This window comes from Netta rufina (genome assembly GCF_964035555.1).
Source record: "Netta rufina genome assembly, chromosome: 2".
Lineage (NCBI taxonomy): Eukaryota > Metazoa > Chordata > Aves > Anseriformes > Anatidae > Netta > Netta rufina.
Genome location: NC_140124.1, coordinates 17301509 through 17359514, shown reverse-complemented (window position 1 = coordinate 17359514; position 58006 = coordinate 17301509). Strand labels below are relative to the sequence as shown.

The 58006-nt window shown below is 42.7% G+C and overlaps 2 protein-coding genes across 2 annotated transcripts in view; both read left to right on the top strand.

Annotated features, from left to right (window-relative positions):
* Positions 1-15654: 15654 nt before the first annotated feature.
* On the top strand, positions 15655-26976 carry LOC311207134 (uncharacterized protein; the record flags this gene model as incomplete). Its single annotated transcript, XM_084283034.1, has 6 exons — positions 15655-15715; positions 17357-17510; positions 19119-19279; positions 20352-20555; positions 20977-21158; positions 21421-26976. 6 exons carry the CDS (start codon positions 15655-15657, stop codon positions 26974-26976), a joined length of 6318 nt encoding a protein of 2105 aa, XP_084139160.1.
* A 21856-nt stretch (positions 26977-48832) lies between these two features.
* LOC311207133 (uncharacterized protein) overlaps positions 48833-58006 on the top strand; it is a gene marked incomplete at both ends in the record, with an annotated part of 11276 nt that continues 2102 nt past the window's right edge. Inside the window, 6 exons of the mRNA XM_084283033.1 lie at positions 48833-48893; positions 50535-50688; positions 52251-52411; positions 53484-53687; positions 54109-54290; positions 54553-58006. The exon at positions 54553-58006 is cut by the window's right edge and continues 2102 nt beyond it. Coding sequence (XP_084139159.1) covers positions 48833-48893; positions 50535-50688; positions 52251-52411; positions 53484-53687; positions 54109-54290; positions 54553-58006 — 4216 coding nt within the window. The remainder of the gene's footprint in view (positions 48894-50534; positions 50689-52250; positions 52412-53483; positions 53688-54108; positions 54291-54552) is intronic.

Sequence of the window (58006 nt, the reverse complement as noted above, 5' to 3'; positions counted from 1 at the left end):
ATTCCGACCACTTCTGACACTTATATATTGTCTTGGGTTTAAGTAACAAGGTTTTTGGGAGAGGGTGAAGGTTGGGGAGGAGTGGGGCGTGTGGGGAGAGGGGCTACAGGGGTGTCCTCTGTGGGCAGAGCGCAGAAGCTGCCCCATGTCAGAGCAGAGCTGACTCCAGCAGGCCCCAAGGGGGACCTGCTTCTGGCCAGAGCTGAGCCAGTGAGCAACATTTTTTTCTGCCTCTGTGAGGGCAGATTCAAGAAAGGGGGAATACAACAACAACAACAAAAAAAAACCCTGCTGTGCCACAGCAGGTGGGAGAGAGGAGTGAGAACCAACCCCACAGACACCAAGGTCACTGCAGCAGGAGGGGAGGAGGTGCTCTAGGCACCAGAACAGCATTTCCCCAGCAGCCAGTGGAGAGGCCCCTGGTGGAGCAGGCTGTCCCCCTGCAGCCCATGGGTCCCACATGGAGGAGATCTCCATGCTGCAGCCCGTGGAGGAGCCCCCGGTGGAGCAGGGGGTTTGGGGGGAGCTGCTGCCCACCCGTGGGGGACCTGTGCTGGAGCAGTTTGCTCCTGGGGGATGGACCCTGTGGGAGGGAGCCGTGTGGGAGCAGTTCTTGAGGAGCTGCTGCCTGTGGGCAGCCCCCACAGGCTCAGTTCGGGAAGGATGGCATCCCGTGGGAGGGACCCCATGGGGAGCAGGGGCAGAGAGGGACCGTGAAGGATCAGCGGAGTCAAAGTGTTAAGGACTGACTGCAGCCCTCATGCCCTGTTCGCCTTTGACACTTGGGGGGAGGAGGTAGAAGAGGGTGGATGACAAGAAGGTATTTTCAGTTTGCTTTTCGTTTCTCACTGCTCTAGCAGTAATAAACTATGGTAGGTATTATCTAGGTAATAAATTGTGTGAATCTCCCTATGCTGAGTGTGTTTTGCCCGTGACAGTAACTGGTGAGTGACCTCCCTGTTCTTACCTCAACCCTTGAGCCCTTTCTATCATATATTCTCTCCTTTTTCCCTGAAGAAGGGGAGTGAGGGAGTGGTTGTGGTGGAGTTCAGCTGCATATCAGGGTAAAATCACCACATACATCTACCTCAGATTCAAATGTGTATCTCTGCCCAGTTGTGTACCTGGCCTCCCCCAAAGTCTCAATAGCTGCAAACATTCTTCAAAAGAATGGACTCTCTGTATCAAGTGAGACTTTTAAAACGTAGGCAGAAGAAGGAGGAAGTAATTTTCTATGTTGATCTATGTATGATGGCTAATGTACATACCTCACAAGTCTGTGATTACCATTACAGTCCTTTCACAGAAGGCCAGATTTCATGCAGATACCAATATGTATTTATACCAGATACAAATCTATTACAAATATATATATAAAACATATATATATACACAAGTATATATATATATATTTATATATATACACATATATACCAGATAAAAATCTATTATGAGTGGGTACCCTCCCTGCCCCATGTGAAATACAGGCATTGCTGCAAAAAGAATAAAACATCCATGGGGTCAGAACGAAGCAGGAGGACAAGACAGCACAGAATCACTAGGAAGGTTGTACCTTCTTCCCTGAACTACTTTGATTTTTAGGCAGTAACTTTTCCAAATGGAACCTAGAGCCTTGACTGGGAACCTGAATCAATCATTTCCAACTCCTGAACAAATTCCCTAACCTTTAGGCTGCATAGTCAAGCTCTTTTGTGCTTTCCCTCTTGGTGTCTCCTTTATTCTTCTTATGCAACCACCCTGCTAACGTGACTCAAAGCCATGTTCTACCACTCCAAGATAAGGCTTTAAGCAGTCAGATGCTTTGAAGAAGCTAGCGCCTCTCCACACAATTGCTCTTCACTTCTTTTTAATTCCAGGTGCACGGAAGCATCCATCTGCAACCTAAAGATAGGAATGCAAAAGAGGAGATTATTAGTGCCACCCAGAAAGGTCATTACCTTTCATTTACTGGTAGGTAGGAGTTTCTCCCACTCCTTAACCTCTGCAGTTGTTTTTCAGATTTCTGAGTATCCCATTTCCTCAGCCCACTGGGGAACTGTACCACCCAGCTTTAGATTCTGGATTCTGTGTTAAAGTCTGTAAACCAAACCCAAGAGTTAGATGAGTGTTCACCACTAAAATTTTCAAGTGCATCTACCCACCAAATGGCAGTTTATACCTCTTTCTGGCTACAGTTTTACCATAAATCAACAGTGCTCTTCAGCAAGCAATACCAAAATGTGTTGTGCCTTTTGCAAAAATGATGCAGCTCCCAAATGTTTTCATTTGCTTTTGCGTTCTCCCAGCAGTGTTAGTGGGGGTCTGCCAACAGAATTCAGACAGTGCTCTGAATGTCAGGAAACTTCTACTGAGCTGGAAACAAACAAACAAACAAACAAACAAAACACTAGAAAAGGAGAATTGCAATATATCATGCTTCTAGAAAAATGAATTATTCCCTTACTGACTCCCTACACAAGCCTAAGATGGCTTGTGGTCACCTGTTTCTTCCTTCAAGGTCTCTCACGCCTGAAGCTGAAGGCATGTTTTCCTGCCCCATACACAAAGATGCTGAAGGCAAATAGATGGAGGATGCTGATAAGGTACACTTAGAGCACAATTCCTCCAAAAATTCCCAGATCACCCAGGAGAAAACCCAAGTGGCTATGGGGATAATATGTGGTGGTTTTACTCAGGTGGGCAGCCAAGTTCCTTCACAACTGCTCTCTCACTCCCCCTCTACAAAGGGGAAGGGGGAGAAAATACGATGCAAAGGGCTCAAGGGTTGAGATAAGGATGGGGATATCACTCAACAATTATCATAAAGGACAAAACAGACTCAGAGTAGGGAGATAGTAAGATTTATTGCCTATTGCTAACAAGCTAGAGGAGTGAGAAACAAAGGAAAAAAAAAACACAAACAAACAAACAAACAAACAAAAACATCTTTTCCCATCCACCCTCTGCCACCTCCTCCCCCCCGTGCAGCACAGGGGAACGGGGAAATGGGGGCTGCGGTCAGACTATAGTGCTTCTCCTCCACCACTCCTTCTCGATCACTCTCTTCCCCGTCTCCAATGTGAGGTCCCTCCCACGGGATGCAGTCCTTCCCGAACTCATCCTGAGTGGGTTTTCCACAGGCAGCAGCAATTCAAGAACTGCTCCAGATATGGGTCCGTACCATGGGGTCCATCCACCAGAAGCACACTGCTCCTACCTGGATCCCCCATGAGCGGCAGCTCCTGCCAGGTCACCTGCTCCTGCGTGGGCTCCTCTCCACGGGCTGCAGCTCCGGCCCAGGGCCTGCCCCTGCGGGGGTCCTCCAGGGGCCACAGCCTCCTCCAGTGTAGATCCATCTGCTCCACTGTGGTCTCCTCCATGGGCTGCAGCATGGAACCCTGCTCCACCATGGTACACCATGGGCTGCAGGGGGGCAGCCTGCTCCACCAGGGGCCTCTCCACAAGCTGCAGGCGAACTTCAGCTCTGGTGCCTGGAGCACCTCCTGCCCTCCTTCTGCAGAGAGCTTGGTGTCTGCAAGGCTGTTTTCTCACTCCTCTCTTTCTCTCAGCTGCTGTTCCCAAGCAGTTTTTTTCCCCTTTCTTAAATATGCTCTCATAGAGGTGCAAACAACATCTCTTATTGGTTGAGTTCTTGCCAACAACAGTGCCCTTATCTAACATGGGGCAGCTTCTGGATTCTTCTCGCAGAAGTTACCCTTATGCCCCCTCCACTACCAAAAACTTGCCATGTAAACCCACAACATAAGCATATCTGAAGCTTATTTGCATATACAGCTCTATTTTCCTCTGGAGTTAGTCTCCATGTCAGAGAGGATCCTTTTGCCAATAATTTATCAAGCGTCTGCATGACATCAGGTAACTTTTCTTTGGAAGTACTGGTAGGAGAGGAGACAGTTGCTTCCTTCAAAGAAGGAAAGGCAAGAAGAAGTGCCTGTTTGTGACATGCGAGTTATTTGGCTGTATGCTTATGCTGCAGTGTCACATCCATGCTTAATTTTCTCCTCGGCCAGGGGGCACTCAAATCAGCATCACTTAAGAGAGTGAAGAATAGCAGGCTGCAGGGCATTTCTTGCGCTTGGGAAGATGCTTTCCATCATTGTTACTGCATGAAGCTCCCGAGTACCATAACACTGAGATTTTTGTGGCTTGCCCACTGCACTCACTAAACCTTGTTTCCAAGTCCTTTATTTATTCGGTTCTCATTCCTGTTTTGTAAACTTGTTTACCACACGAGGAAGTGCAGTAAGAAGCACATCAGCAGGTTATATGCTGTGCTCCCGGGCAGAATACTACTGCTGAAGGAACAAGGGCAGCAGACTGGGGTGAAAAAATGGCCAAGAGGAGGAGGTCTAAAGGATGAAGTGTAGGTTGCAGGATTGCTGATAGCGACTGGGGGCTGCCTGCAGGCTCCTCTGTTGCCATGAGCAGAGCGGGCTTATCCTGCAGCCAAGGGGGTTGTGCAGCACAACGCAGCCTGAAGGTCAGGCCGAGCATGCAGTGTAGCACAGCCCAGCACAGCATGGCACAACATAGCATTGCATGAAACAGCACAGCACAACACAGGGCCGTGCCTGCTCAGGTCATGGCTACATGGATCACTAACTGCTTGATGTCCAGTGGTCTCCTGGTTGGCATCCCTACACCTCCTGTCCCACTCTAATTGTACAGCCTCCTTCTCAGAACCCAGAAGCTAGGTCTGGATTTAATCCAGTAACGTCAGCCTGTTGTATATTGCACTCACTTCCATTATATATACTGCGGAAGTCTCTTCCCCGGCCTGTTTACTGTCCACACACCCAGGGCTCACATTAACCTGGCTTGCTGCAGGGAATTTGAGGCACAGGATCCCAAACACCAACCCCACAGTGACCTGTAGCCTCAGCTCTGCACTAGACGTAAGCTTTCCTGTGACAACTGTGCCAGCCCAACAACTGCTTGTTGCTGGCTGGCATGGTCTTGTTTTGTTCCTCCTGTGACCTTTCCTCCTAACTCTTCCCCTTGTGCATGCCAACACTCATCTGCTCCCTCAGTGACTTTGTTTGGCTCCTTAAACCCAGGGGAAGCCACTCCCGTCTGTGGGCCAGATGACAGTGGTCTGGTGAAGGAGCTCCCTGAGGTCTGGACCTGAGGCTGAGCAAGAGGGAAGTGAGCTGTGAAAACACCTACCTGCTGGCCTCCTCACCATCACCAGTGTGTGGCTCCAACCTAGCAGTCAGTGGGATCTGCCTCCAGAATTCAGACAGTGCTTGGAATATCTGGAAATTTCTGCTGCACTGGGAAAAAGAATCAAAGAATCATAGAGCCATAGAATATCCCGAATTGGAAGGGACCCACAAGGATCATTGAGTCCAACTCCTAGGTCCCCAAATATCCAGCCTGGACCACCCCTGTCGCAGCTTCAAGCCATTTCCTTGGGTCTTATTGCTGTCCCCACAGAGCAGAGCACAGCACCTGGATAGGCTGGACCGATGGGCTGAGGTCAACTGCATGAAGTTCAACAAGGCCAAGTGCTGGGTCCTGCACCTGGGGCGCAATAACCCCAAGCAGAGCTACAGCCTGGGAGATGAGTGGTTAGAAAGCTGCCAGCAGTGTGCTCAGGTGGCCAAGACAGCGTGGCCAGCAGGGCCAGGGAAATGATTGTCCCCCCGTACTCGGCTCTGGTGAGGCCACACTTAGAGTACTGTGTTCAGTTTTGGGCCCCTTGCTACAAGAAGGACATCGAGGTGCTCGAACGAGTCCAGAGAAGGGCAACGAAGCTGGTGAGGGGTCTGGAGAACAAGTCCTACGAGGAGAGGCTGAGGGAGCTGGGCTTGTTCAGTCTGGAAAAGAGGAGGCTCGGGGCGACCTTATCACACTGTACAGGTACCTTAAAGGAGGCTGTAGCAAGGTGAGGGTTGGTCTATTCTCCCACGTGCCTGGTAACAGGACGAGGGGAAATGGGCTAAAGTTGCACCAGGGGAGGTTTAGGTTGGATATTAGGAAGAACTTCTTTACTGAAAGGGTTGTGAGGCATTGGAATGGGCTGCCCAGGGAAGTGGGCAGTGAGTTCCCCACACTGGTGACCGGCCGCCAGCCTGATGCGGCCCCATTTACCATAACTCTTTGAGCTCTGTCAGCCAGTTATTCACCCATCATATGATGGTTTTTCCAGCTGTATGCTGGACATTTTATCCAGTAGGATCCTATGGGAGACTGTCAAAAGCTTTACTGAAATCCAAAAAGATTACATTATCTGGTTTCCCTTGATCGACTAGATGGGTGATCTTATCATAAAAAGAAATCAAATCTGTTAAACAGGACCTACCCCTCGTGAACCATGCTGGCAGGGAAAGTTAACTCCATCCCAGCCAGATCCAGCACACCCTCATAATGTGACAGTGTGGACTTCAATTCCTGCTCCAGGGGCAAAGCCAGAGGGACATTTTTCTTTGTATTTGGTTAAGACCCTTGGTAAAGTGTGACGGCTACATGTAATGAGCACAACACAGAGGTCTGCTACAGAGTGTAAATCTTTAGGACAGAAAAAAAGATGGGCAAGCAATTGCTCCATGCAGCCTTGGATGTAAGTACAGGTGAAGATCTAGCTGCCTCACTGTATGGGCTCAGCTCAGCAGTCACCCTGAAGTGGGTGGTCAAGGGGGTCTTGGGCAAAAGATGCAGCAGTTCTACAAGTTCTACTTTTGCTGTTGTTTGTCGCCTTGAATCTTCTTAATGTTCAGACCTCAGGTAATACCACAGCTTTCCGTTTAGTATACCGTATATGTGAAAAAAGCCTAGGGTTTCCTGCATTGTCCAAAATTCACTGGATTTTTTTTTCTCCAGTCCATGGTGGGGTTTTTACGCAACTAAGGTATGGCTGGGCTGAGGACAAAAACTCTTTCTGCTGCATTCAGGAAACAGTCAGAAATCACATTATGCTGCTTTGAAAGCCTGTGCCTGCCCTAAGTAGAAAGTTTCTATTTGAAGGTAAAATAAAGTTATACCATAATTTGGATTGCAAATTCTATGGGGGATTCCTTTTTAAACCATTTATAACATCTAATATCAATAAAACTAGTTTGAAAGTGCAAAAACATAGTCGTAAAATTCATAATCAATAAAAATAAAAAATCATAAACATAAAATTACCTGTGACCGTAACTGCAGAGTTGGTACTAAAGTCACATGAAATCAAACAGCTTCCTGAAAAGACCAAAGAATATCTTTACCTTATTATAGAGAAATATCAACCAAAGTGCAAACAATTTATTTCTTCTTCTGAAGGCTGTAAAAAAGGTTCAAAGTTTCAAATGACATGGCATTTATTGACACCTTACAGTGTTATAGTTAATAGAAAATTAACCTAGATTGAAACATATTCTAATATTCAGCACCCACTCCCTACTAGGGTTATACTATCTTGCATGACAAGAATTCTGTGAGATGGGCAATCAGAAAACTGAGAATGGAAGACAGATAATAACACATCATAGAATCATAAAAAGGCTTGGGTTGGAAAGGACCTTAAAGATTATCCAGTTCCAACCCTTCTGCCATGGTAGGGAAAGTAGCCACTACATCAGATTGCCAAGTGCCTTGTTTAACCTGGCCTTGAACGCCTCCAGGGATGGGGCATCCACAGCTCCTCTGGGCATGCAGTTCCAGTGCCTTACCACCCTCTGAGTGAAGAATTTTCTCCTAACATCTAATCTAAATCTTCCCTCTTTTAGTTTAAAACCATTCCCCCTTGTCCTGTCATTGTTTGCCTGAGCAAAGAGTTACACTCCGTCTTTTTTATAAGCCCCCTTTAAGTATTGAAAAATTGCAATAAGGTCTCTCCAGAGCCTACTGTTCTTCAGGCTGGCCATCCCCAGCTCTCTCAGCCTTTAGGAGAGGTGCTCCAGCCCTCTGATCCTCTTTGTGGCCCTCCTTTGGACCCATTCTAACAACTCCACACCTGATTACAGGAGTCCAAGTGAGGCCTCACAAGGGAGGAGCAGAGGGGCACAACCACCTCCCTCCCCTGCTGGCCATCCCTCTGTTGATGCAACCCAGGTTCAGTTGCCCTTCTGGGCTGCAAGCACGCACTGCTGACTCATGTCGTGCTTTTTGTTCACCAGAACCCCGAGTGCTTCTCTGCAGGGCTACTTTCCATGAGTTCTTCTCCCAGTTTGTCCTCATGCATGGGATTTCCCTGGCACAGGTGCAGCGTATGTTCAAGAGAAATTTGTCAGAAGTATGACAATGCATTTCAGTGTGATGACAGCGTCACTCCTTCTTCAGAGAGCATGTTTGCCAGCCTCTTGAGCTTCTGTTCCTTGTCAATATACAGTCCTCCCTGCTAAAGAAGAAGAATGCATTGCTTTGTTGGTCTTCTGTTTGTTGATTTCTTATCTTTGCCAATTCACAGTAATGCAAGAGACATCAAAGGAATTCAACACAGTTCCTGGCAATTTGGTTCTTCCGGAAAGTTTGCTTCCGTAATCTTAGAAAAAGCCAGAAGAATTTGGACAGCCTAACATTTGCTTTAATCTCAGACCTATCCTTTGTAAGAAATTTTCTTTGTAAACAGACATTATGGAAATGGTAGATAGGTAGGTGGATTGTGACGATAGGAGTCAACAATAGATTTAAATACTAAATGTAGCACTCATAAAATTAAGCGTCTTTACCTAGAATTGCCCACCCCCTCTAGATGATGGTAGTGTAGGCATTTACTAGCATGGGAGATGAGCATCTAAGTGCCCTTTACAGTCAATGGACATTTGGTCAACAAAGTTAGCAGAGTGTTGCAGAGAGCTGGTGTTTTGACCAATGCAGGTAAGCGTCCATTCTTTGTCAGCTTACTCAGATAAAGATAAAAATTTAAGATAAAACTTAGAGACAAAACGTAAAGACAAAACTTAAAGATAAAACAACACCTCAGTCATCTAAAGTTAGGTGACATTAACGTCACCAATCCCGTTCCAAGTGGAGTCATTGAGCACTTGAGGAACTGTCTGGAAAAAGGAGGAAAAGGGTTCTCAGTAAAAGGACAATTCTTATCCAAGACAAGGAAATGGCAAGTAGGAATGCCAGGATTAGGTTTTTGTTTTAAACTTAGGAATTTCAGAAGATTCCTAACCTAACAGGATTGATTTCCTTGAACAATATTTCAGTAGGTGACCAGTGAGGAAAAACAAAAGAAAAACAGGCAAACTAGAAGACAAGAGAGCTCTCTTTTTACTACAAAAGCTCATTTACTCTTGCATTTCTGAGCATGCCCACCAGCATCCAGGTTCAATCACCTGATATCTAACTCCCATCAGATAGTAGATATAGGTAAAAACAGCCATTAGCTTTACTAATGGAGTCAACGGTCCTTCATTTCTTTTAGATTATACACACACATCTTTTGAAGGGCAAATGACAAATGTTTTAAGATTTTCCTTAACTGTTCTCATTACATACAGATATACTTTGTTTTGTTTTCATTATGTACAGATATATTCTGTTTTGTTCTCATTACATACAGATATATTCTGTTTACTAAATAACAGGCTAATGCCATTGATAGATCAATTCATGAATTTTAAAAGCCTCCTAGAATTTAAAATGAGCTAGCTATGCATTTTTTTCACTATGTTGATTTTCTTTGCCCTTCATAATTATTGGTTTGTAGTGCAGCCTATTTATATCCCTTTTTACATTTATCATTTAACAATTTTGTTTAGTTGTCTGATGTGAACAGAAAGGGTCCGGGCTCTTTGGCTTTTATGTTGTGTTTTATGGTACTATTTTCTTTCAGTGATAGATTTAGGAAAGATCATACATTATAACAGCTACTAAATTAAAGTGGAATTTGGCAGTAATGTGTCTTCTGGTTCAAATAATCTGAATGACAGAGTTATTAATGATATTTCTCTTGAATATATACTGTATCAGCTTTCCGCATCAAGGGCTATGAGCTTGTTTCCGGACAGTCACACAATATGAGTCTTATTTGGCCTTTCTCATTCCAGTATCCCTCCTTGCTTCTCTTGCCTCATAGATTGTGGGGCTAATTGAAATTCTGTTTGTGCCTTCGCAAACGTATTTTGTTTGTGGATCAAGAAACTGATGCATGATAGTAGCACAGCCTTGACATGTACAGGCTATCTACATTCTTCCCATATGATTAAAATAAGTGCTACTGGAATTACCCGGGAACATCTTTTCCATGTGGCTGTGTTTGTTCCTCTCTCTTTTCCTCTCCCTATTTGGTTACCATACTAACGTAAGAGCCAGTATCCATGCATAGTATTATGAGCTGAGATTTTCAGAAAACTGTGTTTCCCACATCTTTTTGTTGACATGCCTCTTCATCGTGCTTGCAGGTAAGTCAGAAATCAGGGAGGCAAGCCCACAGCTAAGCAGAAGAGTCATCAATAGTCTTCCTCCTATCTGTTATACACCTGCTGGTTCTTTGTATTGGAGCCAGTGCTGTTAAGAATTAAAAAGGCTGGAAGTATACCTTCAGCTGCAAAAGTCTGAGGTAGATCTTTAGCTTGCTCTGCTAAGAGCCAGTAATACATAATCCATTTTAGGAATTCCTTTATTAGCCGAAAACTCTGTCTCTCTCTTAGTCTTCCCACACCTTAGTCCCACAGGTATGTCTACAGTGAAGTGTTAATCTACATACCTAGCTATATCTTCAGTGTCTGATTTTTAATCTGTCAACATGAATGTGTAGTCATAGTGTACCTGAGATCCTGCAAGTGGACTATTTAAGTCCTTTGATTTTAGTTACCTCTTTACAGGCTAGCATTAGTTATCTGCACGTCACAAGCTGGTGTATGTTTGGGGTGTGTGCATGCATGCCTTGTGTGTGAATATATGTGAAGTTTCTTAAAGGAGAGAAATGTTATGTTGCTGTCTACAAGACTGGAAAAGCAACCTGTCCCTTTGGCCAGTTAGAAACTCACTTCAGTAATGCGTATGTGAGTTTAAACAGAGTTACACGGTGGTCTCACCACATGCCTAAGAGCCTTCTGACTTGCCAGGAGTCATAAGGGTCTTAGGCCCCTCAGGCCTCAACAGGTTAGGCTCCTTAGGCCTCAACAACTTCCAGTTGACAAGCTTGTTTGCCTTCTGTAATCCTACAGGAACTGGACAGTATGCAAAGGCTCTTAGGTACGCTTGAGCTGAGGGTTGTCAACAGGTCTTTCGAACCAGGAAGAAAACCAGTTTTTCCCGAAGAAACAGTTTTGAGCTGTTTGAGCTGTTAATTGAGGACTCAGTCCTCAGTTTATTAACCTGGAACAACAGACTTCATTCAGGACAAGCCAGAGGCCAGAAGCAGCTATTCCTCTCCCTTTTATGTACTGTGACTAGATTCATAGTGCACAGCACTGGGAGCTAGGAAGAGGAAGAGCTAGGGGTGTCAGACCTTTGTGGTGAGGTCTTTTCCTTCCTGAGGGTTAGTATATCTCCTGGCATAGCAGAGCTCCATAATGTGCATGGGATCATTACTGTTACTATAACAATTACAACAACAGCGGTAATATTTCAAACTTAACTTTTTGTAAAACTGTGTAATAAACTTGATGAATTGCCAAAAGAAATTCTTGTAATTTCATGTTAAATAGGTTGCCTATGTCAATAATTGACTTGACCCTTTGTTGCTACGTGTTTCCATACTTATCTCATATTTCTGTTACTGGTATTGTTCAGAGGGATTGAGCAATTACTGCCTTACTTTCGGTTTATAAATATACACCAACTGTGATAAAACTCATGCAAGTCATCAACACTCATAAAACAGACTGATAACTGCATCAGTCTTGTATTTTGAATCAGTGATATTAACAGCACTTTCTTTGTATTGCACTACTGTTCAGACTTGTTTAACTTTTATTGAAATTCACAGATGTGCAGGATTCATTTCCATACTTCTTCCAATTCCAGACCAATACTTTCAAATACTGCTTAGCATTTCTTGCTTTCAGAATTAATTATGAAAATGTAATGGAGATTCCAGAGTGCATTACTAATTCACCTGAAGTCCCACATTCTGCTCTGTCAGGGGATGTTAATGGTACCATCACGGACACGATTGCTGTTTAGACATGTGTAGAATACAAGGATACTCAACCATAAAATCATAGAATGGCCTGCGTTGGAATGGGCCTCAAAGATCATCTAGTTCCAACCCCCCTCCCATGAGCAGGGATGCCACCCACTGGACCAGGTTGCTCAGGGCCTCATCTAACCTGGTCTTGACCACCTCCAGGGATGGGGCATCCACAGCCTCTCTGGTCAACCTGTGCCAGTGCCTTACCACCCTCTGAGTGAAGAATTTTCTCTTAACATCTAGTCTAAATCCCCTCTGAGTCCCCTTCAAGTACTGAAAGTTTGCAATGAGGTCACCACAGAACCTTCTGTTCTGTAGGCTGAACAGCCCCAGCTCTCTCAGCCTTTCTTTGTAGGAGAAGTGCTCCAGCCCTCTGATCATCTTCGTCGCCTTCCTTTGGACCCATTCTAACAACTCCATACCTGATTGCAGGACTCCAAGTGAGGCCTCACAAGGGAGGAGCAGAGGGGCACAACCGCTTCCCTCCCTTGCTGCCCACCCCTCTGTTGATGTAGCCTAGGACGCAGTTGCCCTTCTGGGCTGCAAGCACGCACTGCTGGCTCGTGTCAAGCTTTTTGTCCACCAGAACCCCAAGTGCTTCTCTGCAGGACTGCTCTCCATGAGTTCTTCTCCCAGTCCGCCCTCATGTTTGGGACTGCCCCAGCCCAGGTGCCGCACCTTGCACTTGGATTTGTTGAACCCCATTTGATTTACGTGGGCGCACTTCTCAAGCTTGTCAAGTTAGCTTCAGAGTAACCACCTTGTGAATCAGCCTAGTCATGACACTGTGGACACAGCATGTGGGTTAATTTAGTTGAAGTCCATAAATAAGTCCCAATAAGCTCAGAATTCAGAAAAGTGATTGACTTAGATTTACAACTATGAAAATGAAAGCAGAATTTGAGATTTCAGAGCAGATTTCAAAGCTATTCAGTGACAGTATTTTTTTCCCCCTCAGGACAGTGGCTGTCTTGTTAATTTTTGGAAAGAATTGGGTCCCAGAGCCAGGGAAGACACTAACAACCACATATGAGCTCTCTTGACTCATCCAAGGTTATATTTCAATTAGCAAATAAGAAAAGGAGAAAGATGAGTTTGAGTAGTTGATGTGAAATTTGATGAGGAAGAGCTCTAAAGGCATCAAACAGAGTCTGATGGACTTGTTGCCTTTAGAGCTTGCTTCTAGGTATTCTAATGTAAGTTCTGCTTTTAAGAAAAGAGTATTTAGAAGGAGAGCTCAACATTGCTTTTGATTTCTTGGTGAGCTCAAATATTTTGTAACTATTTGTCTTTTGACAAGGCTTTTTATACTTGCATATTTAAACACTACTGCTCTGCAACAGTAGCATCATACATGACACACAAGTTTTAATAGTTTATGCTTAGTTTTCACAGTTGGTGCCTCCAGGAAACAAACAGGGCTTCAAATAGTTGTTCAGATTTGTTGAAATAAATAACAAACCAACTTGACATGTTATGTTAAAGACAGAGCCTTTTAAAACATGTTCTTACAACCCCTTTGGGCAATCTCATGGCAAGGGTAGTAACTGCAATTATGTAAGTATCTGTAATTATGTAAGATAAGACAGACATTCCTTTTATCCTAGTATAAAACTTGATTTCATCAAGAATTTACTACCCCAAGGAAGGAATTTTGAACTTTAGTCTGAGCTACTGATTAATGATAATGACTCATTTTTTTTTCCTTTAAAAGGCGTTCACATTTTCACATTTTAGCATGGATTTGAATATGAAACCTCCTAGAACCCTATATAAAGGACTTCCAAGGACTCATCCGGTTAGTACACCCTACTGGGATGATATAAGGTAAGAGTTAAATATCTCACTGGATAATTCTATAGATGCCAAAGACATATTTTGTCTTAAAATCAGAATGCCCTTATTTTTCTATTATATGCTATTTAGGTGCTAACTTAAAAAATGCTTCAAAGCACCTTCGTGGTAAGAGTATCTATGCTGAGTTTTGCAGCTTCAGGTTGGCAGTGAAATTAAAATATGACATAGAAATAACGTAGAAGTCAATAGATCACAAGTAGAAATTAAACGCATTTTAATTACAAATTAAATAAACATTAAAGTATGAAATAGCAATGGAACAGAAATTGAAATTCAAAATAGAAATTAAAGAAGAAATTGATAGAAATAGAAGCTAAAATCTGAGTCTAGTGTGGGAAAAAAGATCCTAAGTCACAAATATGTTTACGTGTTTGTATGATCGTATTTCTTTCTGACTTCTTGGAACGGATCTCCATTCTTCTAGATGAAGATGAATTTGAAAGAGCCAGAAGAAAACAACTTTCATGGCATTTTAGAATTATTGTTGTTAAAATAGAACTTACACCTAGGAAACCATATCCTAGTCTTTTTATTTTTACTAGGTGGCCCTCCAACTTGGTCTCGGCACTGTGAAGTAAATTTTTCAAAGTATGATTCTGAACAGTGGTTTTTAATTTCACATTTCAAGACTAACCCTCTAGAAATCATAGCTATGCATGATCTCTGGGGCTGTAAATCAGCCTCATCCCTGCTTCACTGCAGTCAGTAACGCCGAAAGGCCCTTTAGGACCTACCGTGGTATCACTGAGATAAGATTCTTATAATTCCCAAACATTGCTAAAAATTCTTTTCAATGTTTCCCTTCTCCCCTTTGTAGGATGAATTAAGTCCAGCAAGAGCTCTAAGGTAGGCATCTTAGTGAGTTCTAATTAATTACATTGTACTGATTTTTATCTCCCAACTTCATTTACCAAAATTAAACAACAACAACAAAAAAACAGCTTTAAAGTCTATGCTGAGATATTTCTTTTGATGTGTAATATCCTATTCTTTGCCATTGTATTTGTTGAAAAATATCACGTTTTCATTTTGTATTTCTTCCCAACAATAAGCTTTCTCTTTGAAGCCAGAAATGAGATGAAAGGGAAGTTATTGTGTGGCAGTAGTGGTGCTACTTGGAGACTGCTCATTATTGTCAAAACAGCAATCTCATAGCTGTTGGTGGCTTTGAGCGTGGTCTGTGGGGGTTAACCTCTGAAAACAGAGGAGGGTGATTTAGACACCTGTTGCCTGTTTAGCTTGTCTGATTTTAACCAATAACTTGCAGAGTCTGCTTTGGGACTCTATTTTCTGAAAAGGATGGAGATGATAGAGCTGAAAGCGTGCCTTGGTCAATGCATATTTCCCTACTGTTCCCAAAGTATGAAGCAGGGCTGATCAGAGAAAAGGCTCAAGAGCAGATTATCTAGTGATGTGAGTAGCAGAGGTTAAACAGTAAAAAGGGAGTGTCTGTGAATAAGGAAGTCTGGGGAATTGGTCGGGGATTTTCCTCTAAATGTGACAGAAACATACCCTGCAGGTCTGGCCACCTTTGGAGAGTGTCCTTTCTCATCACAGCCAAAGGCAGATCACTCAAGATTAATCTACCTTTGAACAAGTGTATGTGCTTCTGGGAAATTCACCCTTTAAACTAATATTTATCTAATGAGAAATGTATAATTGATTGATCTCATTGACATTTGTACCTGTATTGTGCAGCCCAGAGAATGGAGATGGAGACTGGAGGCGAAATTGCTATTGTGGGAATAGCATGCAACTTTCCTGGAGGTAAGTTTTGGGTAAATACAAAGCATGATGCGGAATGAACATTGAAAAGCACCGTCACTTATTAAAATTGAGGAATTCATGTAAAAGAACATGTGTATGTAAAAGAATATATGTCTCCCTTACTTTTGTAGAATTCATTGCTTTGCTACTTGTAGGATCTTTTTAAAAGGTCACACTGTGGTGAGAATCAGTTGGTTTGAATTTGTCCACTGAGGGCGAGACCTGCAGTTCTGGCTGTGGGCAGGGCATTGAGCTATGTATGTGAAACTCATGCAGACAGACTGGGTGTGTCAAGGGTGATTTGAGGTGTCTGCATTCTGAGATTAGATGGTTGGAGATATTTAGATAGCTGTGAGAGTTCTCTGGGTTCTTCCGCTGCTCTGAAGCTGTCAGTACTCTAGTAAAGCTCTATAAAATCTGTAGCAGCAGTCTCCTACTGCAGCATTAAATGCTAATTTGGTTCAAGCCATTTTTTGGTCCAGACATCCCAGTAAAGAGCCTCTCTTCAGATACACTGTTCTTAGTTACGTCTCCATGCAATAAATGCAACGTGTCCTGATCCTGCACTGCACATCTTCAGAGCTTTTTTAATGAACCTGCCTCAAAAGAAGTTGAGTGATGGGAACTCTTAAATTACTCCATGTGTAACTAATGCCCTTGGCTGTCTATGATGATGGACTAACCAGGGATGATTAACTTTAGGTGGGATTGCTGTCATGTAGGCATTGTTACTGTTATCCCAGTCTCCAGCCCCAGTGTTGGCCCACATCAGAGCTCCCTTGGTCAGCATGCCAGAGGTTAGCACCACCATGCCACAGGTCAGCCACAGGGAAGTGGAAGCTGGGAGGAGGGTAAATGTGGGACACAGTGTGGATGCTGTGACAGCTGGTTTCAGGGGAGGCTAAGAGGAAAGCATAGACATAGCCTCAGTGCCCATAGTTGGAATTCTGGATTTCAACCACAGAATCATAGACTCATTTAGGTCAGAAAAGACCTTCATGATCATCAAATCCAACTATCAACATGACCTACCAAGTCCCATCACTTAACAGTGTCCCCTAGTGTCGTGTCTACACGTCTCTTAAATGCTTCCAGGGATGGGGACCACTTCCCTGGGCAGCCCATTCCAATGTTTGACCACCCTCTCTGTGAAGAAAGTCTTCCTAATATCCAAACTAAACTTCCCCTGGAACAATGTGAGATTGTTCCCTTGTGTTCTATCACTTGTCACCTGAGGAACGAGACTGACACCTTCCTCGCTGAAACCTCATTTCATTTGACTATCTGGAGTCACTGCTGGCTCACTGCCAACTGGATTAAACTCAATTCAGTGATTCTTTGATGGCCAACTTGCTAGAGATATTTTACGTGTTTGGAAAAACGTCTTAAAACTTCTTGAGTTTTACAAAAGTTAAGAATTTTGTGGGGTAACTTTACATTTAAGCATGAAGTGAAAGGATCAGTCATTCCTTTCCATCCTTCTGTCACCAAAGAATACTCATGTCTTTATCTGTGGTGTTTCTTCTTCAGTAAATTAGATATATACATGGGAGTTCCATGTAGCATTCCGTGTACGTTTCTACATATACATGGAGAAAGGGAGCACGTAACTTAATCTTCTTTGAAATATTTGTCCAACAGGTGAAGGAATTGACAATTTCTGGAAAGTCCTGGAGGAAGGCATAAACTGCACAGTAGAAATACCCCCAGAGAGGTTTGACACCAAAGAGTGGTATGATCCAGACAGTAACAAGCCAGGAAAAGCATGCACAACACGCGCTGCTCTTCTCAATGAGTAAGTCTGCTACTGTGCTGTGGCACAGACTTTTTCTGTAACGAGGATAATGCGTCCAGCCTTTCGGAGAGTACAAGCCACAGGGAGACCTTACAAATTGGACCTAGGAACAGGTTTTCTTTTATGACAGGTTTTCTCACACGACAAACTTGCAGTTATCAATTTGCAGGAGCTCCTGTTATATGACATTTATGAGCACATTTATTCACAGGCCACATAGGATCTTTGGTTGCATAATCCAGCTTGTAAATTCATCGTGTCTTGAGATGTCACCTGTCACACAGCGAATGTGAGCTATATGAACTGGCTGGTGAATCTTGTCCGGCTTCAGCTTGAAGGTTGGCCAGCTCTGCCAGACTTTAGGACTTAATCCTGTGCTGGCTTTAATTTAAATGAAGCTGTGAGAATTTAGAGACAAAAAAAAGAAAGTCTGCTTGCTAGATGGTCAAGAAAGGGATCTTATGCTTGATTGGAGTGTTACGCTTGCTTGTAAACCTGAACTATTCATAATTTAATAATAATCCTGCTTTTACTTAGTCTCATACTGTTACATATTGAAAAATAAACTTTTTCTTTCTTTCTTTCTTGTTATTCACTCCTTTTATTTGAGTCAGTCCTTTATCATACTGGGGGATTATGTATACATAAATACCAGGTAAAGATCCTAGTGTACAGAGAAGACATGGAGAAGGAACCTGCAGTATGTATCCCTTTAGTTGTGCCCTGATGTCTCATGTGAAATTATATCAGAGATATGAGCACAGCTGTATGAGGGATGTTGCTAGTGCTAAGAATATCAAACTAGTCAGATCAGCATAAGTGCCTTTAGTTTTAAATCCACATTTCCTGAAAATCCTCATGCCTTTTTTCCAATTAGAAGCTGACATGCACAGAAGTAATCTTATTGGCTCCTGAGAATAACAGTTTTATATTGTAAGACCCAGAATTACTTAAGAAAATAGTGTCCTATTAGATATGTAATTTTCCACTGAAATCAAGAAAAGACGGAAGGCCATATGAATGTGATCGTAGGATACAACATTGAGTCTGGCTTTGGTTGTTTGAAAGTGTGGGCTTATGGCCCCCACACATAAACTATTTTACATTTATTTTACATTTCTTATTAGAGGGGTATGGGCATCTCTTGGAAGCATCTGAGCTGGTCCCATGTCTATTGGTTTTAAACTAGAAAGCCATTGGTCAACATTGCCTTTATATAACTTAGAAGACAATAGCTATTTAAAATTTGTTGCCTATGATGACATTGCAGAAGAGTCTTACTCTGCAAATTTTCATTATTTTCATAATGAAGGAGTCCTATCGGTACCAGTGGGATAATTCAGCAGTGTGAATAAGAATTTTGAGGGGTGGCCTTAGAACTCTGAAATGTGGAATAGTTGATAAAAGTATGTATCTTGTGGCAGGAAATAAAGCATCCTTGGCCTATAATCTTTTCCTTCTGAATTTCACAAATAGGAACTGTGGTTTCAACATCACTTAGGTCTTTGCTTTTCATGACATTACAAAAAATGCGTACTTTGGATCTAGAAATAAATGCATGTTGTATACATATTGTACCATTTTCTAAGAGATTTCTATTTTTAACAGATTTAATACATTTGACAACCACCTATTTGGAATTAATAACATGGAAGCTGAAGCAATGGATCCGCAACAGAAGTTACTGGTAGAATGCACATACAAAGCACTGGAGGATGCAGGAGTCCCTGTAGAAGCCATCAGTGGCACCAAAACAGGTGTTTTTATTGGTAAGAACATTTCACGGTGAATAATGTCCATTTTAACCTCATAAAGAATGGAATGCCCCTTTGTAAAATTTATATGTATCTCTGGCATTGGAGAACTTAAGGCTACAGTACTATGACACAACTGGTCATTTTTGGTGGAGAAAGAGTATTAGGCTAGTCTAGAAGATCATCATATAATTAATGGATGTACTGTTAGGTGTCTGTGTCTGTGTTAGTGTCTTGCAGCACTGAAGTTGATGCAGGAAAAAGTTAAACTGTCCACCTAGACCAACCCTTGCCAGGACTGATACTCTCAACTCAGACCGATGACACCTTCATGTTTTGCAGTATAACGGTGGTGAAGGTGTTGTAAAGGTTAAGATCCTGTGAAACCAGCAGAAACTCTCATGTAAATAGTAGCATACTACCAAGGTGCACTTGTCCAACTGCCGATTGTGTCAAGAAGCTAGCCCATTTTTGCTGGTGTAAATGTGTATCTGTTTTAAGAGGAGTTTTCTGGGATAGTTAGGCTGATGAAACTATAGAGACAAACTCTTAGATTGCCTCTTAGTCTCGGACATGCTCTCCTTACACAGTACAACTATTTTGAATAAACATACTGCATTTTCCGCACATGCCTATAGACTTGAGATCCCCTGTACTCCAAGCATGTGTGTTCCAGAGAGAGGAAATGACTTCTTTCAGAGGCACAGGCCTTGTTCTTTTCTCTTACTGCTTTGCTTAGTGGATCACAGCAAGTGAAACCAACCTTGCTTAAACTGAGATACAAGGGTCTGAACAGGCTACACACACCTTAACTGTCTCATACAATGAGCTAAGGAAGCAGAACAGACCTGTCATTTTTCCAGGTAAAAAAAAAATCAATTGTTAGGTATATTTGTGTAAGCTGTGTCCAGTGGAAATTGCTGGAAGTCTGGCCTTTGTTTTGAGTAGAAGCAAAATATCACCACAGCAGTCCTAATGCTATGTAGATTAATACTGAAACAGAAAAACAAAATCATTGTCAAGCTCAGAGCTGTACATCCCTTTTGTTTGCTCAGGTTAATGTGACACATATTTGATATTTTTATAGGTCTTATGAATCGAGACTATGAAATCATAAGAAGCAGATCATCAGATGAAATAAATCATTATGCTGGTACAGGAACAGCAATGAGCATAGCTGCTAACCGGGTGTCCTACACGTTTAATCTGACCGGACCATCACTGACAATTGACACTGCCTGTTCATCATTTCTTTTTGCTCTACACTATGCCTTGCGAGCGATTAAATCAGGTAATGGGACTGAAGAGATGGTAGGCAAAGAAATTAGGATTGATGCTTCATATTTTAAAATTGCTTCAGTGAATTAATAAAACTTTCTGCAGATTCATCTTCACTGATAGAGAACTAAAAGGTTCTAGTGCCTCAGAAATATCCACCGTACCTGTAGAAGAAAACCTATAAGGAATAGTGTTACTTTCTTAACCATATCCTGATGTAGTTTTAGAGATCTGTATTGGGTACTTTTTCAGTGATGTACCTCAGTGAAAGATTCCAATCCTGAAAATTAAAATACCTCAAAGAATTGTTAGTATTATTAATAGAGTCTGTCTATAATAACAGTCTTTTCAATCCATTAACTTAAAGATAATTAAAATGTTTCTGTCTATCATCTTGGAAGTCTCAACCTGACTATGTTTCTGCTTTATTCCAGGAGATTGTGAAGCAGCTATTTGTGGTGGTGTAAACTGCATAATAGAGCCCAGCACCTTTGTATCTCTCAGTAAAGCAAAAATGATCTCTCCAGAGGGAATAAGTAAACCCTTCTCTAAAAAGGCAGATGGCTATGGAAGGGGAGAAGGCTGCGGTGTTGTTTTCCTCAAACCACTGAAAAAGGTAAGATTGTGAAGCAGCCTAAAAGAAGACTGGTTGCTTACTTGAATTTTGTATTTCCCAGTCTAATAATTACTCTAGAAAAAGGCTTTCCCAAGTCAAGCTTAATATTAATATTAACAAAACATTTATGCACTTCCCCTAGCATGGGAAAGACATCACAAATTTAAAAGTTAGTATTCCTGTCTGTCTGTTCTTGATTCTTTTGTCCTATACAGAAAAAGCATGCGATTATTAAAGGTAATTTTCTCTTCCTGTGAAACAGGCAATGGAAGACTTCAGCAAAATCTGGGGTGTTATAAATATCAGTGCAGTAAATCAGAATGGTAGGTCTATAACTCCAATCACAAGGCCATCTCAAATAGAGCAAGAGAACTTACTGCGCAGCATTTATGAAACTCATGTCAACCCCTCCATTGTGCAGTATATTGAAGCACACGGTACAGGAACTGCTGCTGGAGACCCTACTGAAGCTGCAAGCCTAGGTAGTGTCATTTGTAAAAACAGATCTTCACAAGTTCCCACTCTGAAAATTGGTTCAGTGAAAGGAAATATTGGCCACACGGAATCAGCTGCGGGAGCAGCAGGGTTAATCAAAGTGCTTCTGATGATGCATCACAGAAAGATTGTTCCATCTTTGCATTACTCAGAGGAGATGAGCAGCATTGATACAGAGAAGTTAAACCTTGCAGTTCCCACAACTGTTGAGCCCTGGGAAGAGTCCGGTGAGTATGGAAGGGTAGCTGGCATCAACTGCTTTGGATTTGGAGGAACCAATGCCCACGTTGTAGTCAGGCAGGTTAAGCAGCCAGAGCCTCTTCCTGCCTTTAAGAGGCCACTGGAATTAGTTCTGCTGTCTGCAGCATCTACCAAGTCCCTTCAGATGACAATGGCCGATACAGCTGACCAGCTGAGCACGAGAAACTCCATAACTCTCCCAAGCCTGGCCTATACGTCTGCCTGCAGAAGAAGCCATGCCAACTACAGGTACCGAAAAGCATTTGTCACAAACTCTCTCCAACACTTGCAGCAAGAGGTTATGTCAGCAAGAAGCACTGAATTTGCCATGTCAAAGGTGGAGCCACAGCTGGTGTTTGTGTTCTGCGGCAATGGTGTAACACTGAAGGAGTTCAGTGAGGCAATGCTGAGCTCAGAGCCAGTGTTCAGAGACAAGTGTAAGGAAATAGAAGCGCTCTTTCAGAAACACACCCCCATCAGCCTCCTGCCAGCAAAAGGTCGCAGCTCGAAGGAGTTATTGAATCCAGAACTCTCCCAGCCCATGCTTTTCACCCTGCAGGTTGCCTTAGCTTCCCTTCTGAAGTACTGGGGCATTAAGCCAGTTGCTGCTGTTGGCCACTCAGTGGGGGAAATTGCAGCAGCGCATTTTGCTGGGTACCTTTCCCTGGCAGATGCTGTGAAAGTGATTTATCACCGGAGCAGGCTGCAGGCAAAGACTCCCAGTGGCAGGATGTTGGTGGTTGGAAACATCCCTGTTCAAGAGATAGCTGAATGTCTGCATCCCTATTCAGGAAAGGTGTGCATTGCAGCTTTCAACAGCCCAGTTACGTGCACCTTGTCTGGAAATCCGGACGATGTGGATGCGGTCCAGAAAGTTTTAGCTCAAACATTCAGCCAAAGAAACATCTTTCTTCATGTTTTAAATGTCCCAGCTGCCTACCACAGCCCCAGTATGGATATGATACTTGGGGAGTTGGAAGAGACCATACAGCCTTTAGAAAAACAGAAGGGGGAAATTGAAGTAATTTCAACGCTGACTGGGATGGCTGCTTCTGCAAATGACTTCATTCAGGGCAAATTCTGGGCCCGGCATACTCGCGAGCCTGTTGCTTTCACTCAAGCCATAGAAACTGCAGCTAGAGACAGGGAAAATGTGGTGTTTGTGGAAATAAGCCCTCACCGAGCATTGCAGCGAAGCATAAAAGAAACTCTAGGGAAAGCCACTCCTGTGTTCTCTTCTTTGCAGTCTGATGTGGAGTATCAGACACTCTTTAGCCTGGTAGGAAATCTGTTTGAACTGGGATATAATCCCAACTGGCAGCACTTTTATAATGGCTATCAAAGTGTTCCAGTGGCCATTCCACGGTACCAATTTGATCGTAAAAAATTCACCTCTCCAGCTACCCGTCCACAAGCAAACCAAAGAAGTGTCAGCTCCAGTCATCCTTTGATTTATGACATGAACAGTGACAACACAGAATTTGGCTGCCTGCTCTCTCAGGACACGACATCGTACTTATACGAGCATAAGAACAACGGTGTGGCTTTAGTCCCTGGTGCTTTTTATGTAGAGCTTGGTCTGTCCTGTGTGATGAGCAGCTCAAGACCTAAAGTGCCTCTAAGTACTTGCCAGTTGAGTATCAGCTTTTCAGCACCGTGTGTTCTCACACAGAATTCCCAAGTCTTGAATATCAAGCTGAGTCCAGATAACGTAGTGACAGCCTTTGAGATCCTCTCGTCCTCCAATGCAGTTTATGCTTCAGGCCAAGTTACAAAAATGTCTGATGCTGTTGTGGAAGAAAGCAGCATCTCCTTCCAAGACGTCTATCAGAGATGCAGTTCAGTGATTAGCACAGAGGAGGTTTATGAAGCACTGTCTCAGGTTGGCTTTCAGTACGGCTCCATATTCAGGCAGCTCAGCGATGTGCATTATTGCCAAGAACTAAAGGAAGCTATAACAAGCATAAAGGTGAACAAGGAGACTGTCCAAGAGATGTACAGCTACTGTATTCATCCAGTGCTGCTAGACTGTTTTCTGCAGATGACTGCTGTCATGACCTCAAAGACGTTCCAGTCCAGAGCAGGCTTTCCATCAGGGATAGGCAGCCTGGTGGTGCTCCGACCGCTAGAGGAAGAAATGATGATTTATATGAGAACAAGTAAATCCATTGGGAACTGCTTAGAGGTCTGCGGATGCTTCATGGACAAACACGGTTCCGTTTTGGCCGAACTCAAACGTGTTGCCATCACTTTCATGAAGCAAGCATCTTCCAGAGACAACGAGTTCATGTTTGAAAATAAGTGGGTAGAAGTCTCTTCTTCACAGGTGATAGGACATCTAGGTGCAACGCCCAGAGTCCTAGTGTTTGCTGACAAACTGGGGATAGCTGAACAGCTCAAAAAATACTTGCATCCTAATTCCAGATATGTTATGTATGAGGACTGGGAAGCCCTCTTGGAAGTCCACAGAGAGAATAAAATGAAAGCAGAGGTCAAGGATTATGATGAAATTCTGTTCTTGTGGGGAATTCAAAAGTTAAATGAAGAGTTCCCAAGCAAAATGGTAGACCAACTGGCAAAGTGTTGTGAAGCCTATCGCCAAGTTATTGTGGCATTAAGAGAGAAAAGATCCCGCTGTTCAATCAGAGTTATCAGCTACAGAACGACAGAAAGAAATGTAGACCACATTAACTGTGCGTTTGCGCTCTATGGCATGACCAGAACTTGTATTGTTGAAGTTCCAGAAATTACATTTCAGCTAATTGACCTCAGCTCTTCCAGATCCCTGGACATCTCAGCGTTATCAGACATTCTTATCAAATACAGAGGTGAGGAATACCCAGAAGTTTACATCAGCCAAGGGAGAATTTATGTGACTGAAGTCAGGCGCACAGCGTTTGTAGATTCAGATTACAGCCAACCTGTAAGATCTCTCCATAATTCAGAAACGTTCACTTTGTACACTGCTGATCCGTACACAGCGAAAGACTTGTCTGCTGAGTTATCCACCAGCACTGCTACTCAGCTTGAAAAACAGAGCATTGAAATTCAAGTGGATAAAGTGTGTCTCCACTCAGAAGATTATTTTCCTATTAGCGTTTCTAGTCGGAACTTTGGTAATACACTCTACTGGAATTCCCAAGCAATAGACAAACACAGACTTTTAGCTCTTGATTTCAGTGGCACTGTAACAGCAATAGGTGTTGATGTGAAGAAAGTTAAAGTTGGAGATCACGTGGTTTCATGTTATCCAGCTGCTGCATCATCCAGAATTCAGATTCCAGGAACAGTTTGCTTCAATGTAAAGAAATTTCCTTGCTTTCAGAATGTTCCTTGTGTGTCATACTTTATAATTGCATGGGAAATCTTAAGTCAGAGGTTACCCAAGGGGAAACATGGCAGAATTTTGGGTATTATTTCGAAGGAGCCATTGTCAGTTTTGTGCCAAGTTCTTTCTGCAGCAGCAGAAGAGGTCGGCTGGAAAGTAGTATTTGCAAGGCCATCTCCCAGTGAGTTCCAGTATATAAATTCATGTCATGCCCTTGTTGTTCTTCCTCCAGTACACAGACTGTCTCAGCAGGATTTGGCCCACATGAACTTTCTTAAAGATGTGGTGGTAGTATGTGGCAATCAACAGTCTGAATGTATTCAGAATGTCAGTGGATTTGATCATGAAAATATCAGCTTTCATATCCTCACACTTAGCAGCATTTTCCAGAAAGCATCTCTAAAGGAATTGCGAAAGACTATGCATGCGTGGCTCAGTTCAATAGATATGAAACGGTTTAAATCTCTGCCAGCTTCTGTTTTTCAACAAAATGAGAACTTTGAGAGTGTGCACTCTCCGGTGTCATATTTTACATGCAAATCTGTCCCACTTGCTGTACTGAGAAGGCAGAGGAATATCAGCATGGTTTCAGATATACCGGTGTATGAACCCCAGAAGAAGATATTTAAGCAGAATGCTGTTTATGTAGTAGCAGGGGGTCTCACTGGACTTGGCTTTGAAACTGTGAAATTTATTGCCAAGAATGGAGGAGGGTGTATTGCAATACTTTCCAGGAAAAATCCAAGTAATGAGAAGCAAGAAGAGATGAAGGCTTTGCAGCAGCAGTATGAAGGGAGCAAAATAGTGTTTGTGCAGTGTGATATTACTTCAACCAATGAAGTTGAGAAAGCTTTCCAGTCCATTGTAAAACTATTTGTAGGCAGTCCAATCAAAGGTGTCTTTCAAAGTGCTGTGGTTTTACACGATGGCCGGCTTGAAGTTCTGAAGCTGGCTGACTTTCAGAAAGTTCTGAGCCCAAAAGTGGCAGGGACCGTAAATCTTCACTGGGCTACCAAAGGCCATGAGCTTGACTACTTTGTGTGCTACTCCTCTGTTACTTCCTTTCTGGGAAATTCCACGCAGGCAAACTATGCAGCTGCAAACTCTTTCCTAGATGTCTTCTGCCTCTACAGGAGGAACTGTGGGCTTTCAGGCCAATCCATTAACTGGGGTGCTTTGAACCTCGGCGTGTTATTCAATCAAGACCAGATTCAGAACATTCTGGCATCCAAGGGCATAGACGTCCTCCAAGTGCATGAAATTCATGAGTATCTCAGGAAGAGCTTACTTATAAATAACCCACAGCAAGCTGTTGTCAAGTTCAATTTTCAAACTTTATTTAATCACGTTTTTTCTCGTATTTTGTCACTCAAAAGTCGCTTCAGGTCACTTATGTCAGAAGAATTCAGGAACAAGCCTGAAATATCTGAGAAAACTCAAGACCAAGGTCCTGCTTTAGTTAAGTCTGAAGACTATATTACCTCACTGGTGGGTGAGCTCACTGGATTGACCCCAGACGAACTAACCATGAATACACTTCTTTCATCTTTAGGCATAGACTCTATGTTAGCTTTGACAATTCAGAACCGTGTCTTTCAAGAAAGAAAGGTCGACATACCTCTCCTGAAACTGCTTGATCCTCACACCACTCTGTCAAGTTTAGTAGTAGTTTTAGAAGATGCAACCAATGCAGATGAAATTGTTGAGATAAAAGAGTCTGCAGATGATGGAGCAGAACACGGGAGCTGGCTATAGGAATCTTCTCATCCAGGAATTCCACTGAAGAATTGTGTAGTTTTCAGCATAACTGGACCCTTTGTAGTATCTCAGAATATGTTATTGCAAAGACAAGGTAGAATATCTGATTATGCTGAATGTATTCTTTTGTGTTGACCTAGAAAACCCTACACTGGTTTCTTCTGCTGTTGCACTATAGATTTATTACTTCCAGTCAACAGCATGACTTGTTCTTTTCAATATCTTTTACCTTTGTTTTCAGTATTTTTAACTGGAAGTAGGTAAACTAATACGTACACAGTTATTTGGTAATTTTGTATATGAAAGGGACATTGCATATTTTTAACCATATTAAAATCTTAATGAAAATGATGAATTCACCATTCTAACTGATGAATGTCTATGTAAAGTAACATTGTGTTATCACAATTCTTTGTCATTATTATAGTTTTAATGTATGATACTTTTTTTTTGGATGATTACTAAATATGTATAAACTGAACATATTTAAAACTCTCTTTTAGATGTGAATTTTAAAGGTTTCTTTCAAAAAAAAATAAAACTTTAAATTTTCCTTATATTGTGTCTGCAAAAATGTTAACAAAAATGTCAGTACAGTAACCATTTTTATTAGTCTTCTTTCATGAAAGACCAAAAAAAAACCAAGAATAGTCCAAAAATTCAGACAGCAAAACCTCAAGTGTACCTCTGTCCTATTTTATTTTTTGCCCTTCCCCATTCTCCAAGTTTAAATGTTCCTAGTCATATAGCAGCTGCCCTTACTTTACATCAAAAAGAAAATATCAACTTTTCCCCAAAGATGCTGGAGGAAGCATTTTCTAGAATCTATTAAAATGAGGACAGGGTCCTTGTGTTGTTTCTCTATGTTATACCTGAGGGTTGAGGGTGGCCCTCCCATTGAGTCATGAGTTTCAGAAAGGACTCCTTCACTTTCAAACTCCTTCTCAGAGAGGAGTCAAGGTGTGGTTGGATCCAATCCTAGTCCCAGACTTGGTCAACACTTTATGTGTAAAGAATTATGGATATAGATACTCACGAGAGTCAATGTTTGCCTGTTTCAGAGCCCTACCAAAGACTTTCACTGAGACAGTTTCACAAAGTTGAAAAGATATGTAATTTATTAAGGCAACAGATATAACAGATTCAGAATTGCTGTTGATATGTTGATATGCTGTTGATATTGCCACTTATGGCAATAACTGAGCTTGAGTTAATAGTTCAGTGCCTTAGTTACCAATGTTTTCCTGGGTAACATCCAACATTGTTGGAGGCGAGAGGCTTACCAAAGAAGCGTCCCTACTTTGTGAGGAGAAAGGTTGAGGCCCATAGACCTGTCTGATAACTGGAGCTCTCATCCTCAAAGTGGAGTTTTCCAAATGCCAGGTTTATACTTTTGGTGAGGGGGACAAAGTCATTAATCATGTACCAATTGGCTCTCAACAAGGCTTGTTGTGTTGTTGGTTACAAAGAAAAGAGGGGTAGGAGGTGAGGCCAACGTTCAGTACAGAGATAGGTTGTTTTCCCAACTCACTTGAAACAACATTGGCCTGTGAGGCTTCCACCTCACCCCAGGCTTTGCTTAATTACTTTAATTTCTGGACATCATACACACTGAATGTTCAACTGCAAACCTCTGGCAGTAGCCAGGCAATTCACAAGGTGGAGAAACAGAGATCCCTTCCAACCTCACCCATTTTGTGATTCCTTTAGAAAATAAAGCCTCCAAATGTGTAATTGGTTGTGTATTCCAGCACTTTCACATTATAAAAATCTCTCTTGGAAAGGGAGAGAGAGAAAGAGAGAGAGAGACAGAGAACTGGCTACCATCATGCCCCTGTTCCTGCCCTGGCTGGGTGTTTTATTTGTCCCCTGTGCAATGGGGTCACACTGACTCCAGAGCTTGTATCCCCAGCTCCTGGCAATTTGTTGAGCAATGCAGGCACTCAAGTTACATTAACTGTATGTAGGAATCTCCCATACATCTCCCCACTGTGTACTTGCAACTGAATTGATTGACTGAAGTCTTGAGCAAGCCAGCTCCGATTCTGTGAAGCAGAAGCACCAACTCTGTCTGGATGCAGCCATTGCTGCTCTCTGACTTTCTATTGCCTGAACTCTCAATGTTGGTCAGCTCTGCTCAGCCACGCACTTCAAAAACTGGGTTTCCATCACTAGTGATGGCACTTGCATTGAGGTGATGCTAAAGCAGCTCCTATCTTCTACGTGCTTTGCTTTTGACTGCTTCTCTCGATCTGCCATGAAGGTCCAAGGGGCCAGAATATTTGAATAAAACCAAGACCATTGCCAGTCCCCAGAAGTATAGTAAGAAACCTGATCTTGAAGAATGCTCTGGAGATGTGGGTTTTAGCTGCAGCTGGGGCAATGAGCATTTGACCATCCTGGCAGCAGCAGGTTGCAGTGCAGGGTAACCCAGCAATGGCAGAGCACTGACTACCCGACAGCTTGTGTCTGACAAGTATGCAGGGCATGGGAGCAGAAAGATAGCATGGAAAATGCATGCAGATGACACGCGAGATCAGATCTTTGACATCCTGAAACCTGGAAGCAGCTGGCAGTGAAGGAAAGGTTAACCAAGAAAAAGAAGGGATTGAGAAAACCACAAAAACAACTTGCACTGTTCTAGGAGCAGTGATAATGGCTTGTGTGCTGTTCTGTAGTACCAAATATCATAGCTGGAGCACATAATCAGGACGTTGCAGATCTTGCTCAGGCCTCTGAATTAGATTTTTCTTTTTTTCCTTTTTTTTTTTTCTCTTCTTTTCTTCATCAGCTACTGTCAAACATATGATAGTTTGAAGAAAGCTGCAGCTGTCCTTTCCACCTGAAAAACAGTGTTCTGCTCAAAATCTGGATTGTAATTAGATAAATTATTTGTTAAAGAAGTCTATGTTTAACAGAAGGCTTTTAGTGACAACGTTGTTTGGTCTTTGCAATTAATCTCAGATAATGTTAAGCACATGGGGTCTATTTCTAAACATTCTGTGCTCTCAGCCTCCAAACTCTCAATCCCATTATCAGAGGAAGGATCCCATTAGCGGGATGCATATCAATAATAAGATAATCATGACTCTAGCACAGTACATGGAAAAACATTATTTTTTCCAGTCAGATCCTGAAATGATGTATTTAGCCAAACTGCTAATATGCCTACCTCCTCTTCTCTGTGTACACCCAGAAATGCAATTAGTTAGATATGTTCTCAACAGCAGTGACATAAAAACACGATTAATGAGAAAGAGACCCAACATTTCCTTAGAAAACCTGCTCACAGATGTACAGTTTGCTTTCTGCCCCAGGCAATTCATCAAAACATCTACCTGTTGTATGGAAGGACTCCTCTGCCCGAACTAACAACCTCACTTTCATGCAAGTACACCAATGTCTTGTTTTGCCTGGATCATATAACACCTTACAACATGCAGGTCAGCCTGCAAATATAGTCTAGAAGAACATCAGGGGCTGTGGCCAGGCCAAGCCCATGACACAGTGGTAGTTATAGCTCTGGTGAGGCCCAGGTGTTGAAACCTTGGTTTAAAAGCAGCACCACCAAGACTAGGGCTGGCAGTGGCCATGATTCCCCATGGCACCTCTAGGAGCCTCTTCCCACTGAGCAGCTGAGCTGCCTTGGCCCTGAGCCCAGGCAGCCAAACCTGAGGATCCTCTGAGGACAACCTGCTTTTTATTCTTCTAAACTGATCCAGATAAATGCTTCAATAAATATAGTTAATAATAAATGCAGTATCTTTAACATCCCCTTCCTCCAAAGTGGGGGAAAATTTTTAAGGACTTCAAGGGAAAATAACTAGACATAAACCCCATGACTGCAGTTCTGAAATCTATATTCTGTTCTCAGTGTCTGTGGACAGTCTTTACCAGTTCTGGGCTCAAACGACTGTCCTAAGACAGTTGGAAACGGCACATAAATGCACCTTACTCGCTAGAACTGTAGTCCCACTGGGATCTCTGTGTCTGGCACCCCCTGTAGGCCATGCATCCCCATGCATCCCCATTTTGTAGCCAGGATTTAAGCTGAAAACAAAGCTTAAACCAGGACACCTTCAAAACACATGAGGCAGGAGTCAATTTTCTGGCAAGGGGTCTGGAGGTGTGAAACACAGGTAGGGGGTGATGTGAAAGAAAAAGAGGAACGGATTTTGTAGGGCCACTAAAGAACAAATGGCAGCACCTGGAGCAACAATGAAAGGGCTTTTCAGACATGATGAAAAATCTGTACAACTTCCTGAAGGACTACCGAGATGTGTGAATTCTCCTCGTGCAGGGGAATATGCTCCATGTTTGTATGATAAAAGACAGTTTGAGGAGAGCTCACACAGACTGACTTTTGGAGCCGTTTTGACAGAGCAAATGAAGGTGTGAGTGATCTGAGCAAATGCCTGTGCTCCAAAATTGATGTCTCCATCCCAGCTGATAAGCCTGGGCTCCCCTTATAGTCACTTGTGACTAACAGGCATTATAAGGCGTGATTATCTGATCCAGAAGGGGAGATCTACAATAGGTATGATGACCCCCCTCTCTCAGTAACCTGCTTTCCCCACTGTAACAAGAAACCAGTGCAGTTAGCTGATGTTTGTTGCTCCTGTGGAGACAGCCAAACTGATTTTGTTAAACATTCAGGGAAATGCAGCCCATGTAGACATGGATAAAATATTTCTAGGCTTATGGCCTGCATTTGGCAAAAATCTATGCAACTGTGCATGGGGTATGCGCTGGGGGCTGTGCATGGGAAATATCAGACAAAATGCATGATGGTGTTACTAATGTCAAGTCTACATGTGTCAGCCCTCAGCAGGAAAGTAACTTTATTTACTCATGACATGTCTGACAAAGGACCCACCTGAGCCATTGTGCTGGTTTAGAAAAACACCCCTACATTTCTCAGAGTAGAAACAGAGGAAGACTTCATCCAGGTGTTGGACTTCTTGCCGATAATAAAGATACGAAGAACAGGATCCTGTGCAGAACTGTAATTTCTCACCATCAGTTCAATTTATTGCTAAGCCATTAGGAAATACAAATAATGCAGTGTTTCATACCGACACACTAGGCCTTTACTTCGCTATGTGAACTGAGGAGAAAATCTCTAGTTATTCTCCTTTTTTCAGTAATTAAGCCAATAGGTAGTGGAACTGACAATTTCTGGAAGCAGACACAATTCATATTATGGAAATGTAATTTGAAAGATTTAACGTCAAAATATTATGATCCAGGTAAGAACTACACAGGGAAAAATGTGCCCAATGTGAGCTGTCTTCCTCATGATGAAATCTGTTACTGTGATCTCAAACTCTACATTAGATTTTCAGCATGGAGTGAAGCCTCCTGTTTTAAGCATCTCTACACAAATGAGAAGGAGGTAGAGAGTTTGGGAGAGTAAAATAGGACATGAGGAAACAGCCTCAAGTTGCACCGGGGGAGGTTTAGATTGGATATCAGGAAGAATTCCTTCATGGAAAGAGTGGTTGGGCATTGGAACAGGCTGCCCAGGGAAATGGTGGAGGTATTTAAGAAATGCATGTTTGTGGTGTTTAGGGACATGGTTTACTGGTAGACTAGGTAGTTAGGCAGGCAGTTGAAATTTACGATCTTAAGGGTCTTTTCCAACCTAAATGATTCTATGACTCTGTGAGTATGGCCATGAGCTGTGCTAGGTTTAGGAGAAACAATGTCTGAGAATGAAAACACAGGCTGCCCATCCCTCTAGAAAACCAATGGAATTGTTTCTCCTTTCTGCACTGCCAGTAAATACCTCAAATTGAGCATAGAAAACACAGCTGAGCAGCTGAACACAAGAAATCAATCACTCGCTCTTGACTTGCCAAGTTGCTTGCCCATGGAAATGCCACATTTGCTAGCGCTTTTCAGAAATAATTGGCTTTAGCACTCAGCTGAAGAAATGCCTTTCTTCATTTTTACATGTCCCAGTTGTGTTCCACAACTTGAATCAAGTACTGGAAACTATGGAAAAAGAAAACTGAATTTAACGCAACAGAATTGGATTCGATGCTGCCTAGGATGGCTGCAACTGCTGAGGAGGTCAGCAAGCAATGCACGAAAAAACCTTGAGGTTCTCTTGTTTTCAGACCAGAAATAGCACACAAATATAGGAGACAAACAGAGAAAACATGTCCTCAAAGAGTGGATAAGTGATATGTAACAGAAACTTGATGAAAAAAGATTACTCCTCCATGAACACTAACTCTGAATATAAGAAGTCTGAGGTGGGAGGTAATCCTGATAGGCAGCATGTCCGTGCTCTTTACCTGAATCATTTCTGAGAGTGTCAGTGGCCATTCCAATGCACCGCTGTGATCATAAAGAAACTCATGGCCTGTCTGGACTTCTCTGCTGCTGAGGAGGACTGACTGCTGAACGGTCAAAGGTTCTTACATCACCGGTTCTGGACTTCAAAGACAGAGGCTGCAGCTGCAAAAATACAAAAGCTAAATACAAATTGGCATTTTGCTTAGCATAAATTCCATTACTGCTTTCATCAAATAAAGAGAAATAACAGGTGCAGAACATCTGAATGTCAAAATACAATTTGTTGAACAGCTAGGGTGCTTTTATGGAACAGAAATGAAACCTGAAAATTTTCACTACTGCCAGTACTTGTAGCATCACCTAGATCTGTCTTCTGAAAACCTGATTTCCTCCACAATTTTTGCAGCGTTCACAAAATGCTGCAGCTGCACCTGATGGACATAACAATGTGAATTAGTGCTGCCAAGACGCAAAGTAGCATGTGCAAGGCCAAGGTTTAGCTTGGTGTGCCAGGGTCTGCACCGTGAAATTCCATGGACAGCACTTTGCTGGGCAATGCGCAGGGGAAGCACGGAGATGTGGGAGGGTCGGGGAATGAGGGCTAAACTGAGGGGTAAACTGAGACTGAGTTCACATCACATCATATATCAAACCTGCTGAAACGGTGGACTCAAATCTGGTTCTCACCCATGAGCGAGCTTTGCCTGGGCTGATGGGTTCATTTGACTAAGAACATAGGTGTCCACTTCTGAACCACGTTTCAGAGCTCCCTGCATGTCAATGGAGAGGAACTTCTATGGCAATGAACCACGAAGAAAGTTAATGTACAGAAACAGGCAGAGGGCTTGAAACTCTTGCTTCTTTCCACTCCACTGAGGAGCATAACGTGACCTGTTCGACCATGCACATCTTCCTTCCTCCTGTGCTGCTTTCCTCACTTCTCTGGGAGATGCCGTGCATTTTTGCTGTTCTCCTGGACTCCAGCTTCCCTGTGTTAGTGAAATAACCAGCAGTGAAGGTGGTATGGCAGCACTGGTCTGGTGAACTGCTTTCTGCTGAGTTGTCCTCAGAGAAACTGCCCAGAAACCTCAAGGAAAATTACTTTGGTAGTCCTGGAATTCACATACTCCCCGTGGCACCATGAGATTTTAATTTCTGCATGATTCTGGACTGTCTTGCAAGGAAAAGTGAATTCTTAAAACCTGCTTTGCATCTGAAGCCTTAATCTGTTGACTGTTTATCCGTTTAAAATATATTTGGCTAACTCACCTTCGAAAAAGAACAAAAACCACAGAATGAAATGTTCAATATGCAATAAAAGGATAGGGCTCAGAGAGGGGGGAGAGAGTGAGACAGATGAATAGACCAGCTTGTTTTGTGTGCCACGTTAAACAAAGTTAAAACCATCCCCGACTCCCAGCCCGCTTCCCTGGAAAGGTCTGCGGGCGGACGTCTCAGCTGTGTGGCCACGAGTCTGTCTTCTTCCAGCTCTCCATCTTATCTTTCACCCTTGCTTTTTGCTCCCAAGCTACCTTTCTGCCCCCCCCCCCCTTTTTTTTTTTTATTTTTATTTTTTTTAATTTTTGTTTTGTTTGTATTTTTCAATGACTTTAGTCCACCTCGCAATTAAGAAAGTGTGGTGAGAGACTTTGAAGGCTGAATTTGGGGAGCAGCTGGGACATGCAATTGAGTGGGATGGAAGAGCTGAGAGGACACTTGAGCTGCATCACTTCCCAAGGGCAAACTTACAGTTTTGGAAGGAAAACGCTGCTTTACCTGTTTGGAGGAGTCCATTTAGGTCGGCAGCATGTGGAACCTGGGGCTGGGTGCAGGCTGACGCTACCCTGTAGAGCTGCTGACGGAGCCTTACCCAGCGCTGAACTGTGGCAATGGGCCAGGCAAACCATTCCCACCTCATTTTCCCCCTTAACTTTCCACTACAGTCCAACTCTTCTGCACTTCTTCCTCACACTAGCACTGGGCAGGCAGCCCATTAGCTGGGCGTAAGAATGATGAGATGCTGGCTCGAGGAAACAAAGTTCCTGAAAACGTTTTAGCTGTCAGTAGCTTGATTTTCTTTTTTCTTTTTATTATTATTATTATTATTTTCCATAACCTCTTTTTTTTTTTTTTTTTTTCTTTCTTTTTAATTCACAATTTGATGTTTATTTGCCACTGAGGCCTTGGCAGCACTTTATCTGATGGCTGAAGCTTGGGGTAGCTGTCATGAGCAGACAAGCCAGATGAAAAGTAAATACTGAAAACGTTGGCTAGAACCAGACATGTCAAAACCGGGGAAACAAAAACAAGAAGGGAGGCTAGCAGGGTCTAGCAGGAGAAGCAACTATAAAACCTCTAACTAAAAGCAAACTCAGCCCTTGATGGTGTGTGAAAATGTAGAAGAGTTTTGTTCCAGGATTTTTCCTTCTCTTTAGCGTATAGAAGAAAATCAAAGACAAGATCCTAAGAGAGAATCCAAAGCAGGGTACTTTCTCCTTAAACGTTTCTTGACATATACTTGTGTAGTTGATCCTTGAAAAATTCCAGCAATGGCAACTCCACCGCACCCTTAAGTAACCTGTTTCAGCACTTACACTTAGTGTAAAAACCTTTTCCTAGTGCTTTGCACTCCTTCTCCATACCTCCCTGTTTGCTGTAATTCCGGCTGTTTTCATGGAATAGTTTAGTTCTTTATTTATGTGAAGCTTTGAAGCCCTATATTTGATTTCTTAAAACATTGAGCAACTTGTTTTGTTTCATATTTACCACTTGCTGATGACTCAATTCCAAAGGTCTTTTTTACTCACCAAAAATATTTTGCTAATGTATATTTATTATGAAACTGTATGGGTTGCATGTTTCCAAAGCTGCTCATCAATATGAATATCTTACTGTGGATCAGAAGTGTTTGTCTGTGAACCACATTGATAAAATTAATATGGTAAAAATTATCCTCAAAGAATTGACATTGGCTGTTACACAGCCCACAGTTGCTTGCATTTTCCTCTAGTGACTTTCCTGATATCAGTTCTAAATTCAGGGCTGGGTGAATGGCTTGGCAAAATATTCAAAGCTTTCTGACTTGGCGGACTGGTGAGCACCAAACCCAGATGTCCATCCTGCTGTTCACAGAAGTAGCAAATACACTTATTGCACAATGAGCAAAGGCAACAGAAATCAAATTCTCCTCATGTACTGTGGATACAAAGAGTAATGTTAGAGGTGGGAGAGAACAAGTCTTCTTTTCCTCAATGACAAAGTAGTATGTTTAGATTTTTATTTATTTAGTTTCCTAAAAAAAGGAGGAGAGCAATGTCACTGCCTCTGGCATTACATTAGAAAAAAAGAGGAAACACTGGTTCTGTTCCCTGCAGTCAGCTCAACAAAGCAAGAGATATATGCATGGAAAGGTTATAAATATCCTGCTTTATGAAAGACGTGGAAATACCTGGAAACTGCTTATGGTGAGGATGGAAGTCCCAGTCTGAGATAGGAAGAATCATGACTGTAGGTGTACAGTAAGTTGCTTTGATGCTTTTGCTTCAAAGGCAGGAACATAAACCACTACCAACTTATAAATCAGAGGACTGAATGGCTTGGCAAAATATTCAAAGCTTTCTGACTTGGCGGGCTCAAGGGTTGAGATAAGGATGGGGATATCACTCAACAATTATCATAAAGGGCAAAACAGACTCAGAGTAGGGAGATAGTAAGGTTTATTGCCTATTGCTAACAAGCTAGAGGAGTGAGAAACAAAGGAAAAACAAACAAAGGAAAAACAAACAAACAAACAAACAAAAACATCTTTTCCCATCCACCCTCTGCCACCTCCTCCCCCCCGTGCAGCACAGGGGAACGGGGAAATGGGGGCTGCGGTCAGACTATAGTGCTTCTCCTCCACCACTCCTTTTCGATCATTCTCTTCCCCGTCTCCAATGTGAGGTCCCTCCCACGGAATGCAGTCCTTCCCGAACTCATCCTGAGTGGGTTTTCCACAGGCAGCAGCAATTCAAGAACTGCTCCAGATATGGGTCCGTACCATGGGGTCCATCCACCAGAAGCACACTGCTCCTACCTGGATCCCCCATGAGTGGCAGCTCCTGCCAGGTCACCTGCTCCTGCGTGGGCTCCTCTCCACGGGCTGCAGCTCCGGCCCAGGGCCTGCCCCTGCGGGGGTCCTCCAGGGGCCACAGCCTCCTCCAGTGTAGATCCATCTGCTCCACTGTGGTCTCCTCCATGGGCTGCAGCATGGAACCCTGCTCCACCATGGTACACCATGGGCTGCAGGGGGACAGCCTGCTCCACCAGGGGCCTCTCCACAAGCTGCAGGCGAACTTCAGCTCTGGTGCCTGGAGCACCTCCTGCCCTCCTTCTGCAGAGAGCTTGGTGTCTGCAAGGCTGTTTTCTCACTCCTCTCTTTCTCTCAGCTGCTGTTCCCAAGCAGTTTTTTTCCCCTTTCTTAAATATGCTCTCATAGAGGTGCAAACAACATCTCTTATTGGTTGAGTTCTTGCCAACAACAGTGCCCTTATCTAACATGGGGCAGCTTCTGGATTCTTCTCGCAGAAGTTACCCTTATGCCCCCTCCACTACCAAAAACTTGCCATGTAAACCCACAACATAAGCATATCTGAAGCTTATTTGCATATACAGCTCTATTTTCCTCTGGAGTTAGTCTCCATGTCAGAGAGGATCCTTTTGCCAATAATTTATCAAGCGTCTGCATGACATCAGGTAACTTTTCTTTGGAAGTACTGGTAGGAGAGGAGACAGTTGCTTCCTTCAAAGAAGGAAAGGCAAGAAGAAGTGCCTGTTTGTGACATGCGAGTTATTTGGCTGTATGCTTATGCTGCAGTGTCACATCCATGCTTAATTTTCTCCTCGGCCAGGGGGCACTCAAATCAGCATCACTTAAGAGAGTGAAGAATAGCAGGCTGCAGGGCATTTCTTGCGCTTGGGAAGATGCTTTCCATCATTGTTACTGCATGAAGCTCCCGAGTACCATAACACTGAGATTTTTGTGGCTTGCCCACTGCACTCACTAAACCTTGTTTCCAAGTCCTTTATTTATTCGGTTCTCATTCCTGTTTTGTAAACTTGTTTACCACACGAGGAAGTGCAGTAAGAAGCACATCAGCAGGTTATATGCTGTGCTCCCGGGCAGAATACTACTGCTGAAGGAACAAGGGCAGCAGACTGGGGTGAAAAAATGGCCAAGAGGAGGAGGTCTAAAGGATGAAGTGTAGGTTGCAGGATTGCTGATAGCGACTGGGGGCTGCCTGCAGGCTCCTCTGTTGCCATGAGCAGAGCGGGCTTATCCTGCAGCCAAGGGGGTTGTGCAGCACAACGCAGCCTGAAGGTCAGGCCGAGCATGCAGTGTAGCACAGCCCAGCACAGCATGGCACAACATAGCATTGCATGAAACAGCACAGCACAACACAGGGCCGTGCCTGCTCAGGTCATGGCTACATGGATCACTAACTGCTTGATGTCCAGTGGTCTCCTGGTTGGCATCCCTACACCTCCTGTCCCACTCTAATTGTACAGCCTCCTTCTCAGAACCCAGAAGCTAGGTCTGGATTTAATCCAGTAACGTCAGCCTGTTGTATATTGCACTCACTTCCATTATATATACTGCGGAAGTCTCTTCCCCGGCCTGTTTACTGTCCACACACCCAGGGCTCACATTAACCTGGCTTGCTGCAGGGAATTTGAGGCACAGGATCCCAAACACCAACCCCACAGTGACCTGTAGCCTCAGCTCTGCACTAGACGTAAGCTTTCCTGTGACAACTGTGCCAGCCCAACAACTGCTTGTTGCTGGCTGGCATGGTCTTGTTTTGTTCCTCCTGTGACCTTTCCTCCTAACTCTTCCCCTTGTGCATGCCAACACTCATCTGCTCCCTCAGTGACTTTGTTTGGCTCCTTAAACCCAGGGGAAGCCACTCCCGTCTGTGGGCCAGATGACAGTGGTCTGGTGAAGGAGCTCCCTGAGGTCTGGACCTGAGGCTGAGCAAGAGGGAAGTGAGCTGTGAAAACACCTACCTGCTGGCCTCCTCACCATCACCAGTGTGTGGCTCCAACCTAGCAGTCAGTGGGATCTGCCTCCAGAATTCAGACAGTGCTTGGAATATCTGGAAATTTCTGCTGCACTGGGAAAAAGAATCAAAGAATCATAGAGCCATAGAATATCCCGAATTGGAAGGGACCCACAAGGATCATTGAGTCCAACTCCTAGGTCCCCAAATATCCAGCCTGGACCACCCCTGTCGCAGCTTCAAGCCATTTCCTTGGGTCTTATTGCTGTCCCCACAGAGCAGAGCACAGCACCTGGATAGGCTGGACCGATGGGCTGAGGTCAACTGCATGAAGTTCAACAAGGCCAAGTGCTGGGTCCTGCACCTGGGGCGCAATAACCCCAAGCAGAGCTACAGCCTGGGAGATGAGTGGTTAGAAAGCTGCCAGCAGTGTGCTCAGGTGGCCAAGACAGCGTGGCCAGCAGGGCCAGGGAAATGATTGTCCCCCCGTACTCGGCTCTGGTGAGGCCACACTTAGAGTACTGTGTTCAGTTTTGGGCCCCTTGCTACAAGAAGGACATCGAGGTGCTCGAACGAGTCCAGAGAAGGGCAACGAAGCTGGTGAGGGGTCTGGAGAACAAGTCCTACGAGGAGAGGCTGAGGGAGCTGGGCTTGTTCAGTCTGGAAAAGAGGAGGCTCGGGGCGACCTTATCACACTGTACAGGTACCTTAAAGGAGGCTGTAGCAAGGTGAGGGTTGGTCTATTCTCCCACGTGCCTGGTAACAGGACGAGGGGAAATGGGCTAAAGTTGCACCAGGGGAGGTTTAGGTTGGATATTAGGAAGAACTTCTTTACTGAAAGGGTTGTGAGGCATTGGAATGGGCTGCCCAGGGAAGTGGGCAGTGAGTTCCCCACACTGGTGACCGGCCGCCAGCCTGATGCGGCCCCATTTACCATAACTCTTTGAGCTCTGTCAGCCAGTTATTCACCCATCATATGATGGTTTTTCCAGCTGTATGCTGGACATTTTATCCAGTAGGATCCTATGGGAGACTGTCAAAAGCTTTACTGAAATCCAAAAAGATTACATTATCTGGTTTCCCTTGATCGACTAGATGGGTGATCTTATCATAAAAAGAAATCAAATCTGTTAAACAGGACCTACCCCTCGTGAACCATGCTGGCAGGGAAAGTTAACTCCATCCCAGCCAGATCCAGCACACCCTCATAATGTGACGGTGTGGACTTCAATTCCTGCTCCAGGGGCAAAGCCAGAGGGACATTTTTCTTTGTATTTGGTTAAGACCCTTGGTAAAGTGTGACGGCTACATGTAATGAGCACAACACAGAGGTCTGCTACAGAGTGTAAATCTTTAGGACAGAAAAAAAGATGGGCAAGCAATTGCTCCATGCAGCCTTGGATGTAAGTACAGGTGAAGATCTAGCTGCCTCACTGTATGGGCTCAGCTCAGCAGTCACCCTGAAGTGGGTGGTCAAGGGGGTCTTGGGCAAAAGATGCAGCAGTTCTACAAGTTCTACTTTTGCTGTTGTTTGTCGCCTTGAATCTTCTTAATGTTCAGACCTCAGGTAATACCACAGCTTTCCGTTTAGTATACCGTATATGTGAAAAAAGCCTAGGGTTTCCTGCATTGTCCAAAATTCACTGGATTTTTTTTTCTCCAGTCCATGGTGGGGTTTTTACGCAACTAAGGTATGGCTGGGCTGAGGACAAAAACTCTTTCTGCTGCATTCAGGAAACAGTCAGAAATCACATTATGCTGCTTTGAAAGCCTGTGCCTGCCCTAAGTAGAAAGTTTCTATTTGAAGGTAAAATAAAGTTATACCATAATTTGGATTGCAAATTCTATGGGGGATTCCTTTTTAAACCATTTATAACATCTAATATCAATAAAACTAGTTTGAAAGTGCAAAAACATAGTCGTAAAATTCATAATCAATAAAAATAAAAAATCATAAACATAAAATTACCTGTGACCGTAACTGCAGAGTTGGTACTAAAGTCACATGAAATCAAACAGCTTCCTGAAAAGACCAAAGAATATCTTTACCTTATTATAGAGAAATATCAACCAAAGTGCAAACAATTTATTTCTTCTTCTGAAGGCTGTAAAAAAGGTTCAAAGTTTCAAATGACATGGCATTTATTGACACCTTACAGTGTTATAGTTAATAGAAAATTAACCTAGATTGAAACATATTCTAATATTCAGCACCCACTCCCTACTAGGGTTATACTATCTTGCATGACAAGAATTCTGTGAGATGGGCAATCAGAAAACTGAGAATGGAAGACAGATAATAACACATCATAGAATCATAAAAAGGCTTGGGTTGGAAAGGACCTTAAAGATTATCCAGTTCCAACCCTTCTGCCATGGTAGGGAAAGTAGCCACTACATCAGATTGCCAAGTGCCTTGTTTAACCTGGCCTTGAACGCCTCCAGGGATGGGGCATCCACAGCTCCTCTGGGCATGCAGTTCCAGTGCCTTACCACCCTCTGAGTGAAGAATTTTCTCCTAACATCTAATCTAAATCTTCCCTCTTTTAGTTTAAAACCATTCCCCCTTGTCCTGTCATTGTTTGCCTGAGCAAAGAGTTACACTCCATCTTTTTTATAAGCCCCCTTTAAGTATTGAAAAATTGCAATAAGGTCTCTCCAGAGCCTACTGTTCTTCAGGCTGGCCATCCCCAGCTCTCTCAGCCTTTAGGAGAGGTGCTCCAGCCCTCTGATCCTCTTTGTGGCCCTCCTTTGGACCCATTCTAACAACTCCACACCTGATTACAGGAGTCCAAGTGAGGCCTCACAAGGGAGGAGCAGAGGGGCACAACCACCTCCCTCCCCTGCTGGCCATCCCTCTGTTGATGCAACCCAGGTTCAGTTGCCCTTCTGGGCTGCAAGCACGCACTGCTGACTCATGTCGTGCTTTTTGTTCACCAGAACCCCGAGTGCTTCTCTGCAGGGCTACTTTCCATGAGTTCTTCTCCCAGTTTGTCCTCATGCATGGGATTTCCCTGGCACAGGTGCAGCGTATGTTCAAGAGAAATTTGTCAGAAGTATGACAATGCATTTCAGTGTGATGACAGCGTCACTCCTTCTTCAGAGAGCATGTTTGCCAGCCTCTTGAGCTTCTGTTCCTTGTCAATATACAGTCCTCCCTGCTAAAGAAGAAGAATGCATTGCTTTGTTGGTCTTCTGTTTGTTGATTTCTTATCTTTGCCAATTCACAGTAATGCAAGAGACATCAAAGGAATTCAACACAGTTCCTGGCAATTTGGTTCTTCCGGAAAGTTTGCTTCCGTAATCTTAGAAAAAGCCAGAAGAATTTGGACAGCCTAACATTTGCTTTAATCTCAGACCTATCCTTTGTAAGAAATTTTCTTTGTAAACAGACATTATGGAAATGGTAGATAGGTAGGTGGATTGTGACGATAGGAGTCAACAATAGATTTAAATACTAAATGTAGCACTCATAAAATTAAGCGTCTTTACCTAGAATTGCCCACCCCCTCTAGATGATGGTAGTGTAGGCATTTACTAGCATGGGAGATGAGCATCTAAGTGCCCTTTACAGTCAATGGACATTTGGTCAACAAAGTTAGCAGAGTGTTGCAGAGAGCTGGTGTTTTGACCAATGCAGGTAAGCGTCCATTCTTTGTCAGCTTACTCAGATAAAGATAAAAATTTAAGATAAAACTTAGAGACAAAACGTAAAGACAAAACTTAAAGATAAAACAACACCTCAGTCATCTAAAGTTAGGTGACATTAACGTCACCAATCCCGTTCCAAGTGGAGTCATTGAGCACTTGAGGAACTGTCTGGAAAAAGGAGGAAAAGGGTTCTCAGTAAAAGGACAATTCTTATCCAAGACAAGGAAATGGCAAGTAGGAATGCCAGGATTAGGTTTTTGTTTTAAACTTAGGAATTTCAGAAGATTCCTAACCTAACAGGATTGATTTCCTTGAACAATATTTCAGTAGGTGACCAGTGAGGAAAAACAAAAGAAAAACAGGCAAACTAGAAGACAAGAGAGCTCTCTTTTTACTACAAAAGCTCATTTACTCTTGCATTTCTGAGCATGCCCACCAGCATCCAGGTTCAATCACCTGATATCTAACTCCCATCAGATAGTAGATATAGGTAAAAACAGCCATTAGCTTTACTAATGGAGTCAACGGTCCTTCATTTCTTTTAGATTATACACACACATCTTTTGAAGGGCAAATGACAAATGTTTTAAGATTTTCCTTAACTGTTCTCATTACATACAGATATACTTTGTTTTGTTTTCATTATGTACAGATATATTCTGTTTTGTTCTCATTACATACAGATATATTCTGTTTACTAAATAACAGGCTAATGCCATTGATAGATCAATTCATGAATTTTAAAAGCCTCCTAGAATTTAAAATGAGCTAGCTATGCATTTTTTTCACTATGTTGATTTTCTTTGCCCTTCATAATTATTGGTTTGTAGTGCAGCCTATTTATATCCCTTTTTACATTTATCATTTAACAATTTTGTTTAGTTGTCTGATGTGAACAGAAAGGGTCCGGGCTCTTTGGCTTTTATGTTGTGTTTTATGGTACTATTTTCTTTCAGTGATAGATTTAGGAAAGATCATACATTATAACAGCTACTAAATTAAAGTGGAATTTGGCAGTAATGTGTCTTCTGGTTCAAATAATCTGAATGACAGAGTTATTAATGATATTTCTCTTGAATATATACTGTATCAGCTTTCCGCATCAAGGGCTATGAGCTTGTTTCCGGACAGTCACACAATATGAGTCTTATTTGGCCTTTCTCATTCCAGTATCCCTCCTTGCTTCTCTTGCCTCATAGATTGTGGGGCTAATTGAAATTCTGTTTGTGCCTTCGCAAACGTATTTTGTTTGTGGATCAAGAAACTGATGCATGATAGTAGCACAGCCTTGACATGTACAGGCTATCTACATTCTTCCCATATGATTAAAATAAGTGCTACTGGAATTACCCGGGAACATCTTTTCCATGTGGCTGTGTTTGTTCCTCTCTCTTTTCCTCTCCCTATTTGGTTACCATACTAACGTAAGAGCCAGTATCCATGCATAGTATTATGAGCTGAGATTTTCAGAAAACTGTGTTTCCCACATCTTTTTGTTGACATGCCTCTTCATCGTGCTTGCAGGTAAGTCAGAAATCAGGGAGGCAAGCCCACAGCTAAGCAGAAGAGTCATCAATAGTCTTCCTCCTATCTGTTATACACCTGCTGGTTCTTTGTATTGGAGCCAGTGCTGTTAAGAATTAAAAAGGCTGGAAGTATACCTTCAGCTGCAAAAGTCTGAGGTAGATCTTTAGCTTGCTCTGCTAAGAGCCAGTAATACATAATCCATTTTAGGAATTCCTTTATTAGCCGAAAACTCTGTCTCTCTCTTAGTCTTCCCACACCTTAGTCCCACAGGTATGTCTACAGTGAAGTGTTAATCTACATACCTAGCTATATCTTCAGTGTCTGATTTTTAATCTGTCAACATGAATGTGTAGTCATAGTGTACCTGAGATCCTGCAAGTGGACTATTTAAGTCCTTTGATTTTAGTTACCTCTTTACAGGCTAGCATTAGTTATCTGCACGTCACAAGCTGGTGTATGTTTGGGGTGTGTGCATGCATGCCTTGTGTGTGAATATATGTGAAGTTTCTTAAAGGAGAGAAATGTTATGTTGCTGTCTACAAGACTGGAAAAGCAACCTGTCCCTTTGGCCAGTTAGAAACTCACTTCAGTAATGCGTATGTGAGTTTAAACAGAGTTACACGGTGGTCTCACCACATGCCTAAGAGCCTTCTGACTTGCCAGGAGTCATAAGGGTCTTAGGCCCCTCAGGCCTCAACAGGTTAGGCTCCTTAGGCCTCAACAACTTCCAGTTGACAAGCTTGTTTGCCTTCTGTAATCCTACAGGAACTGGACAGTATGCAAAGGCTCTTAGGTACGCTTGAGCTGAGGGTTGTCAACAGGTCTTTCGAACCAGGAAGAAAACCAGTTTTTCCCGAAGAAACAGTTTTGAGCTGTTTGAGCTGTTAATTGAGGACTCAGTCCTCAGTTTATTAACCTGGAACAACAGACTTCATTCAGGACAAGCCAGAGGCCAGAAGCAGCTATTCCTCTCCCTTTTATGTACTGTGACTAGATTCATAGTGCACAGCACTGGGAGCTAGGAAGAGGAAGAGCTAGGGGTGTCAGACCTTTGTGGTGAGGTCTTTTCCTTCCTGAGGGTTAGTATATCTCCTGGCATAGCAGAGCTCCATAATGTGCATGGGATCATTACTGTTACTATAACAATTACAACAACAGCGGTAATATTTCAAACTTAACTTTTTGTAAAACTGTGTAATAAACTTGATGAATTGCCAAAAGAAATTCTTGTAATTTCATGTTAAATAGGTTGCCTATGTCAATAATTGACTTGACCCTTTGTTGCTACGTGTTTCCATACTTATCTCATATTTCTGTTACTGGTATTGTTCAGAGGGATTGAGCAATTACTGCCTTACTTTCGGTTTATAAATATACACCAACTGTGATAAAACTCATGCAAGTCATCAACACTCATAAAACAGACTGATAACTGCATCAGTCTTGTATTTTGAATCAGTGATATTAACAGCACTTTCTTTGTATTGCACTACTGTTCAGACTTGTTTAACTTTTATTGAAATTCACAGATGTGCAGGATTCATTTCCATACTTCTTCCAATTCCAGACCAATACTTTCAAATACTGCTTAGCATTTCTTGCTTTCAGAATTAATTATGAAAATGTAATGGAGATTCCAGAGTGCATTACTAATTCACCTGAAGTCCCACATTCTGCTCTGTCAGGGGATGTTAATGGTACCATCACGGACACGATTGCTGTTTAGACATGTGTAGAATACAAGGATACTCAACCATAAAATCATAGAATGGCCTGCGTTGGAATGGGCCTCAAAGATCATCTAGTTCCAACCCCCCTCCCATGAGCAGGGATGCCACCCACTGGACCAGGTTGCTCAGGGCCTCATCTAACCTGGTCTTGACCACCTCCAGGGATGGGGCATCCACAGCCTCTCTGGTCAACCTGTGCCAGTGCCTTACCACCCTCTGAGTGAAGAATTTTCTCTTAACATCTAGTCTAAATCCCCTCTGAGTCCCCTTCAAGTACTGAAAGTTTGCAATGAGGTCACCACAGAACCTTCTGTTCTGTAGGCTGAACAGCCCCAGCTCTCTCAGCCTTTCTTTGTAGGAGAAGTGCTCCAGCCCTCTGATCATCTTCGTCGCCTTCCTTTGGACCCATTCTAACAACTCCATACCTGATTGCAGGACTCCAAGTGAGGCCTCACAAGGGAGGAGCAGAGGGGCACAACCGCTTCCCTCCCTTGCTGCCCACCCCTCTGTTGATGTAGCCTAGGACGCAGTTGCCCTTCTGGGCTGCAAGCACGCACTGCTGGCTCGTGTCAAGCTTTTTGTCCACCAGAACCCCAAGTGCTTCTCTGCAGGACTGCTCTCCATGAGTTCTTCTCCCAGTCCGCCCTCATGTTTGGGACTGCCCCAGCCCAGGTGCTGGCAAGGGGTTTTGAACTTTAGTCTGAGCTAATGATTAATGACAATGACTCATTTTTTTCCTTTTAAAGGCGTTCACAATTTCACAACGTTTTAACATGGATTTGAATATGAAACCTCCCAGAACCCTATATAAAGGACTTCCAAGGACTCATCCGGTTAGTACACCCTACTGGGATGATATAAGGTAAGAGTTAAATATCTCACTGGATAATTCTATAGATGCCAAAGACATATTTTGTCTTAAAATCAGAATGCCCTTATTTTTCTATTATATGCTATTTAGGTGCTAACTTAAAAAATGCTTCAAAGCACCTTCGTGGTAAGAGTATCTATGCTGAGTTTTGCAGATTCAGGTTGGCAGTAAAATTAAAATATGAAATAGAAATAACGTAGAAGTCAATAGATCACAAGTAGAAATTAAACGGATTTTAATTACAAATTAAATACACATTAAAGTATGAAATAGCAATGGAATAGAAATTGAAATACAAAATAGAAATTAAAGAAGAAATTGATAGAAATAGAAACTAAAATCTGAGTCTAGTGTGGGAAAAAAGATCCTAAGTCACAAATACTTTTACATGTTTGTATGATCGTATTTCTTTCTGACTTCTTGGAATGGATCTCCATTCTTCTAGATGAAGATGAATTTGAAAGAGCCAGAAGAAAACAACTTCCATGGCATTTTAGAATTATTGTTGTTAAAATAGAACTTACACCTAGAAAACCATATCCTAGTCTTTTTATTTTTACTAGGTGGCCCTCTAACTCTGTCTCGGCAATGTGAATTAAATTTTTCAAAGTATGATTCTGAACAGTGGTTTTTAATTTCACATTTCAAGACTAACCCTCTAGAAATCATAGCTATGCATGATCTCTGGGGCTGTAAATCAGCCTCATCCCTGCTTCACTGCAGTCAGTAACGCCGAAGGGCCCTTTAGGACCTACCGTGGTATCACTGAGATAAGATTCTTATAATTCCCAAACATTGCTAAAAATTCTTTTCAATGTTTCCCTTCTCCCCTTTGTAGGATGAATTAAGTCCAGCAAGAGCTCTAAGGTAGGCATCTTAGTGAGTTCTAATTAATTACATTGTACTGATTTTTATCTCCCAACTTCATTTACCAAAATTAAACAACAACAACAAAAAAACAGCTTTAAAGTCTATGCTGAGATATTTCTTTTGATGTGTAATATCCTATTCTTTGCCATTGTATTTGTTGAAAAATATCACGTTTTCATTTTGTATTTCTTCCCAACAATAAGCTTTCTCTTTGAAGCCAGAAATGAGATGAAAGGGAAGTTATTGTGTGGCAGTAGTGGTGCTACTTGGAGACTGCTCATTATTGTCAAAACAGCAATCTCATAGCTGTTGGTGGCTTTGAGCGTGGTCTGTGGGGGTTAACCTCTGAAAACAGAGGAGGGTGATTTAGACACCTGTTGCCTGTTTAGCTTGTCTGATTTTAACCAATAACTTGCAGAGTCTGCTTGGGGACTCTATTTTCTGAAAAGGATGGAGATGATAGAGCTGAAATTGTGCCCTGGTCAATGCGTATTTCCCTACTGTTCCCAAAGTATGAAGCAGGGCTGATCAGAGAAAAGGCTCAAGAGCAGATTATCTAGTGATGGGAGTAGCAGAGGTTAAACAGTAAAAAGGGAGTGTCTGTGAATAAGGAAGTCTGGGGAACTTGTCTGGGATTTTCCTCTAAATGTGACAGAAACATACCCTGCAGGTCTGGCCACCTTTGGAGAGTGTCCTTTCTCATCACAGCCAAAGGCAGATCACTCAAGATTAATCTACCTTTGAACAAGTGTATGTGCTTCTGGGAAATTCACCCTTTAAACTAATATTTATCTAATGAGAAATGTATAATGTGTAATGATTGATCTCATTGACGTTTATACCCGTATTGTGCAGCCCAGAGAATGGAGATGGAGACTGGAGGCGAAATTGCTATTGTGGGAATAGCATGCAACTTTCCTGGAGGTAAGTTTTGGGTAAATACAAAGCATGATGCGGAATGAACATTGAAAAGCACCGTCACTTATTAAAGTTGAGGAATTCATGTAAAAGAACATGTATATGTAAAAGAATATATGTCTCCCTTACTTTTGTAGAATTCATTGCTTTGCTACTTGTAGGATCTTTTTAAAAGGTCACACTGTGGTGAGAATCAGTTGGTTTGAATTTGTCCACTGAGGGCGAGACCTGCAGTTCTGGCTGTGGGCAGGGCATTGAGCTATGTATGTGAAACTCATGCAGACAGACTGGGTGTGTCAAGGGTGATTTGAGGTTTCTGCATTCTGAGATTAGATGGTTGGAGATATTTAGATAGCTGTGAGAGCTCTCTAGGTTCTTCTGCTGCTCTGAAGCTGTCAGTACTCTAGTAAAGCTCTATAAAATCTGTAGCAGCAGTCTCCTACTGCAGCATTAAACGCTAATTTGGTTCAAGCCATTTTTGGTCCAGACATCCCAGTAAAGAGCCTCTCTTCAGATACACTGTTCTTAGTTACGTCTCCATGCAATAAATGCAACGTGTCCTGATCCTGCATTGCACATCTTCAGAGCTTTTTTAATGAACCTGCCTCAAAAGAAGTTGAGTGACGGGAACTCTTAAATTACTCCATGTGTAACTAATGCCCTTGGCTGTCTATGATGATGGACTAACCAGGGATGATTAACTTTAGGTGGGATTGCTGTCATGTAGGCATTGTTACTGTTATCCCAGTCTCCAGCCCCAGTGTTGGCCCACATCAGAGCTCCCTTGGTCAGCATGCCAGAGGTTAGCACCACCATGCCACAGGTCAGCCACAGGGAAGTGGAAGCTGGGAGGAGGGTAAATGTGGGACACAGTGTGGATGCTGTGACAGCTGGTTTCAGGGGAGGCTAAGAGGAAAGCATAGACATAGCCTCAGTGCCCATAGTTGGAATTCTGGATTTCAACCACAGAATCATAGACTCATTTAGGTCAGAAAAGACCTTCATGATCATCAAATCCAACTATCAACATGACCTACCAAGTCCCATCACTTAACAGTGTCCCCTAGTGTCGTGTCTACACGTCTCTTAAATGCTTCCAGGGATGGGGACCACTTCCCTGAGCAGCCCATTCCAATGTTTGACCACCCTCTCTGTGAAGAAAGTCTTCCTAATATCCAAACTAAACTTCCCCTGGAACAATGTGAGATTGTTCCCTTGTGTTCTATCACTTGTCACCTGAGGAACGAGACTGACACCTTCCTCGCTAAAACCTCATTTCATTTGACTATCTGGAGTCACTGCTGGCTCACTGCCAACTGGATTAAACTCCATTCAGTGATTCTTTGATGGCCAACTTGCTAGAGATATTTTACGTGTTTGGAAAAACGTCTTAAAACTTCTTGAGTTTTACAAAAGTTAAGAATTTTGTGGGGTAACTTTACATTTAAGCATGAAGTGAAAGGATCAGTCATTCCTTTCCATCCTTCTTGTCACCAAAGAATACTCATTTCTTTATCTGTGGTGTTTCTTCTTCAGTAAATTAGATATATACATGGGAGTTCCATGTAACATTCCGTGTGCATTTCTACATATACATGGAGAAAGGGAGCACATAATTTAATCTTCTTTGAAATATTTGTCCAACAGGTGAAGGAATTGACAATTTCTGGAAAGTCCTGGAGGAAGGCATAAACTGCACAGTAGAAATACCCCCAGAGAGGTTTGACACCAAAGAGTGGTATGATCCAGACAGTAACAAGCCAGGAAAAGCATGCACAACACGCGCTGCTCTTCTCAATGAGTAAGTCTGCTACTGTGCTGTGGCACAGACTTTTTCTGTAACGAGGCTAATGCGTCCAGCCTTTCGGAGAGTACAAGCCACAGGGAGACCTTACAAATTGGACCTAGGAACAGGTTTTCTTTTATGACAGGTTTTCTCACAAGACAAACTTGCAGTTATCAATTTGCAGGAGCTCCTGTTATATGACATTTATGAGCACATTTATTCACAGGCCACATAGGATCTTTGGTTGCATAGTCCAGCTTGTAAATTCATCGTGTCTTGAGATGTCACCTGTCACACAGCGAATGTGAGCTATATGAACTGGCTGGTGAATCTTGTCCAGCTTCAGCTTGAAGGTTGGCCAGCTCTGCCAGACTTTAGGACTTAATCCTGTGCTGGCTTTAATTTAAATGAAGCTGTGAGAATTTAGAGACAAAAAAAAGAAAGTCTGCTTGCTAGATGGTCAAGAAAGGGATCTTATGCTTGATTGGAGTGTTACACTTGCTTGTAAACCTGAACTATTCATAATTTAATAATAATCCTGCTTTTACTTAGTCTCATACTGTTACATATTGAAAAATAAACTTTTTCTTTCTTTCTTTCTTGTTATTCACTCCTTTTATTTGAGTCAGTCCTTTATCATACTGGGGGATTATGTATACATAAATACCAGGTAAAGATCCTAGTGTACAGAGAAGACATGGAGAAGGAACCTGCAGTATGTATCCCTTTAGTTGTGCCCTGATGTCTCATGTGAAATTATATCAGAGATATGAGCACAGCTGTATGAGGGATGTTGCTAGTGCTAAGAATATCAAACTAGTCAGATCAGCATAAGTGCCTTTAGTTTTAAATCCACATTTCCTGAAAATCCTCATGCCTTTTTTCCAATTAGAAGCTGACATGCACAGAAGTAATCTTATTGGCTCCTGAGAATAACATTTAACAGTTTTACACTTAACAAAACTTAACAGTTTTGGATTGTAAGACCCAGAATTACTTAAGAAAATAGTGTCCTATTAGATATGTAATTTTCCACTGAAATCAAGAAAAGACGGAAGGCCATATGAATGTGATCGTAGGATACAACATTGAGTCTGGCTTTGGTTGTTTGAAAGTGTGGGCTTATGGCTGGTCCCATGTCTATTGGTTTTAAACTAGAAAGCCATTGGTCAACATTGCCTTTATATAACTTAGAAGACAATAGCTATTTAAAATTTGTTGCCTATGATGGCATTGCAGAAGAGTCTTACTCTGCAAATTTTCATTATTTTCATAATGAAGGAGTCCTATCGGTACCAGTGGGATAATTCACCGGTGTGAATAAGAATTTTGAGGGGTGGCCTTAGAACTCTGAAATGTGGAATAGTTGATAAAAGTATGTATCTTGTGGCAGGAAATAAAGCATCCTTGGCCTATAATCTTTTCCTTCTGAATTTCACAAATAGGAACTGTGGTTTCAACATCACTTAGGTCTTTGCTTTTCATGACATTACAAAAAATGCATACTTTGGATCTAGAAATAAATGCATGTTGTATACATATTGTACCATTTTCTAAGAGATTTCTATTTTTAACAGATTTAATACATTTGACAACCACCTATTTGGAATTAATAACATGGAAGCCGAATTCATGGATCCACAACAGAAGCTACTGTTAGAATGCACATACAAAGCACTGGAGGATGCAGGAGTCCCTGTAGAAGCCATCAGTGGCACCAAAACAGGTGTTTTTATTGGTAAGAACATTTCACGGTGAATAATGTCCATTTTAACCTCATAAAGAATGGAATGCCCCTTTGTAAAATTTATATGTATCTCTGGCATTGGAGAACTTAAGGCTACAGTACTATGACACAACTGGTCATTTTTGGTGGAGAAAGAGTATTAGGCTAGTCTAGAAGATCATCATATAATTAATGGATGTACTGTTAGGTGTCTGTGTCTGTGTTAGTGTCTTGCAGCACTGAAGTTGATGCAGGAAAAAGTTAAACTGTCCACCTAGACCAACCCTTGCCAGGACTGATACTCTCAACTCAGACCGATGACACCTTCATGTTTTGCAGTATAACAGTGGTGAAGGTGTTGTAAAGGTTAAGATCCTGTGAAACCAGCAGAAACTCTCATGTAAATAGTAGCATGCTACCAAGGTGCACTTGTCCAACTGCCGATTGTGTCAAGAAGCTAGCCCATTTTTGCTGGTGTAAATGTGTGTCTGTTTTAATATGAATTTTCTGGGATAATTAGGCTGATGAAACTATAGAGACAAACTCTTTAGATTGCCTCTTAGTCTCGGACATGCTCTCCTTACACAGTACAACTATTTTGAATAAACATACTGCATTTTCCACACATGCCTATAGACTTGAGATCCCCTGTACTCCAAGCATGTGTGTTCCAGAGAGAGGAAATGACTTCTTTCAGAGGCACAGGCCTTGTTCTTTTCTCTTACTGCTTTGCTTAGTGGATCACAGCAAGTGAAACCAACCTTGCTTAAACTGAGATACAAGGGTCTGAACAGGCTACACACACCTTAACTGTCTCATACAATGAGCTAAGGAAGCAGAACAGACCTGTCATTTTTCCAGGTAAAAAAAAATCACGTGTTAGGTATATTTGTGTAAGCTGTGTCCAGTGGAAATTGCTGGAAGTCTGGCCTTTGTTTTGAGTAGAAGCAAAATATCACCACAGCAGTCCTAATGCTATGTAGATTAATACTGAAACAGGAAAACAAAATCATTGTCAAGCTCAGAGCTGTACATCCCTTTTGTTTGCTCAGGTTAATGTGACACATATTTGATATTTTTATAGGTCTTATGAATCGAGACTATGAAATCATAGGAAGCAGATCATCAGATGAAATAAATCATTATGCTGGTACAGGAACAGCAATGAGCATAGCTGCTAACCGGGTGTCCTACACGTTTAATCTGACCGGACCATCACTGACAATTGACACTGCCTGTTCATCGTTTCTTTTTGCTCTACACTATGCCTTGCGAGCGATTAAATCAGGTAATGGGACTGAAGAGATGGTAGGCAAAGAAATTAGGATTGATGCTTCATATTTTAAAATTGCTTCAGTGAATTAATAAAACTTTCTGCAGATTCATCTTCACTGATAGAGAACTAAAAGGTTCTAGTGCCTCAGAAATATCCACCGTACCTGTAGAAGAAAACCTATAAGGAATAGTGTTACTTTCTTAACCATATCCTGATGTAGTTTTAGAGATCTGTATTGGGTACTTTTTCAATGATGTACCTCAGTGAAAGATTCCAATCCTGAAAATTAAAATACCTCAAAGAATTGTTAGTATTATTAATAGCGTCTGTCTATAATAACAGTCTTTTCAACCCATTAACTTAAAGATAATTAAAATGTTTCTGTCTATCATCTTGGAAGTCTCAACCTGACTATGTTTCTGCTTTATTCCAGGAGATTGTGAAGCAGCTATTTGTGGTGGTGTAAACTGCATAATAGAGCCCAGCACCTTTGTATCTCTCAGTAAAGCAAAAATGATCTCTCCAGAGGGAATAAGTAAACCCTTCTCTAAAAAGGCAGATGGCTATGGAAGGGGAGAAGGCTGCGGTGTTGTTTTCCTCAAACCACTGAAAAAGGTAAGATTGTGAAGCAGCCTAAAAGAAGACTGGTTGCTTACTTGAATTTTGTATTTCCCAGTCTAATAATTACTCTAGAAAAAGGCTTTCCCAAGTCAAGCTTAATATTAATATTAACAAAACATTTATGCACTTCCCCTAGCATGGGAAAGACATCACAAATTTAAAAGTTAGTATTCCTGTCTGTCTGTTCTTGATTCTTTTGTCCTATACAGAAAAAGCATGCGATTATTAAAGGTAATTTTCTCTTCCTGTGAAACAGGCAATGGAAGACTTCAGCAAAATCTGGGGTGTTATAAATATCAGTGCAGTAAATCAGAATGGTAGGTCTATAACTCCAATCACAAGGCCATCTCAAATAGAGCAAGAGAACTTACTGCGCAGCATTTATGAAACTCATGTCAACCCCTCCATTGTGCAGTATATTGAAGCACACGGTACAGGAACTGCTGCTGGAGACCCTACTGAAGCTGCAAGCCTAGGTAGTGTCATTTGTAAAAACAGATCTTCACAAGTTCCCACTCTGAAAATTGGTTCAGTGAAAGGAAATATTGGCCACACGGAATCAGCTGCGGGAGCAGCAGGGTTAATCAAAGTGCTTCTGATGATGCATCACAGAAAGATTGTTCCATCTTTGCATTACTCAGAGGAGATGAGCAGCATTGATACAGAGAAGTTAAACCTTGCAGTTCCCACAACTGTTGAGCCCTGGGAAGAGTCCGGTGAGTATGGAAGGGTAGCTGGCATCAACTGCTTTGGATTTGGAGGAACCAATGCCCACGTTGTAGTCAGGCAGGTTAAGCAGCCAGAGCCTCTTCCTGCCTTTAAGAGGCCACTGGAATTAGTTCTGCTGTCTGCAGCATCTACCAAGTCCCTTCAGATGACAATGGCCGATACAGCTGACCAGCTGAGCACGAGAAACTCCATAACTCTCCCAAGCCTGGCCTATACGTCTGCCTGCAGAAGAAGCCATGCCAACTACAGGTACCGAAAAGCATTTGTCACAAACTCTCTCCAACACTTGCAGCAAGAGGTTATGTCAGCAAGAAGCACTGAATTTGCCATGTCAAAGGTGGAGCCACAGCTGGTGTTTGTGTTCTGCGGCAATGGTGTAACACTGAAGGAGTTCAGTGAGGCAATGCTGAGCTCAGAGCCAGTGTTCAGAGACAAGTGTAAGGAAATAGAAGCGCTCTTTCAGAAACACACCCCCATCAGCCTCCTGCCAGCAAAAGGTCACAGCTCGAAGGAGTTATTGAATCCAGAACTCTCCCAGCCCATGCTTTTCACCCTGCAGGTTGCCTTAGCTTCCCTTCTGAAGTACTGGGGCATTAAGCCAGTTGCTGCTGTTGGCCACTCAGTGGGGGAAATTGCAGCAGCGCATTTTGCTGGGTACCTTTCCCTGGCAGATGCTGTGAAAGTGATTTATCACCGGAGCAGGCTGCAGGCAAAGACTCCCAGTGGCAGGATGTTGGTGGTTGGAAACATCCCTGTTCAAGAGATAGCTGAATGTCTGCATCCCTATTCAGGAAAGGTGTGCATTGCAGCTTTCAACAGCCCAGTTACGTGCACCTTGTCTGGAAATCCGGACGATGTGGATGCGGTCCAGAAAGTTTTAGCTCAAACATTCAGCCAAAGAAACATCTTTCTTCATGTTTTAAATGTCCCAGCTGCCTACCACAGCCCCAGTATGGATATGATACTTGGGGAGTTGGAAGAGACCATACAGCCTTTAGAAAAACAGAAGGGGGAAATTGAAGTAATTTCAACGCTGACTGGGATGGCTGCTTCTGCAAATGACTTCATTCAGGGCAAATTCTGGGCCCGGCATACTCGCGAGCCTGTTGCTTTCACTCAAGCCATAGAAACTGCAGCTAGAGACAGGGAAAATGTGGTGTTTGTGGAAATAAGCCCTCACCGAGCATTGCAGCGAAGCATAAAAGAAACTCTAGGGAAAGCCACTCCTGTGTTCTCTTCTTTGCAGTCTGATGTGGAGTATCAGACACTCTTTAGCCTGGTAGGAAATCTGTTTGAACTGGGATATAATCCCAACTGGCAGCACTTTTATAATGGCTATCAAAGTGTTCCAGTGGCCATTCCACGGTACCAATTTGATCGTAAAAAATTCACCTCTCCAGCTACCCGTCCACAAGCAAACCAAAGAAGTGTCAGCTCCAGTCATCCTTTGATTTATGACATGAACAGTGACAACACAGAATTTGGCTGCCTGCTCTCTCAGGACACGACATCCTACTTATACGAGCATAAGAACAACGGTGTGGCTTTAGTCCCTGGTGCTTTTTATGTAGAGCTTGGTCTGTCCTGTGTCATGAGCAGCTCAAGACCTAAAGTGCCTCTAAGTACTTGCCAGTTGAGTATCAGCTTTTCAGCACCGTGTGTTCTCACACAGAATTCCCAAGTCTTGAATATCAAGCTGAGTCCAGATAACGTAGTGACAGCCTTTGAGATCCTCTCGTCCTCCAATGCAGTTTATGCTTCAGGCCAAGTTACAAAAATGTCTGATGCTGTTGTGGAAGAAAGCAGCATCTCCTTCCAAGACGTCTATCAGAGATGCAGTTCAGTGATTAGCACAGAGGAGGTTTATGAAGCACTGTCTCAGGTTGGCTTTCAGTACGGCTCCATATTCAGGCAGCTCAGCGATGTGCATTATTGCCAAGAACTAAAGGAAGCTATAACAAGCATAAAGGTGAACAAGGAGACTGTCCAAGAGATGTACAGCTACTGTATTCATCCAGTGCTGCTAGACTGTTTTCTGCAGATGACTGCTGTCATGACCTCAAAGACGTTCCAGTCCAGAGCAGGCTTTCCATCAGGGATAGGCAGCCTGGTGGTGCTCCGACCGCTAGAGGAAGAAATGATGATTTATATGAGAACAAGTAAATCCATTGGGAACTGCTTAGAGGTCTGCGGATGCTTCATGGACAAACACGGTTCCGTTTTGGCCGAACTCAAACGTGTTGCCATCACTTTCATGAAGCAAGCATCTTCCAGAGACAACGAGTTCATGTTTGAAAATAAGTGGGTAGAAGTCTCTTCTTCACAGGTGATAGGACATCTAGGTGCAACGCCCAGAGTCCTAGTGTTTGCTGACAAACTGGGGATAGCTGAACAGCTCAAAAAATACTTGCATCCTAATTCCAGATATGTTATGTATGAGGACTGGGAAGCCCTCTTGGAAGTCCACAGAGAGAATAAAATGAAAGCAGAGGTCAAGGATTATGATGAAATTCTGTTCTTGTGGGGAATTCAAAAGTTAAATGAAGAGTTCCCAAGCAAAATGGTAGACCAACTGGCAAAGTGTTGTGAAGCCTATCGCCAAGTTATTGTGGCATTAAGAGAGAAAAGATCCCGCTGTTCAATCAGAGTTATCAGCTACAGAACGACAGAAAGAAATGTAGACCACATTAACTGTGCGTTTGCGCTCTATGGCATGACCAGAACTTGTATTGTTGAAGTTCCAGAAATTACATTTCAGCTAATTGACCTCAGCTCTTCCAGATCCCTGGACATCTCAGCGTTATCAGACATTCTTATCAAATACAGAGGTGAGGAATACCCAGAAGTTTACATCAGCCAAGGGAGAATTTATGTGACTGAAGTCAGGCGCACAGCGTTTGTAGATTCAGATTACAGCCAACCTGTAAGATCTCTCCATAATTCAGAAACGTTCACTTTGTACACTGCTGATCCGTACACAG